This window comes from Alosa pseudoharengus, unplaced genomic scaffold (genome assembly GCF_046254945.1).
Source record: "Alosa pseudoharengus isolate Yale_2024_CS ecotype anadromous, Long Island Sound unplaced genomic scaffold, YU_APseudo_1.1 YU_APseudo_1.1_scf_2, whole genome shotgun sequence".
NCBI classification, from domain to species: Eukaryota; Metazoa; Chordata; class Actinopteri; order Clupeiformes; family Clupeidae; genus Alosa; species Alosa pseudoharengus.
Window position 1 is genome coordinate 44,809,292 of NW_027468663.1, and position 72,089 is coordinate 44,881,380.

The window sequence follows — 72,089 nt, forward strand, 5'->3', positions numbered from 1 at the left end:
ACCACAAGCATAAGAACCCACAAGGCTACTCTGTCTGCAGTCTGCCTTTCGTCCCCAAGCCAAAACAAAAGAACGCTTAAAGTAAATGGCTCCTTATATTGGCCCTTACTTCCCCTGGAGAGTCCTCTGGTAAATGGAGCATCAATTATGCATGGCGGAGAGTAAGAGACACCGCATGTGGACAGGCCGCTCCACCACGCTGGCCCCAGCGGATTACATTTCAGCCGTCCGATATGATATCGACGCCCGAGTCTCTTAATGAAAAGCTAAGTGTCCATGTGTGTGTATGTGTGTGTGCGTGTGTGTCTGTATATGTGTGTGTGTGTTTCTGTGTATGTGTGTGTGAGTCTGTGTCCAGCGTGGACATGAGTAGGGGGGAGGTTTGGCAGTATCGGACCCTCGGTGCAGGCATGTCCAGCTGTGAGGAGTGATGCAGCGGTAAGGGGGCTGGACTGGCCGGCCCGGCGGAGAGGAGCGGAGAGGAGAGGAGCGGAGAGGGGAGGAGAGGAGAGGAGAGGAGAGGAGCGGAGAGGAGAGGAGCGGAGGGCAGCGTGACCTGCAGCGGGCCTTGTCAGCGTGCCCGTTCATCATCCGGCTCCCTCTATTACAGCAATGAGTCTGCAGATCAATAGACAGATGCTCGTATATCTCCGTTACCATGGCATCTCAGGGGCCACTGACCCACTTCTCCTTTAACACCACCAACCTCTGTCTCTCTCTCTCTCTCTCCCCCTCCCTCTCTCTTTCTCTCTGTCTCCCTCTCTCTCAGTGCCTCGATCCCTCTCCCCTTCACTCTCTGCAATGTCTCCCTTTCTCTCTGCCCTCCCTCTCTCATTCTCAGGCTTCTATCTCTTGGCCTGACTCCTCATCTTTGATCAGATGGCCTTTATTTAATCCGGTGCTGTTGTGATGCCTCTTCTGTAATGTCAGCGGTCAGCTCTGCTCAGCTCTCCGTGGGAATGCTCTTTTGACTTTCCTTCCTGCCTGTCAGTGGCTAGTTGTCTGTTCTCTCTCTTCCTCTCTCTCTTCCTCTCTGACAGGCTGTCTGTTTGACGGCAGTGAAGGCTACTTGGTGGTCGGGCAGAGTTCATTCTGTTTGTTGTTCTGTCGAAATTGCATAGTGATTTTCACAAGGGTCAGCTCCAAGTCTTCTTAGCCCATGCTTACACCCCGTATAATATATTTGTTATATTCTAAAGTCAACTTTCTACAGTTAAACTGAAACGAAAGAAGTTACATTTACTGATGAATAGCATAAATGAAAAGCTTTCTATGCAGAGGCTTAGACTGCGTACACGAGTCTTGGATTTTGTCTTGTAAAGAATGTGCACCATTGAAATGAACACATTTGCTTCTTTCATGCATTCGAGTGAGCTTCTATTCAGCCTTGCTGCTGACAAGGTGCATAGGAAATGACAACACACAGGCAGCTGGAGGATACTCTGGGAGTTTTTCCACCAACAGAGAAGGCATTCTTGAAACGGTTCAGTTCAGAATGTCATGAACCTTGGTGCTATGTAGTGAACCAGCCTTCCGTTTTGAACGGAACCAGGATGTGTTGCATGCATAAACAAGAGTTAATGGCATGCATAAACAGGACATAATAATGACAGTGGTGGTCCCATAAAAATGGGAGAAATTATGCTAGTTAACTCCTGCAGTGTAATGCTAGTTGACTAGTTTTGTTTACTTCTGGCAACAGTTGATACAGAAAGAAAACTCATGCTTTTAGCCCTCTCCTCTCTGAATGGTAGAATGATACGCTCACTCCAGATTGCAGGAAAAAAAAACTATTTCTTGGTTCCAGCTCCGAACCAAAATGTCACGTTCTGAACTGGTTTTCGTTTGGTCAAAATGCTCCGGATGGTTCAAATGTTGGTTCACAAATGGCAACGGAACCGGTTCTCTGTCAGTGGAAAAGGGCTATCAGACCTGTTTCCCAAGAATGAAGAAGTGAATTGAATGATGAGCATAAAGATATAAAAGAATCTTTCAAATAAACTGTATTATATTCAGTCTTTCATAAGCCCTTTGTGATTTAACAGCATTTGGAATGGTGCTGGATGCCTAACTGTAGAAGAGGATATTAGAGCCTACAGAAGCATTCAACTGCACTCCAAACACTCCACGTTCTTGCATTTCTCAGATTATGGCTTTTGTGTTCTCAAATCTCCAACACTAAGATTTTCTCTTTTTTCTGTCACACTTCTGGGTGTTTGCCGGTCTCCCACAGCATGGAGCTATCCCACAAATCGTAAGAATCGAGCTATCTCGGATGCCGCACTCCAAGAATAGCCCAGGGGGGACGGTAGCTGAAATAGTCCAAGCTTTCATTTAATCTCACTGCAGGGCCTGTTTTTATTCCAAACACTTAAATGACTGACTCTAATGAATTACTTACTCTTGCAATAAAAGGAACAGAAAGAGGAAGAGAGAAAGAGAGAGAGAGAGAGAGAGAGAGGTAGACAACGAAGCCCAACCCAGCCTCTTCTTGAGATCTCCTTTACATGACTTTCCGTTCTATTGCTCTTCACAGAGAAGGAGGAGAGGGAATTTTTTGGGGAGATCTGCATGGAGAAACTGGACAGGATTGAGTAATTTGTTTGTGTGGCTCATTCAATTCAATTCAATTCAATTTTATTTATTCATATAGCACCAATAGCAATTGTCTCAAGGCAGAGCCTGCCCTGCACCCTGCAAAACCAAGCAGGGTGGGCAAGGGAAAACTTCATTTTAACAGGACCCTCTTCATAAGGGGCTGGCCAGATACGGACAAGGGGGCGAGAGGAGGAGATGAGGTGAGGTAAGAATCAGAAGCACGCAGATCCATGTTTACATGTGAACATGCACTGTGCATGCATGAGGATTAAACATAAACATAAAAAGTATGAGCATATGCAGTCAATGATACATACAATGGCACATACTTAAAAAGCTATTCAAAGAATTGGATGTAGAAGAGCTAGGCATGTACACAGCACGCTTATAAGGCTAGTCTCATAAGGACAAGCAGAGATATGAAGCTATGGAAGCTATGTCAATATATAAATATTACTTCAGCCAGTGCTCACAACAGGCATTATTTCGACACTGACCACAGTGAGCTCTACCCTTCATCTGGTGCTTGTGATGGTGATGGGATATATGGGGAGAAGCTCTCTGTCTTGTACATCATCACCTGGCATCACTGTCATCATTATAACTGTCAGTCAAGAATCAGCTACCTGCAAGACCCCCCCCCCCGCCACACACACACACACCATCCCAGACTTCACTCAGTGGGGCTCAGGAACGGACACTGAAATGGATGTTGAAATGAAGACCTAGAAATAAAGGGTGACATCTGAAATAGGCCACTAGACACTAGAAGACAAGACACCGAAATAAGAAATGGACCGTTGAAAAATAGGAAAAATGGAAAATCACTATAAGCCTCAAAAGAACCGTGCACAAAAGAATGGATGTTGCTGAGCTACACCCATCCTCTTTCCAAGACATCAACATCACACAGACATGAACCAACAACTGTTGGCTCCCCCCCCCCCCCCCCCCACACACACACACACTCACACACACTAGTCACGCACTTGGAAATGTCCGAGTAGGCATAAGGCATGGACACAAGCTGTGGTGCTGGCAGCGGCGCGGTCGCTCGGAGGCACTGGGTAAGGAGGCTCTGTTGTGTGCCAGCGTCTATCTCATCACACCCCAGCCTCTGTCTCTCCCAGTTCATGCTGAGTGCAGCCCGCACTGGGACTGTGCAGTGTCCACATACTTGGTAATTGTCTTTTTGGCAGGGACCAGCCGCAAGTTATGGATCCACAATCACTCCACATTCGAGCAATTCTGCGATGTGCTTCTTTGACCCTACCCACCAGCAATATCTTTTTATAGCACTCTTATCTTTGCTACAGGCAACGTCATTTGAAATGGGATTTTTTTTAATCTACAGCATGAAAAGGGCCTGTGAACAAGTGGCCAGATTTTTTTTAATTTTGTGGTATGAAGAAAATGTGTGGTTTAAGAATGAGGGAGAGAGAGGGAACCATCTCCAAATTATCAGCTCTCTGGATGAGTATGATGGGTTGAGGGGAGATGCTGAGGAATGGAGGCTGTGACTGAATCACTGAATTACAAAATGATGTTGGAACGGTGGGGGGAAGCTGCTGAGAAAACTCGTGTAAGCTTAGCTCATGATGATCAAACTCATTCATGCAAGCTTTTCCATCTTTTATGCTTTTGAACCCCCTGACAGATTGACAGACAGTAAACAGAGAAAAATAACAACTATTCCCAGATTATGGCTAAAATCCAAACAATCTCCTTTTATACTCCACACTCTTCTGTTGGTCCTAGACACAAAGAATTGAAACAGATGAGAGCAGTCTGTTTAGGCCAAGCCAGGAAACATGGCACTTCTCCATTCTATTGGTGGCATATGAACACTTCCAGGAAATTATGTGAGGAAGATTTTTGCCATCTGTCATTCAACAGGGGGATATGTCACAACAGCCTGCTCTGGAGTGGAGCTGGGCCACATCTGGCCCGGAGTCTCTGTGCCCTGTCTGGGCCTGAGGCAGCTTCTCTCTCAGAGAGCCCCCTCTGTCAGACTCCTGCTGGGGCCCCCCTGTGTGTGTGTGTGTGTGTGCGTGTGTGTGTGTGTGTGTGTGTGTGTGTACTATAGAGAGAGCTCTCTGGGGAGATTTATGGCTGTCCAGCAGGCACATCTCGCTCCAAGGACAAATCAACAGACAGCTTCAGATGTCAGGCAGTAAAGCAACATTCAGCTGCTGACTTGGGTCTTATTCAGCAATTGTGGCGGTGCTGCTTTAATTTGGACAGTGTTTATTTAAAGCACATAAAGGAACAACAACCACTCAGAAAAAACAAGATAAAATGTTGCTGATTGGACTCATTAAAAAGCAGACACAGTCCATGGGGTTCTGAGAGCCATTCCACATGACTTGCAGGCATCATCACACAGATTAGTTCAGAGGCACATATTCCTGTGTGTGTGTGTGTGTGTGTGTGTGTGTGTGCATGTGTATCTGGTCTGTCTGTCTTGGATATTGTCCCAACGTATTTTAGAATTTCAAAATCTTGCTCAATGCTGGGTTCTGTTTTCAGCATAAACAGGACTTCCTGTGTACTGTGTGCTTCCTGTGGTAAATTGGCCTAATTGAAATGATCATTGAACCGACATTGTGTCTGGTCACTGCCTCCTGAGCAGTACAACCTCTGGAACACATGAAATGTCACAAATATTTATAACTGCTCGCTGTATTCCATTTTACAAATTAAACAACTGAATTCAACCGACACAATATCCTTAGGACTGAATCTTTTCCATGGTGACCACTGTTGAGTCTCTCCATGTCATTAGATTAGCATAGTGCAAGAATGAGCTCAATCCTTCCAAACTTAGATTTATCTCCATATAAATAGCAGAGGAATATGTGATGTGAATATCCATCATTATCATTTGTTTCCTCACAGTCAGTCAGTCAGTGAGGACTTGCGTCCATCCACACAGTGCCCGCCTCAGCGGTGGTCTCTGAAGGCCTGCGTACAGCGCAACACAGGCACCAGATGTGACCAGATGTGAAATCAAAAGCTCAGAAACAATCAGCCTGAAGTGATGTGATGTGAAAGTGTTTTTCCATTCGAGTAGATCCTGAAACACCCTAGTAAATGAGTCAGACACTGACTTTCGCTACCTCCCCCCTCTTCATCCTCCTCCTCCTCTTCACCCGCCTCCTCCTCCTCCTCCTCCTCCTCCTACGCCTACCCCTCCGTCGTCATAAACATGCCAAAATGTGTTGCCTCCTTGATACCCGATACCTGTTGCATTATTCAAGTGCCGCCAAGTAAACACAAACAGGCCCTGAAGGCTCCTCCCAGAGCCGCTTGTTTAACTAATCCATGATGTCATCTAGCACAAGGCAACGGGAAGAGGGGTGCTGCTCATGTCCTTCTTCATTATTCAAATGAACCTTTCTCCAGTGACCACAGAAGTCAGCACCAGCCAAGCAGACAGGGAGAGTAGGAGACCTGATCATTTTTGAATGAATCCCTGAGCCCTGATATATCCACTGTTAAATAATGACATGAATATTTCGGTGAGGTAGCCTCTAACTTTGCACTTGGAATCACGGCGAGCCTGCAATTTTAAAGCCGCGCTGCTCAATTATTTAAATATAATTCTCGTAACAATATTTTTCCATCACCAGGCAATTTAGCCAGGTAGTCCAAGTCAAGACTTTCTCCACCCCATCCTCTTCAAAAGCACTCATCTCCACCGTGCAAGGAGAAGAGAATACATCTGAATCTAGGACAGCTGCGCCACTAGCACAGATGAATAACAGAAGGTGAAAGAAAGAATAGTACCCCTGTATTTCGCTGCTGAATGGTCCATAAGGAATACAGTCAAACCTCCACATGGGACCTAAAGCATATCACATAGCAATTTGCACAAACCATGTTTAAAGGCACTATGATTACCTCAATTCCAGAGTTTAAATGTTTTAGTACGATTCAGTGCCCATGACTGATCCCATTAAGAATTTGGATTTGACTTCGTCAGAAGGCATTTGGAAAATAGGCTCTGATCACCTCAAGATCTGCACATGAATGGTATGACATTTTATTGTCATAATCATGATATGGGCCAATGATTTTACCACTTGTGGCCAACGGCCTTTAACTGCCAGAAATCTACTGATCATCCTGACTCTGAGATTATATACATGGTCCCATGTGCAGGTGCGCCAGTAGCCTACTGATAAGGACACCCCTTCAGTCATCTGTGGCACAAATATGCCCCCATTAATGTGTTTGTGTGTGTGTGAGAGAGAGAGAGAGAGAGAGAGAGAGAGAGAGAAAGATATCATTTGATGATGGTAGTTCAATTACACACCTCGTGGTAGTCCATTTGCCTTTCAAAGACTTAACTAAATAACAGCAATGGCATTCAGTTGAGAGGCGATGTCCACTACATGATACCATGACACAAAGTCACATCTGAAATATCTACTGACCAGTCCCTAGAATATTCATGAAAGTTCAAGATGCAATAGCATTTCCATGCCGGAACACAACAAATGAGGATTCTTGTCATCAGCCAGGTCCCCAACAAGTAAATTGTCCTAATACTGCAGCATCTTACAGTAGCATTAACCAAAAACAGCACTAGAGGTTATGGATGGTTATGGATGGAGGTTATGGATTTCTTTCTGTAGATGGGTCTGTGCATCATGTCTCTCTGTCTTTGTCTGAACAGTGAACTGGCAAGGCGTCTACACAAATGTTCTGTTTTATTGAGGAACAGCTGATTCTCTTCTGATGAAGTTTTGAGACTGGGAGTAAAACAGAATCCTGTATTGTAAGCTCTAATCTGATAAGCGGACTGCTCAGCTGAGGTTGACTATCTGACTCAACTTGATCTAGTGTGAAGTGAAGTGTAGTTTGCTGCGCTTTGATTCAACTTGATGCTTACACAGAGCCAAGTTTTATCAGGGGCCTCTGGAAGCTCTTCCTTGTGACAGCACTTTGTACAGGCTCAGAGTCCCTCTCTGTCAGGCACTGAGGCACTTTGATGGGATGTCACCCGCACAGGCGCCCTGCCTGGGGGACGCTGCTTTGTAAACTTCACATGGCACAGCCATCTGCTTAAAAACACAACCCACCACACACACACACACACACACACACACACATGCTTCTCCCACAAGCACCACATCTGCCAAGCCATAGCCGGCAGAAGGGATCACCGCAAATCCAGCAAAAACAAACCACATGGAAACAAGTGCAAACATCAGATGCAACATGGACTGTTAAGGAGATCTGGACTGGCCAGCAACCCTGAGACCCCGAGGGTCTACCTAATTTAACCCCAGAATGAGCAGTATAACAGCTTCCCCAAGAGGGAAGCATTACATCACTGCCACAGCACTTAGTGCTGGAGACACTGAGATGTGCATATAAAATGTATGGAAAGTGTATGGAGACACAGGTTAGTAGCCACCATCCTCTCCTTTTTTTGCCATTTAAAATAATAGCAACATGGAATAGTGTTATTTCTGTTATTTCAGATAGCAATTCAGTAGACTAGTGCAAAAAGAAACCGTGTGCACTGACATAATAAGATATTATTTTTTATCATCAACTAAAGAACAACCTTTGTATATGGACATATAGCAGCCTGGTGTGTAAAAGTCACATGCCTTTCCATCGAGATATTAAACAACAGGATGTTGCACTTTCTAGCTGGTTGCTCAGGAATAAGAATAATTTCATGTTTTATCTGCACGCATGCAAAGGCAAAAAATCCCGTCAAAGTAACATTACCAATGTCTGCGAATGTCTGTCAAAACACGGAGTAGGCTATTATTCCAAATATCAGCCGCCGATTGCGTCTCGTGGTGGCTGCACAAGGTTGCCCGATGCTTTGCTTCGTTGGCAGAAAATCTCCACTGTCCGCTATATACACATACACACAGACTGTGACATCTGTTATTCCAAAATGACCACGGTCACATCATCATTGGTTGTATGTATTTTTCCTCACCATGTCTGCCTTCTCCCTCAGCTGTGCTGGTCGTGTGAGAAATGATGTTGCATTTTCTTTGTGATTGCAGAGGCGCAAGTGTTATAGCCCAGATTGCGGCTCAGTATCCAACCCATGCAGAGAGTGGCTCAGGAGCGCTGTAGGGCGCTAAAGGAAACGCAACAGTCTGAGCAGCGGCAACGACCGGCAGAGGTCAGGGGACGAAGTCCTCATAGCCTACGCCTGCTGAAGGGGTCCGGAGTTAAAACATCGGCTTCGGCTACGTCACGTTTCACATGGTCTCCCAGAGAACAACCTCAACTACAATACGAATAGGACAAGCTATATTTAGGCGATTTGTAAATTAGTTTTAGTCACCTTGCACCTCCCCTGCATATCTGCTTGCACTTAGAATGTAGGCTACAAACGCTCCCTTTCTTTTGACAATATTATTACAAGAGGAGAAATATTGCAAATACTCTAGCCTACTGTAAAACATGCTAAACAAACTTTAAACGTTACATTACATTGCCAATTTATTAATGGATAGAAGGCAATTATGACAAACCAACATTCTAAGTAACAAGACAAAAAAAAATGAGAATTATCATGGACACCAACTGAGAAGAAAGCAAAAAAAAAAAAAAAAAGCCACATTGCCACACCTATAGGCTTATTGGAACACAACAAAGCCCACCCCAACAGCAAGCAAGTGATCATGCCACTGGGGAGTAACTGGGTGATCAGGGGCTAACCACATCTTTACAGACATTACAGCCAAACTATGTGCACTTATTTGTGCTCATCTGAAAGCTGCCCGACATCAGGACCTGGATCCACACAAACCCTCCTCAGCCAGTCAATCAGTCAGTTAGTCTGTGCTCTCCAGCAGGCTGATGCTGTAACTGCTGACTACCACCAAGAAGACTTTCTACTAGGGCTGTCAAAATAACTGATTAATTTCGATTTATTAATTTGAGAAAAAATAACTGATTGAAAAATTAGTGCAGATTAATCGATTCCGTATGACCTTTGACCCCGAGCCGTTCTAGTCAGTAAAAAGTATACTGTAAAATAAAGGAGAGAGAAGGAAATGTGCTGCCTGAATCATTGATTGGAACATTTACTTTTAAAAAATGGCCTGATGGTGTTGATAAAAATAAAGTGTTGAAAATAAAGTCCTCTGCAATGTCTGCAGCAAGGAATTTGCATATCACCGAAGTTCATCAACTCTATAGTCGCACATCAATGCAAAGAAGTAAGTGTTGACATTGAGGGGAGTGTTCATTTATTTTCATTGTGTCCCCTAGGTTATATCTGTGCCCTGAAATGCCTTGTATGTGAAAAAAAAAACTTCTTCCCGAAGCACTGTTGAATTTATTTCCTCAGCATATTAGGTCATATCATAGATTATTATGGCCATTATTTGAACCATTATTTGAACAGTGAAAATAATAATAAAAGAGTTTTTGAACTTTAATGTCACTAATGCTGATTATTCAATGATTCATTTGAATTTAAATATTTAAAATACTTCCACAGCAAAAAATATATATGCGATTAATTTAGATTAATTAATCACAGAGTATGTAATTAATTAGATTATTTTTTTTAATCGATTGACAGCCCTACTTTCTACATATCTGTTGCATGGTCCTATAAATCAACCCTAATGAAATTTCACATGCTTTCGTACATCCATTTAAACCTAGGACTAGGATAAAAAAAGCATTTAAGTACTCTTTGTGGTGACCATGCCCCTTACTTAACCCTGCTGAAAAAAAACCAGATAGAAACCAGCTTATGCTGGTAGCTGGTTTTTGCTGGTCTAACTACTAATTAAGCCCTTGAAACATATCACTTCACAGATTCTTGCTGTGACAAAGTGTACCATGTTGAGGAGATGAGGGAGCCTGCAGACAGTGGTCTTAAAGTTCCACAAGAATACAATTTGGTGGGATGGCCTACTAAAGTACTCTGGCTCCCTGACACGATAAGGCACTTTTATCATCTGTCTCGCCACACTGGTCATGCTCACTTGCATAGTAAATCTCCTAGGGACTGTTTAAGACAGGTGCTAATTCAACCAGAAGTGATACTTTGCAAGAGAGTCCTGATTTAAATGGTGACCGCCTTGTAGTCAAACCATTCGGGCTTAGTTCTATGCCTCTTTTTAACTGAGGTAGAACCCATTTTGTCCCACTTCATTGCAATGCCTTTGTCTTTCATTCACACATTGGTCATTTGCGACAACTGCAGAATTATGAAACTAGAAATCGGAATTATTTATCAAATGCATTCAGGGATGCTGCTACAGTTGTTATGACACCTGTCAGCATGCAGTTGCAGCTAATTGTTGTTTTGTTTCCTACTGTATTTCTCACAAATGCTGCACAACAGTGTAAAGTAAGGAGATACACACAGACACGGACAGAAGGGGGAGGGACTAGAGGGACAGAGAGAGAAAACAACAAAGCTCTGCACAGCATGCCCCTGAATCACGGCCTGAGTTCATTATAATCCCTAGCAGGGTTCTGCGGCAAGAAATCAGAGCTGCATCCACCAAAATGGATCCTCTTTGCAGTGAACAAAGAGGTGAGAGTGAGCACTGAGACAAGAGGTGAGAGTGAGCACTGAGACAAGAGTAAATGCAGAACACGTGAGCAAGAGTTGAGCCATGTGGGTCTGAGCGAGATGGAGCCATAGGCTTCCATAAGCGCCTGTGCCAGTGACTGCATCTGTCTGCAGGTCTGTCTGTTTGCATCTCCTGTGTGATCCGGTGAGTGTGTCTAATGCTTTTCATATGCATCCATATTAATGACCTTTTTTTGCAGCGCATGTTAGAGCTGGGTGGAATGGAGCTGACACTGCATCAGTGGGGGTCATATGGGATTGTGCTGGGAAAATGGCACCGGAATTCACTGCTCTGAAGCAGCAAGCAATCATAAAACAGAGAGAGCACGGCGAAGGGTGGGACAGCAAGAGCCAGCGCTACCTACTCTGGTTTAACAAAATGCATCTGTGGAAACTGAACTGGGAGTATTGGGCTAAGTGATACCAGACAAACCCTTTCCCATCACATTCCAAACATCAAGTTAGATTTCAGTTTAGTTTGCCTTAAAAAGTACAATCACTGATGAAGTACCATTTAGATATTTGTATTGTTATCATTGTTGTTTTCTTTTTCTTTGTTGGTTCCTTACACAGCTGATTATTAGTTGTGATTTATACTTTAGAAAACACTTCACACATGATTTTAAGGAGAATATTGACAGTGTGGAAATCCCAAATTCAGAGGTCCTGAATTTACATTATGGATTGATTCCTTAATGTAAGACAGAGCAAGACAGCTTTGTGCATAGTCAAATGCACAGAGCATTTCTCAAATATGAAGGTTTAACTGTGGAAATTTGCTATTGTCTTTTCAAAAGGGATTAGGCCTAAACCTGGCCTGGTGGAGGTGAAAGTTGTCATATCATATGACCGCAAAGCCCATTTTATGAAAAACATTCTATATACAAATATACTGACAAGAAAGTCTGAGGTACGGATAGAAAAGATAATGCAGTTGCCGTAGGATCAGGTTGTGGTGTGCTGTTCCATTTGCTCGTTGTGGGAGCGGGGGAAATGTGGCACTGCTTAACATACAGATGTGGCACCTTCAGCCCGCCTAGTCTAAGTGCTGGCCCAGTGAACACATCTAAATTCAAGCTCGCATTCTAGTGGTGTTAAGGCTGAAAGAGCCATGTTTCTGTACCACTAAACTCTATTAGCATCACCGCAAGCACGAAATGAGCCTCGGAGCGGTTAGAACGCGCTGCTACAGGCTTTCAGGAGTTGGCATACGACACAAACAAAAGAGCCCCGTGAGCCATATCTGCCAAAAGGCACAAGGCCTCCTCACTCGCTGATATCAGTCTTACCAATTTGTGCTTTATTTATTCATCTTGTTTAACTGTTTTCTTTTTTAAAGTACATCTCCCACCACTTAAGCCGCTCGTTTGTCATGCCACTCAGGGGCACAGGAGGAGAGAGCGGGGCTGCACGGGTAAAAGGCACAGGAGAGAATCCATGAATCAGCGTAATAGATGCCGCCTCTCATCTGCCAGCACGCAAACATCCTCAGCTGTGCTGTGCCCCCCCGGGGGCCCCGGCAGGCTCAGTGCCAACTCCGCCCGTGAGCCTGCGACTCTGTGGAGCCAATGCATCAGGTCTGATGCCGCCATTTGAAATGTGTAAATGAAATGTACCACAGACCATGGCGCCATGCTTAATGCACTTTTAATAAGTATCATGGTTGAACACTCCTTATTTAAGCAGTGACCTTGAAGCCACTCATATTCACAAGCTGAAGTTATGCAAATGATGAACTGGGATCTCGCCATCTGATTTTGCTCATGCAGCTTCACCTCTTCAGGAATGCCCACGAATACGCAGAACCAAGTCTGTGATCACCTACTGGCTGACATGATAGCAAGGCCAGATCCACCTCCAGTAGTGGTGTAACAGAGAGCCAATGCATTAGTACAAACAAAACACAGCAGATATAGGATATCAGTAAAATACACACAACTTTTCTTTTCTAAATTTCCCCAAATTTTGTCAAGTAGGTTGTGTCAATGGACTGATCACACAACAAGGGCGAGTGACAAGGGGTTTCCGTTTCTCTTAAACTCGCCGTCTCCACTGTCCAAGTCGCCTGTGAGCCACCTGGTGGTGTTATTCTGTGAGCGTGTGAGTGGAGAGGTGGTGGCGGTGGTGGATGATGGTGGAGCAGGGACTGGGTGCTTGTGTCGGTCGCTGAGGTGGCTGCTGTGGCTATTTGAGGATCTTGTGGTAGGGGTAGAGTTGCAGAGCGGCGGTGAAGGTGCGGATGTCCGTGATGACGGTGGCCGAGGCCAGCTTCGGGGAGACGGGCAGGAAGGTGAGCTTTGACACCTCGCCGTAGGAGGAAGAGGCGGAGCACTTGATGACGCCACCGTCGTCACCACCTGCTCCTTCTTCGCTGGGGTGCTCCTCACTGGGTGGGTCATTCTCCTCTACCCCAAAGCCCACCACCTGTAAACATAGAGCTGCCATTTTACATTCACTCAAAGCTTTTCACTCTATGCTGGGCAACAGTTTCCTCAAAAGATTGTTTAACAGGAGTGCCATTCATCTATTGCTTGGGGGAAGTCAGACAAATCTGTGAGCACATTTGAATTTGCTCTGCAGATCCGTAGCCACCTTCTCATTCATGCCCTTATATGAATAACCAAAAACCCAGGAACCAATCAAAAACAGCAGCAGGTCCTGGGCCACTTCAGAAGACTGAACCCAGGAAATGACCAGGCCATCCCACTTGTGTGACAGACTGTGAAGCTCACCTAAGAGGCATGCTGTGCTCCTCATGCACTAGGCATGCTCACATATTTTGGAAGAAAGAAATTTGAAATATTGAACTGAAGCTCAACTTTCAAAAATTATATTGCAAATCAAATCGCAATATTTTTCCCCAAATTGTCAACCCTAATTTTAACCCTTCCTTTACCAAATCTGTTTGCTGTACTTCCGAAAATATTCTGTAAGAGTTTAATGTAACTGTTTAGTTTCACTGCTGGTTATTCTTAAAAATCTTAGAAATCAAAAGTGAACAAAGAGCCCCAAGACCAATTCTCTTTTGAGAATACTGTAGGTCTGCCTTCAGCCAGGCGTCTTCTTCTAAGTTCTCCTATACAGAGAACCCAAAAGGGTTTTAAATCACTGTTCACATTATTTTCAACATAGTTTTGAATGATCCGGATTGTATCTGCTGTATTTAAGGACATAAACAACTCCTTGGGCATATGGGCTTACATGAACACTCAGCTTCTTGCTGGTTTGGCCACGGTGCTCCATGAACCAGGAAACCAGCTCAGCCTTCGTCATCAGCTTGAGAGCATCAATCTGAACGGGAGGCACAGACAGACATGTGTTTCAAATGTGTTTTTATGTCATTGTTTCATATTGCTGACACAAAGCTCATCATTCGTAACAATGCACAAGCACAACACCCGCACCTCTCGGTTGAGTCTGTCAAAGACGTACTGCTGGGTGACCACCTCCGCCCAGTTCCTGTCCACCTCCTCGCCCAGGTGTGTGTCCTCACACTCCTTCAGCTTGATGAGCGCCGTCACCTGCGTCTTGAAAGCGTCATCGCTCAGGGCAGTCATCTTCTCCCCGAAACTCACCAGAAACTCCTCAATCTTCGTCTCAACTAGCTCTGTGCTGAGGTTGGGGAAAAAACACGTGCACAGGCACGCACACACACACGTGCACATGCGCGCGCACACACACACACACACAGACACACACACACACATAGGCAACGTATTATACTTCCACAGAACTTTAAAAGAGGCCTCAAAGGAAAATGAAAAAAAACACAACAGAGCCGACAGAATCCATTTTCAGGGCATTTCCTCGCCAACAGTGCTTAGGCAGCCTCTGTTTCTGTGCTGATGAAAATGCTGCCATACGATTAGGACTGTTACAAGACAGGCAACAATGCATTGAGCGTCTAATTAACATCTTGGGTAATTGCGGTCTCTTCATCATCCGCCTCTTAGCCATGATTGCAGTCATTACTGTAAGCAGATTTGCAGACTGCAAATTAAATCAGGGCCGCTCACTTGAACTTGGTCGCCTGCGTCTCCACAGTGACGGAGAAGCCCAAGACCCCAGAGGTGTTGCGACAGGTGGGGTACACGTGATACCTAAGAGGGGAGCAATGAAAAGGTCATGGCAGATGCAATCCAACCAATAAAACAAACACAAGCAGTCCTAACAAAAAATGCCTAGACACAACAACTTGGACGAACCCAAGCGTCTCTTTCGTCCTCAGGAAGTCAAAACATGGCTCCTCCATGTGCATCTAAATATGAAGACAGAGAAGTGTAAGATACAGAGTACGTAGACACAGACACATTGACATTTTCTGAAAATGCCCTTTAGGGATCAATAAAGTACTCTCTCTCTCTGTGTCTCTCTGTCTGTCTCTCTCACACAAACACACGCACAAACACAATCACACACACACGCGCACGCACACACCCTGTTATCTCTCTGCACTACACTAGCGCACACACACACCCTGTTATCTCTCTGCACTACACTAGCGCACGCACACACCCTGTTATCTCTCTGCACTACACTAGCGCATGCACACACCCTGTTATCTCTCTGCACTACACTAGCGCACGCACACACCCTGTTATCTCTCTGCACTACACTAGCTGAGTACTCTACGTCCTCCTCCCCAGCTAATTCCAGAGAGAGTCATCTCAAGAACCCCTGAGGGCTATTGGTCTTGGAGGACGGCCAGCCCAAGGCAGAGTGACCGAGATGGGCCTCCCCCCCCCCCCCAGCCCACTCACCACTAGAAGCTCCATCAGAGTGTGCTCCCGCAGGTTCTTGGGCCCTGACTGAAGAGGGAGAGAAGAGAGCAGGTGAAGCGGCTTATCAAAACACAGACACTTTTAAGCAGGCCAATCTAAACCCACTTTGCCACTTTCTAATGAGGTGAGGTTAATTTAAGGTTAAGAGGCAACTCGACACGATGGGATGGTGTTTGATCACAAGAACCTCTTCTAACTGTCTATTAAAAGACTGCTGGTGCACTATATGGTAGGACTCTTTTCTTTGTTTAAAATTATACTTCCAAAGCATATTTTTCTATCCCAAGAGGCTCATCATACAAATAGTATTCACAGACAGACGGAGAGCAGCAAACAGTTGATTAACAAATTAAATAAATAATACTTTTAAACACACAAAAGAGTGGTTGAGATGGACACACCTGGTAATAAACTGTGACCTCAGAGTTAGCATCCCCTTTGTTGAGAGTCTTGACTTTACAAAGGTGGTGCTGCTGAGGAAGATCCACCACTCGGAAGAGAACAGGGACCTCTACTGGCAACTTCTTGAATTTCAGCTTACTGAAAAAATGAGGAGAGGATGTTCTCCAGAGGTATAACACACTGTTCATTTCCACCCAAAGTCCAAAACACAACACACTTACGACAAGAACAAATACTCACTCTGTAACATACTGCAGAAACTCCATTGATTCCTGTTGACAAAGAGTAGTAACAACAGATATGTCAATTGTATTTCTATCAATGGCAAAGGGATCACTATTCAACCAGGAGTGCCCACCCACCCTGCTAGTGAAGTTGCCCTGCACCAGGCCCTCAGCGTACAGCTCGGACTTGAACCCGCCGACAAAGTCCATGAGGTCAGCAACGGTGAGTCCGTCCACTACAGCCTGGTACTTCTGGATCATGGACAAGCGTGCGTGTTCTAGGATCAGCAACCGTACGTCCCTGCGGTCGGAGGAGAACACAGAAAGAAAATGTGGAGAACCAACATAGAGATAGCATCTACAGAGGATTAGATACTATTTTGTCTCTACTTGCAGGTGTTGGTGGAACTAAGTAGGCCCCCAAGGTACAAAAAAGTAACTTGGAGGAGGAAAGTAAGAAGAACACATTATGCTGAAGAGGGAAAGTGGCCATATTTAGATGTCTGACATACTTTCCTAGTTTCTCTGGCTTTATTAGGATGTTGAAGTAGGTCTTCTTGAGCTGCTCAGCAAACATGGTGAACACATCAGGAGCTGCGCTGAAGTCTGCCAGGTGGTCCACGATCAGGTTGAACAGCAGCTGAAACCACACAAGACGGGAGGCCGTGTCTCAGAGAAAACCATGGGAATGAATTTATGAATTCTAAACCAGCATTAATTGTCTGTGCATTCTTATCTACATGCTAACAGTTGTTTTGGTGTTGTTTCATTTTTTCACTTCAATTGACAATGTTAGGCTCATGTTGTACTTCAATTGACAAATGAATACATGTGTTGTGTTGGCTGTGTGTGTGTGTGTGTGTGTGTGTGTGTGTGTGTGTGTGTGTGTGTGTCTGTGTGTGTGTGTGTGTCTCCTCACAGGTAGCTTGTGGTTGAAGCCCTTGACCTTGATGACTAGGCCGTGCTCCCCGGCCACCAGCTTGTACTCCAGCTGTGCCACGTCGGCCTCGTATGCCGGCTCGGCCAGGTTGTGCGTCAGGATGTTCACAAAGAGGTCGAATAACACCAGGCTGAGGAAGACAGAACAGGAACAGGAACAGAGGCAGGAAGCCTGGAGTCAGATCAACTCAGCTGTTAGAGCAGGCAAACATGCTAACCACAAGCAAGAGTAGTGTGGACTTCTGGACTTTTGTAAGGTTTGAAGGTTTGTAAATCAACTTCATGCCAATGCAAAGTCTTAAGTTAAACTAAAGCTCATTTAATAACTGGGAAAAAGTAAATGTATTAATTTAACACCATAGGTGAGACACTGAAGCACAGACATGATGCCACACAATAATAATAACTAGATGTACCGCAGAGCGGTACAAAATATGACCGCCGCCCAGTCCAGCACATTTTTTCCACAAAAAGAAATCACGCTGAAAGGCCTATATGATTCTAACTGTCTCACTAAATTGCATTATCCACACTCAATTCTCACTGGTATCTGCTAGACAACAAGTCCCAAAACATGATTAGTTCATAGATTTCACATGTAAAATTCATTTTATACAACCCCACCTCCATCTTGCCTGTTCATAATTCTGAGAAATTCTTGATTGTTTGTGTTATGTTTATGTTATGTGTGTGGGTGTGTGTGTGCGTGCTTGTGTGTGTGCCTGCGTATGTGCCTGTGCATGGAAGCGTACATATGTCTACTGTGTGAGTATATGTCATACGTATGATTACTGTGAATGTGTGTGTGTGCGTGTGTATCTGTTTGTGCACATGTGTGCACATGAAATGGGTTAACATGACCCCTGGAGGCAAATATACGGAAAAAAAATGGTCATCCTAGGCCCTACAGTTCTCAAGATATTCAGAGAACTGTGTCTGGCCTACCCTCCTTTCGGGGGGTCCAGTCCAGCGGGGGGGCTACAGATCAAAACGAAAAATGACGGTTCCATGCTATCCATGTGGGGGTACATGCCCACCAAGTTTTGTGTACCCCGGTCTTTCAGTGTCCCGGGAATCCTTGTTGGTGTACGTCACTAAATGTACACATAAATTATTTTATTGTAAGGCCCCCCATGAACGAAAGTACACAAAACTTGGCATGCATTCGGAGGGTGTCATAATGATCCTACACTTTCAATTTCGTGCAGTTTTGACCATGTCAGCCAGAGATATTGTGATGAAAACACCTACATTTTTGCTTTTTAATTTTTAACTAGGTGGCGCTATACATGAAATAAGTGGTAATGGGATGGGTTGACATGGCCCCTTGAGATCAACATACAAAAAAAAGGTGGACCTCCTAGGCCCTACGGTTCTCGAGATATTCACAGAAAACTGTCTCCGGCCACCTACAGGCCAGTTGGTGTATAGTAACATAAATTAATTTATTGTGTGGCCCCCCATGAACGGAATTCCATGAAACTTGGCATGCATTCAGAGGGTGTCATAATGATCATACACTTCCAATTTCGTGCAGTTTTGACTATGTTAGGTCACAGATACCTGCGATTACAACACCTCATTTTTACTTTTTTGTGTTTAACTAGGTGGCGCTATACATGAAATGAGTGGTTATGGAATGGGTTGACATGGCCCCTTGAGATCAACTTACAAAAAAAAATGGTCCTCCTAAACCTTACGGTTCTCGAGATATTCACAGAAAACTGTGTCTGCCCTACCCTCCTTTCGGGGGGTGCAGTCCAGCGGGGGGGCTACAGATCAAAATGAAAAACGATGGTTCCATGCTATCCATATGGGGTTACATGCCCACCAAGTTTCGTCTACCCCGGTCTTTCAGTGTCCCGGGACTCATTGACGGAAATTTGGACATGTGAAAAAGAAAAAAAAAGAAAAAAAAAAAAAGAAAAAATCTGACTAAACCTATATGACCGCCGCTTCGCTGCGCGGCGGTCATAATAATAATGCACAAGAATTTTGTTTGTTGACAGACTTTGCACTTTGCCCAGCATTTAAACTATGGCCGTAAATGACTCTTTATTTGGACAGATGGTTTCTGACACTGGGTAGTTTCATACAGAACACTTCACAGTTGGTGAGGATGTAGAAAAACCACCACACAGCTGCCACCGAGCCCTATCTCTCACCTATCTGTCAGTTAACCCTTACAAATCTGCCTATACTCAACTCTATGCCAAACTTGTACTATTCTGGACAATACACGCTGTGCTGTGAACACAAAAGACAAAAAGACAAATAAAGGCTGCTAGCCTAAAGAAAGGTGGAACTTTTTATTCTATCATCATAGTGCAATCATTTATATCCAAAGCACTTATATGCACTTACTTTTTAGCAGACTTCTGAATCACAGGTGAGATTAAGTGGAACCGGATATATGCTGAAGGCAGACATAAGAATTACCAACAACAAAAAAACAACAATAATTGAAATCTCATTTTAATGCTACATCAGTGACCCTCACAAAGAAAACAAATACCTTTTGGTATCTTGAACTTGTTGTCCTTCTTATACCAAAGACATCCTCTATCACTGTTGACCACCCTAACAGGATATTCTGTGTCAGGACAGTCCGATGTTTTCAGCGTAAAATCGGTTGCTGGTAGGAGAGAATGTGGACAACATCAATTTGCTACAAGTGTGGTAACATACCATCACCAATGCAAGGTCTCTCATTTTAACACTTGTAGTACATTTAAGACAAAATGCTAGCTGGTTCAAACTACACCACAATAGGGAGGGAAAGTGAAAACCAGCGCCCCAAGTGGTTGCGTTCCTATCGAAGAGCATCTCCAATGTTAAGTCCCATAGACCTATTTAAAAAAAAATACTGTGAAGCCAAATCAGCGATCTTATCCACCAAAAATATTTTTCAGTGTCTATACAGTAATAGTCTTCGAAGTTACTCACGTAGCATGGTTTGTTTATTAGCCTGGTTAGCATTGCCACTTAACACTTACTGCCAGCTCTTCATGTGAGTAGAAGCACAACACCAGTTATCCAGACATAAAGGTTATCACCACGCCTTTTACATCACCTTCCGTTATTACAAAAATATGTAAGCCAGTTAAGGAAATTGCCGTATTGATCAGTTAGAGATTAAGCGCCCAAACCTGTGACGTCACATGCAACTGTAGTTTGTTATCACCATGTTACGACAAAAACTCAAAACAATTCAACTGATCCTAAAAATAAGGTATGACCACTTGAAGCAATAGAGGTGACCCCAGTGCCTAACATATGGAAGGCATTAAATTAAGATTCCAATGTGCACCGAGATATATTTTTTCTAAAAAAAAAATCCCATCCCCTCCGCTAAACTCTAGGAACGCAACCACTAGATGGCGATGAGATTACTTTCCCTCCCTATATAGGCACTTTATGTATTTATGCTACTGGGTTATATGGTCCATCACAGTAATTCTGCTCAATGACCTTTTCTTTACTGATTTTTCATGAATACATGTTATATAAATAAATAATGCAGTATCTCATACACACATACCAATGAATTTGTTTTCAACTGGGAGATGCAACTCTGGGCTCAGTTCAAAATCGCCTGTCCAGCGCTCGGTCCACTCCTTCTGGACATCTGCAGGGGACAGAGGCCGGGAGACAACAGGAACCATTTACCTCTCAGTCAACACATGGCATTCAAGTGTAAAGATTCACTCTTAGGATCTCTGTTAGCTACCAGTAACAGAGCATTACAGTTAGCCAACTCTGGACTCTCCCTGTAAATCATCTCGCACGTTATTAGCCCAGTGGGTCTCACCCTCGATGCTGTACTGCGTGCCAAACCACTTCTCCCTCAGGCAACACTGGCCCTCGTGCTCTGGGGACAACAGCATCAGGTTGGCCTTGTCTGGGGTCAGCAGGGACAGAGCAGCAGAGATGACCTGAGAGAGAGAGAGAGAAAGAGAGAGAGAGGGGGGATAGAGAGATAGGGAGGGAAGAGGAGAGAAGAGGAAAGAGAGGCAGAAGAGAGAAAAGAGAAGAGGAAGAAGAGAGTAGACATAAGGAGAGAGAGCAAGAGAGAAGAGGTGTAGAGAGGAGAGAAAACGGAATAAGGAGAGAGAAAAAGAGAGAAAGAGAAAGAAATAGAGAAAGTGAGGGGCCAGTAAAAGAGAAACGCCTTCTGATTAGAGAAGGTCTGACTATTACCCCAGTGCCAGCTCAAGGACACCTGTTATACTAAATGATATGGTTTAATAAGAAGCTTCTATTGCAGCACAATCCTTGAATTAACAATGATATAAGCAGTAAGCCTGTGATAAGCACGTACCTCTGGTTTGAACTCAAACATAAGCTGGTCTCCTGTCAGGTAGTCCTCCTTCGGAAACAGCTGCATGTTTTCACAGATGTCCTCCACATATTCAATTGGATCTGTCTGTAGGGCACCCAATGTCAGCAAAGTAAGTATATATTATAAATAATACAATTAAATAAATCATGGACACAGAGACTGCATTCAGTGAATCACTTTCTCAAAATCATACAGTGAATTATAACAAGTAGAAGAGAATGACTTGTACCTGTTCCTGATAGTGGAACTCGTTTGCTTCAATCTTTTGAATTTCCTCATATATTCTGAAACCATGCACAGAAAGACGAACAAAATGAATCAGTGGCCAGCAGACACACAATTACCATGTTCAGTTTTGTCCTTTACATTTATAGGGCAGGTGTGGACATGGATTGGAGAGGCCCTTATTCTACTCTAAAAATACTGCAGGTAACCTACCTCTGCTGGGGCCCCAGGGTCTGTAGCATTTTCATGTACTGGAACACCAAGTGGACCACCTGCAAAAGAAGCCAGGAACCACATCTCACATCAGGACCTATCTAACCCCATCACCTCAGGCAACAGAACATGACAGCCCCCCTATAGCCTCGCGACATACTAAAGTACAGCTGAAATTACATGCATCGCCTCCCCCTTCTGAGAGTTTAACGTTTTGAGCGTGGCCGGTTGAGGACCAATGAGGCTTTCTGGGGGGAGAGTGAGGCTCTAAACTTGATTACGGAGCGTTAAGCAGCGATAGGACTGAATAAACCCAGTGGATAATGGATACTGGATTGCTTTAACCTGCTTCCTGTCTGGCTCAGGGCCCTGTTAATCCTATTAGACACACATGCATCAAACCAGCTCCATTTACTTCAGTAAAGATGCTGGAGGAGGGGCGTATGGAGGCCACCACAACACTGTAATGATGTTAAGTGTGACTTGTACAATATACCATGTAAGGTTTGGGAGCCTTTGGGTTAAAGCCATGTCTGGTCATCTCAGAATGCTTCATTTTTTTAATGTCAGAGGAATTCAGTGTACTGTAAGCAGGATGAATGAATCAAGGCTTGGAGGCAGGGAATTATGGGTAGTGGGTCTCTGAGCTGGAGGGTATGCACTGACCTGATAGAAGTTCTGGAAGCCCTCGTCAGTCAGTGTGATGGAGACGCTGAAGATGGAGTAGGTGGTGTTCTGGTCAAAGCCGGTTTCGCTGTTACCCCCAAAGAGAGCCAGGGCCCAGCACCTGAAGGGGTGACACAGAGACATGAGAGAGATTTGCCATTTCCGTCACACGAGGAGCAGAATTTCAGAATCCGTGTGGGATTAGTTAGAGGACAGCGTTTCCTTTGCGCGTCTGGACAAGGCGACACTTACTTTTTCCTCAGCAAAGACAGAATGCTGCCAGTTCCTTCGTGGCCGATTAGCCAAGATATGTAATGGAGGGGTTTTACCCTGGAAATAAACACACAAGCCAGGTTTGAGCTTAAGCAAAAATAAAAGAAGCTGAAGATGTTTAGACCACCTTGAAATGGCTCATAGATAGATAGATAGATAGATAGATAGATAGATAGATACTTTATTGATCCCCAAGGGGAAATTCAAGAAAGAAATTCATAGCTTTGTAATTGGTGGAGACTCCCAGTATTCTCACCTGTAATGTTTTTCCTGAGGAGGCAGGGCCCAGGTGATGGTGAGGGCGTGAACTTTTCTGACAGGCACCACTGCAACACAGATGGCGTTCCAATGGCATATTACACACACACACCTTCAGCCAAAATATCGCTGGCCACAGGTACAATATACTCATCAGTGCATGACATGATCAACTCGTTACTGAAGTAACACTTAGTAGTGTTAGTGAAGCAACAACTACACGATGGACATTTATCTGTATGGGTGGTCTTGGTTCATCTTTAGAGTTAGCAATATTATTATACAATTCATTAAAACATACTTTTGTAAAACAGCATGTGTCATAACATGGTTAGCAACAAAGTATACAGTACAGAGTTTCCTAAAAAGGAAATGGTTTACAGACAGACCTCTGTAAAGCTTGTTGAAAGCCGGGGTGTCAAAAGGATCCACCAACTCAGAGAAGTTTGGTTGTGGTTGACCGCTACAAGGAAAATAAATAAACAACCGTGTCAACATAACTATGTCATAAAATACAGTCAGACCAGCACAGACTGGGACTTGGTCTCTCAACTCACTTGTTTGGAACCTTACTGAAGATCTCCCGCACCCATTCTTCTAGTGTGTCCAACTTCTCTGTGAGAAGGGAAAGCAGCACAAGTATGTTGGCATGGTAAATAGAATTTGGGCCATCTGTGAGTCAGGAGAGTACAGCATCCCTTTGGTTTGGACAGGGAATGAAATTCTGTGCAGAATTTAGCACACATACCTTTAGACTGCACTGCTAAGGTCATGTAATGCGCCGAATAGTATCTCTTCCAGAACTCGCGAAGACGCTTATAAACGTTGATCTTCTGTCTTTTAGGTTCATGCTTCAAAGTCTCCGCATTTCCTGGCCAGAAAGAAAACAAAAACGTCAGCACTCCTCATTAGAATCTAACAGGTCATAGAGAGAGGGCACTTACAGTATGAACAAAGCATATGGGGACCACACATGTTTTCTCCCAGGGTCATTTCACATTGTGAAAGAGTGTGATTCTCACCCCAGCAGAACTTTCCCATGGGGTGGTTGTCCCTGGCCAGACCACCGAACAGCATCTCCTTACGATGGGAGTCAGACGGCTTTGCCAGCTGGTACTCTTTGAAAGAAAACATGCAATCAGAATCAACAATAAAAACAATACAGTAGCTGATTGGACATCATCATCTCACAATGTTGTTAGAAGTTCTTACCACTGTCCACAGCTTCCACCTCTCTTTCAATGGCGTCTTTGATCATCAACGGACATATGAAGAACTGTGCCCACCTAGAATTACATGACAAATATAAACATATGTTCGAAACTATCACAAGGTTACCTATCAAACATGCAGTGTAGTTATATGTTCAGAATCTGTTTTCAACACTACCCATCGAAGACCATCAACCTTCATAAAATACTGAAGCATTTGTCATACTCAAGATGACACTAGGAGGAAAATGGGTTTATTTCTGAGATTCTCTATGTGCCATTAAACTGATTAGGTGTTAGCCTGAGGGTGGAAATGTCACCCTTGCACATACACATACACATATTAAAGGACATGTTTCAAAGAGTGGCAAGTGTGGTGAAAGGCACAAGGTGGGCAGAGTCCACTTAATATTATGATGAGACATAGGATGTGTGATCATGTTCTAAATGTAACAGAAAATGAAACTAAAGATCTTTGGCTGTAACCGTCTTATGCATGCATATTACTGAGTTTTTTTGTAATGCAATGTTTATTGAGTTTTGAACAATGGTAAGTCTTATGTAGGTGAGTTAGAAGCTTTTCTGTCTGGTCTTTATGGACAAGGATTTGAGGCATTTCCTTTTGTGGCCTTGTTGACTGTACCATTTCAACTCTGTATGACAGCTCTGTTTTGTCTATCCATTCAAAAGTCCATGGGTAAGGACAGTATGGCCTCTTCATTTGAATAATTGGTTTTCCACTGTTGAGCAGCGATGACAGATTTCCATCCAACAATAATGCCTAGTGCAGACATCTGCATGCCGTTTGTGAATACTACAAACAGTGTAGAGCAGTGCTTCTCAAAGTGTGGTCCGCAAGCTATCCCAAGTGGTCCGCGAGCAGACGTGGTAAAATATAATATAGATGAGTTGTTTGCAATATTGAACCAACTTGTATGAAAATCGAAACAGTTCTGCAAGATATGCCAGTTTAAATCATATGAATCCTCTGACACAATAAGCAAAGTGCAAAGACACTAAGCAAGGTGGTTCAGTGAGTATACCTATTGTGTAGGCTAATATATTGTTGAAGTCTAATCTTTTTTTTTTTAGCTAGGTGGTCTGTGTGTTTCTTTTTTATTGGTTAAGTGGTCCTTCGTCTGAAAAAGTTTGAGAAACACTGTTGTAAAGTAACACCTTTTGACTGTGCCTAACGTATTTACAAAGCTTCTATTGATTCTAAAGAAGTGTTGTGAGGTTACTTCCTCAAGTTAAGTTTAACTTAACGGACATCCATCGTAAGTGATCAAGTTTGCGAGGGTGTAAGGGTTCATAACACTGATAACAGGAATGGGACAGCACCTGTTACCTATCATTAAATTGACAAGGCAAAAAATGTGTCCAAACACGTTTCCGTTTCATGGCAGTTATTTACTGATGGTTTTTCAATGGCCTCAAGCCTCCCTTTGGGTGACTCTGTGTTTTACGTCACAACGCTATGAATTGTAGGTAATTCCCTTGAGTTAAGTGTGCATAGATACTGACTTACGGAAAGGGCACAGAAAGGGTGTGAGCGAGCCCTCGTGCACTTCACAATTTCGCAGTGGGACAGCCCTAAGCCCTCACGAAGTTCGCGGGAACGCACATCAAAGTGTGTGAGTCCGTGAGGGGAGAGATTAGGATTCAGCCTATATTTTGTGACTTGATCTCGAAAGCACATGTGATTCCCTGAGGATAAGAAACCACAGACATTCATGGCCTACCTATCAAGGGCTTCTTTGAAGTGTTTCCTCTGCACATCAAACTGGAATATCGTCCTCTCACAGTCGGTGGAGGCATTATCACTACCGCCATGTTTTTTCAGGAAGGCATCAAAGCCATTTTCTGATGGATACTTCTCACTGCCCATAAACACCACTAGGAAAGAGGATGGCAGAAGGTGAGGGAGAGAGAAGAAATAAGTAAGAGAGAGAGGTGGATACAAAAGCAAGCAAGAAAGTAATATTTTAGTAGTATTTTTTTTTTTTCTGCAGCAGAACTGGTAAGTTTTGGATGACACCCAAATTCCATCCATACAAGTTTCATCCATTTGTAGTGACTCACTGTGTTCAAGGAAATGGGCTAGTCCTGGCAGGTCATTGGGGTCGCTGAAGCTCCCCACGCCAATGCAGAGTGCAGCAGCAGACTGGTGCAGCAGAGGAGAGAGAGAAAAAGAAGAGGCCTCTTGAGAGCCTACATAACACAACAGGCAAACAAAGCAACCCCACCGCCAACCCTGTTTCAACACAGCAGATCCATTACGTCTTGCCGTTAATCTCATCTTTATCAATGCAATCTTAGCCAGTTCCTCTTCAGAAGATGGCTTGTTCACACAACTTACTTCCCAAGCCCAATCATAAAAAAGGGAAGAATGAAAACATAAACATCAGTCTAGTACTTTGTTAATGTAATCACCTTATGGCACACAAACAGCCTTGCTAACACACAGAAATAACTGTGGTACAAGCTGCATGTTCACCTCCCACTCCTGATCTCATGCAATGCAATACCATGTACAGTAATAACTACCACATTGCATCATTCAGAGAGGCAGTGTCTAAACTGGGATGCTGGTGACAGAGGGGTCCTAATGAGTGGGCACGAATCTCAGTGTCGACCTGGCTCACATCTACAGGAAGCTGCTGGTATGTGTCAGTATGATGAAAAAGAAAAACCAACCAAACAGACTTCAGTTCATCTTTAAACATGGTTTCCTATGAGTGGCAGCTTGCTGTTGCAAGATGAGCTTGGCCACAAATAGCATGACACTATTTGAAATTAGTAATGATAAATGCAGCATTGCTATAACAATGTTGTAAATAATACAAGGAATTTGTACAATTCTATTTCAATGCAGTGTGCGACTGAGGGATTACTGAGATATGCTTTCCCAGCTCTAAATATTGAGCATCTCTTTGGCTTGCTGACCTGTTTTTCAGAGCTTGCTTTCTTCTTTCTCGTGTCATTTTCATCATCCAGGTCCTCAAAGTCACTGTCTTGTTCATCATCTCCTTCCTCTGACTCTTCGTCGGTGCCTTCTCCCGAGTCACCCTCCTCAGCACTCCCCTCTTCTTCCTCCTGCTCTTCCTCCTCCTCCTCCTCAGATTCTTCATCGTCCTCGGAGGCCGCCTTGCCGCTGAAGTCTGAGATAAGGAGAGCTCTCAAGCCGTTACCAAGTACAATGTACCTGTACCAAAGACGTAGAGAGAAATGTACGTGTGAGTTTCAGACAGAATCTCAGATTTGTGCTGAATCCTCAGTGAATGCAGTGGCTTAATGCAAGGGACTTCACCATACACTCAATACTTAACAGCTCTTCTTTCACGGTGTGATAGACACCTAGTCCCAATTTAAGCAAAACTATGATCACAAGAGAGGAAACATGGGTATCTCCTTACATTCTAACATGAAACAAGCCTTTCAGTGTGCGATCAAATTCCATGTAAACTTGGCGAGAACTTTCCTCAAACCATGGCAGTAACAGTGATATAATAGGATTATTAATGAGCTTCTGAGATATGAGAGACTGTAAATAATTTCAGAGTTGTATCAGATGAGTTAGAGAGTAAGCCAACATCGCACTAGATAACTTGTTGACCATATAGAACTTTACCTGTACTGCTTTGGGTCACTGGGAGATTTAACAATTCCCGGATCTCCTTGACTGTCCTCTCCACCACCATCTCCGGGAGGCACATCCTGGTCTTTTGGTTGTGAGAGCTGATGTCCCTCTCCCCGGTCCGAACCAGGCGCCAGGGCTGCACTGCATTCAGCGTTTTTGGACTTGTTCGTGAGGGGCATTCTCACTGATGGCACTTTAGTATTGTAGCTGAATGACACCGTGTAACGATAAGAATGACAAGTAGACAGCCACTTGCAAAGTCGAATTGTACTTCTCGTTGCCTTGAACAGCGAAATCCTGAATATATGATGCAAAATACCGGACAGACAGACAGGGTTGTGTGAGACACACTAGAACAACATGTGGAAAGGAAAACAATCGTATGAATGGCTTTGGAAGCTCCCTACATGCTGCTTTGTGCCAAAAACAATACTTCCAAATAAAATGCTGGCACGGCTAAGCGCCAACAGCTTTCATCAATAGATGTTTCACTCCCAACGAGCCCAAATGGCATTGCTAGTTAGCTAACATTTAATGTCACCCATTCCCAATGCGTTGGGAGATAGAATATCTAACACACATAGGCTACAGAAATCATTTTCACCCAACACATAATACATAACGTGGAAGTAGCCTTAACAGTGACACTGACTTTATCAACTGTAGAGCCAAAATGTGTAATCGAAACTAATAGATCAGCCATGTCAATGTCTGAGCTAGCAAGCCAATTATCTGGACACTAGTAGACTACCAGGCTAACGTTTCAGGGCTAATAAGCGAACTATCATCAGAGCCCGTCTATCATGATGGACTGTGCTATCATGCAGCGTGCTAGCCCTGTGGTGCTAGCTGGCAACACTATTAGCATCCAAAGGGATGTTGTAACACGTCTTACAGGCTGGTGGTTTAGACAGTGAACAAACAGATTTCTGTACAGATAAAATTTGTCTCACCAAATTCGAATAATGTCTGTTGCCACTCTAACAACAAATGTATTACAGTTAAACAAGTTGCAGCATAGCATCAAAACTATCGTACCTGCTTGTCGCTGTGGATCAACCTAACTTCCGTACTCTAAAGTGGGTGGAACGTTCACGGCAAAGTGATTCGTGATTTGCTCAGAAATAGTGCGACACTGTTACGGATTCCAGTTACTGTCATTCCATGCAGTGACAAGGCCACAGGCCGGGATTCTTGTGGGAGCATAATTAATAATGCACGATTTTGTCACTTAAATATGTGCAACATTGCTGACTGTCAAACGTACCTAACCTAATCATAGTCCATCTCTGCTCCAGATTGTTAATTTAACGAGCTAGCTGGTGCATCACCTTCACAGCATGCCTCACATCCATGCTTACATTATGTTACATTCATTCATTCATACACTCATGCAATCAATCAATCAATCAGATTTTATTTATATAACCTTTCATGCAAAGTGCTGAATAGGCACCAGTAGGACCTGGGAAAATACATGACAGATAAGATCAGTAGGGCAAGACAGAGAAATTGTCAGTAAACTTGATAAGTAAATTATAGTAATGGTAAGAAAGGTAAAATAAATAAATGAAAATGGAAATGGTAAAAAGGTCAAACGAATAAAAGGCTTTCTTTCTGGTCCTGGTTAAAACATGTGCTGTAGCCTTTTGTATGGTCTGTAACCTGTTTAAAACTTTCTTGGGAAGACCAAAAAAAGAGCATTTGCAATAGTTCAACCTTCTGGTGATAAACGCATTGAACAGTTTCTCTGTATCTGCAGGAGAGGGAAATGACTGAAGGCTACATTAGCAGTATTTCTGAGAGGGTAAAATGCCTTTTTTCTGTTATGGCAGATATGTTGTGTTAATTGTGTTTGAAATGTTAGAAGTGGCACAAATGGCACAAAGCGTATGCCTTGCCAAACCATCATTATGTTTCATTATTATGACCTCCGCTAGCGAAGCTAGCGAAGTGGTCATACAGGGATTGTCAAAGTTTTTTTTTTTTTTTTCGTCATCTACTTCCTGAAATTTTGGTCAACGATACCCGGGGCACCGAAACACCGGGGCACATGAAATTTGGTGGGTATGTAGCCCCACTAGACTTTTACGGAAAAATTTCGTTTGGTCCCCGGGGGCCACTCCCCCTCCGCGCTGGGCCCCCCGAAACCCAAAAAATTCAGTTTTTCCTAAATAACTACCTGAACCGTGGCACCGAGGATGAAGAAATGTTTATGGTATGTTGGTCTCAAGGGCCCACATCAACCTAGCCCATAATCACTCATTTGTGATTTGCACCCCCCCGGTAAAAAATGAAAATGCAATATCATTCTGCTTTAATCGCCCCTCTCTTCAGTAAAGACGTTCAGAACTGCACCAAATTTTATGTGTATGATTAACCTGACATTCTCTGGGGGTATGCCAAGTTTCGTAGAATTTCATCCATGGGGGGGGGGGGGTCTAAAAATGTTTAGTTATGTGTACATTTAGTGACTGTACACTCATTGGCCTGTAGATGGTGGTGCACACATATACACATGCACACACAGGCACCCACATACTATCGGTATTAGAACGGCCGATACATAATTACAAATTCAGTAGGATTAAAAGAAAGCCAAAATAAATATTCATCATTATCATCATGGCTCCATTTCCAGTATTGGCGATAAGTAGTCGTTTGTCCACTAGATGGCGCATCGTTGCAGTGAGACGTAATTTTGTTGGAAGTTAATCTAAAGTGGGTTGGAAAGACTACGCTTCCTACAAGGACAAGACTGTAGGCTACAGTAGTTTACCGCAGAGAACGTCTAAGGGTAGGATGATTTCTGCATGACATGTAATTCCCATTTCCTCTTGAAGCCGAAATAAATCTGAGAATGTTTATCGGACATGCTTGTTTTTTTACTGCAGGTAGGCTACGTTAATCCTATCAATAGCAGAACGTAGGTAAAATAATGTTACCGTTAGCATGGTTGAGTGATGGAGGCCAATTTGATTATTGATGTATTTGTAGAAAACCATAAAGCGTTTATAGGCTACCAAGCAAATCGATAACAGCACTAATTGTATCTTTCGACTGTCATCTCATTTGCTTATGACCATAACCTAGGCTACTAACAGGAGCTAAGTGAGCTAGCCACAACACGTTCGCTACGTGATGTTTTTTTAATGGAAAATATATAGGCTACCTGAAAGATAACCTGTCTATGATGCACCCTAAACACCGGGCTGGGACATTTCTGCTCAAGGTCTCAAAAAGCATCTGAGTCAACGTTCATTCCCAAACACCCATATAGGCTACTTCAATCCTCTATTTTCAAAGGTGATTCAAGTAAGGAAGAGCATGGCTCAAAGTAAAGTGTCAACTCGCCGCAATGTAGATTTATTAACGCACCCGTGATCTACATCTCCATTTAAACCAGATGTTTTAGAGCGCACGTTGAGATGTATTCAGGGCAGGGCTGTATCTACACATATTTGTTGCACGTGCTACAAAAATCATTCTTTGCGATGGATGATTTAGTACCAACGTTACACCGGTCAGATACAGTTTTGCCTATGGCTATTCCGTGAGACTGAGGCTCTTTTTGTTTGTTCGAAGTGTGTGTTTAGGGTGTGAGAGGGGAGACGATGTGCTTTGATTCCAGCTTGGTAGTTGTAGTCTATGCGATTAAAAAACAGGTGTGTGTGAAGTATCCAAACAATGATAACGCTTTCATTATGGCTGCTTTAGCCACAGACCTTGAGCTACTGTACAGTGGGTTGGGTTCCATTTAGAAGTGTCCACTTCATTCGCCCTTTCCGTGATTCACAGCTACGTGAAATTTATTACTACTGATATGCAAAACTATTAACTTTTCGCCAAGAGGTGGTAGCTTGATACTGTAAGGTGTAAGCCATTGGTTCCAAAGGAGATTTTATTTGGGTCGCCAGCATAGCCTAGTGACAATTTGTGTTGTGTAATAGGCCTAGCATAGGGCCTACCTTATATAGCCTAGCTTATAGTTTGTTAACAGTCACGGTTTTGTCATAACTCCCTCTATGCATTTTTGCATTTAGAATAGCTCTAAAACCGGGGGGCGAACACGTCACAGGGGGGGCGCCAGTGCGTGGATATCTCAATCGCAAAATTAAACAATATTTCTATCGGGCGCCTACCATGGACTAGGCTGGGTGAAAATCAAAAGATTGCATCAAAAGATTGAGCTTAACCATGGACCTCATGGTTGCAAAATGCAAGGGAACATGAATCAGCATATTATTTGCACAAACAATAACGGACAGTAGCTCTTCAACTTTGCCCGTTAAAATGTGTATGAACAGTCTCGCAACGCATTTCATGAAGGCCCTTTTGGACATGTCAGTTATTTGCACCACTGGGTAAAACGGCATTTTGTTTTAGACTACTGGTATTTAATTTGTGCATTGACAATAAAGCTGAATATCATTTGAATTAGATGACTAAACTTATGCATATGTAGAAGAAGAAACATTCACAAAAATCCATGACATGACCTCTCTTCTTGATAGCTGTTGAAAACTGCATGGAAGTGACAGGGATTGTTTTGTTTAATAATAAATAAATAAATACATTATGCTGCTACCTTCTGCTTTTCCCAAATACAATGTAGCCTACAGGTGTACCTTTCATCAGTCCAGTTGCAATGGATGGACTGTGATGAACTGCCCTACTTGTGATTGTTTAGAGATTTTAAAGGTTTTATAACAATGTTACAGATTTTTTGGCCCAGAAACAAATCTATTCACCTTTGCAGCGCCAGTAGGCTACTTTGTGTGCGGAATGTGTGCAAACACACATTCCAAACAAGCATACACACAAAAGTTTCAAGAGTGGGGGATGGAGTAGAAGATGGAGACAAATTCATTAATATGATTTATTTTCGCAGAATGGATGTGCAGGACTGAGCGGCGGTCATATTTTGTACCGCTACGCGGTACATCTAGTTTATAAACAAATACAGTAATTTTGTTAGCCTAAACAGAACAGACCCAAACAGTTGCAGCCTAAGACTGCATTGATGCATTAGGCCTATGTTTTGGTCTTATTCATTTACCTATTTGTATTATTATTATATTTTTTGCATAGCCATGCGTTCCGGCCTCATGTCCATTGTATACAAAGTCAATGCATCATGCCTTGTTCTTATTCTATCATCGCCCCTTACAATATTGATGTAGGTCATGTGTATTTATTCGGGGATGTTTAAGAAATGATAATTATAAAGTGGGCTAGCTAATTTTTATTTTAAATATCAAAAAGGTGTGGTGTTTACTGCACTACTAAAGAGAGCCACAAGGTGACAGACAAACCACTATTTGCTGGGAGACAGGGTCAGGATGGGATGAAAAATTAAAATGTCCTTTTCAGCATATCTGTGAGGGGCTGGCGAACACCAAAGCAGGGGGTGGAGGGCCTGATGCAACCCTAACAAGGTTGGGTGCAGTGGCTTTGTGGGCCAGTCTTTCTACTGGGCACTTAAGCACCTGGGACTTGAACTGGACAGGAGCAACGCCATCAAGAACATCATAGATGATTCAGAGAAGGCATCAAGGTATCTGTGGATTGAGCAGGGCGATCTGAGCTCCTTGGATAGAAGGAACCACCTCATCTGCGTTGCTTGGACTAGGTTATTTGTCTGATGATGAAGGACCTGAAGCACCCAATGATGCCAGGTATCATCACTAGTGAGCTGTCCAGACTGCATCGTAAGGTGTGTGCCAAAGCCACCACTTAAAGATGCTTTCCCAATATAGTTATAATGCATGCAATGTGCAGGTTGGGTGTTTTGACACCTTGTCACCTCAAGTGAAGAACTGGTTACCAAGCAGAAAACCTATCAAGAGATGGTTGCAAGGCTATCAACCAAATTGGTGGTGATACCTTAGGTCAGATTAGGTTCTGCTGGGATGATAATCTCATTGTCAGAGCTAATGAGCATTGTTGTACTGTTGAACCAAGCTCACACCCACAACACTCAAGTCCCTACTGTATGGCAATGTCAGCTAATACCTCATTCTCCAGGTTTGAGCATGTAGCCCATGTCACCCCACTCATCATTAGGAAATTCAGGAGTTATCACATAACACTTATTCAATTTCAATTTCATTGTGATTTGAACTTGAAATAGTATAGTTACTGCACAAGCCTGTCTTGATGAAAAGAACAGCTTTGTGTCAGGTCACTGAAACTGCTGGAATTAGTCATTAGAAAAGAGTGGTCGAGTGCACTGGTGATATTGGATGACTCAGCCTGAGACTGCCCCAGTTTTTCTAACACTGGCTTGCAGCATCATGGTGGCCCTTACAAACAATCTTTGGTAATGTAAATGTCTGTGCCAGCTTGTCAGTTTTACTGTTAGCCTATGGATTAGTTTGTGGGACTCTGACCCAGGGTTTAAATAGTCAATGCTGGCATACTAGTCTGGGATGACTAAACAAATATCTCGGCTTTTGTACTCAGTGTGTCTTTTGTTTCCACAACCAATCGATTTGTTGTGTGTATGTAGCTAAACCTGTAGGATAACCAAACAAATTTAGGCTTTAACGCACTTTAACGTCTGCCATTTGTTTCCATAATCAATCAATTTGTGGTATGTATACCTGCAGTCATGCATATTGTTGTTGTATATGTAAGTTCTTTTACTGAATGCAAACCAATATACAGAATCAAAACCATTTATATCAAGATCTATCATTTCGACTGAATGAGTTTACCTTCAGCATGTCTGCAGCCTGTTTGAAGTTTGAAAAAAGCAAATAATTTGGAAACAGTGGACTTAATAGCATGTGCAATAGAGTGTTGATCGACTGCTTTGCCACTGTTTGAGATGCTGATGTCTTCTTGTACTCCAATCTCCTCTGCAAGCTTTCATGCTCAAAGTCTGCAATTTAACATCAATATCCCAGTGTAAACATATTAGCCAATTTGACTCATGTAAATCTATCTCAAGTGTAATTAATTTTTAAATGTTTAACAAAGTCTCTGTTTTTAAATAATGAATGCCACTCACAGTGGCAAGAATTGCAAAAGAAAATCCAGTGTTGACCATAAAGCACAAAGGAATTTGTGAAGACAATATTACAACAGGACCATGTAACGAAAATCCTGCACATTGTCACACTAAAGTCCAAGCATTAAACACTGCCCGACCTGACTGATTCATTCAGAAGTTATAGAAAATGAAATTTACTCAGAATCTCAGCTGCACATCCTTAAACACCCACCATCTCAAAGAAGGTCAGCAGAAAGTGGATGCTAAATAGACATCCCACGGACTGCATAATGTGCTTCTCAGTGGGTCTGTAGGCGCATACAGTATGAAAAACACAGGCCCTGCGCAGTGGGTTGTCCCAAACTTCATTTCATTTTCCTCTGCAGTATGTGGCCCCAGTGGAACGCCAAGAAGCATTTTGACAAATTAGCACTTCGTCTAACATGAATAGAAAATGCATGTGGTTGAAGTGAAAATTCCTCCCATTGAAAGTACAGGGACATGTTTAGCTTAGTCCCTGCAGTTTAGCTAAATATCTCCCTGTCAAAGAATAAGAAAACCAAGAAATAACAATGTACTGTACAGAAGAGAACTGGGTATGTATTTTTAAAGGGAAAAATGTGTTGTGGTGGAAAAGATGTTCTGTTCAATCTTTTCATTGAATCATATGGTAAATGATGTGCTAATATTTTTGGCCCATGTGTAATAACCAAATGTGCTCATTGTTTATCTGTTCATAAACATTCACAGTTCTACAAGGAGAAGTTGATTAAATCAATTGTCCAGGGTCATTATGTTGCTTTATATCATCTTGTAAGCAAACAGAAATTACTTCTCTAATGTAGCCATTCAGTGTCTTGGCAAGGATTTGATATTCTCTCTCTGTTCCACGTCTCTGCTCTTTGGAGTCCAATTTAATTACCTTTGAAGTCTGTGTCAGCAGAGGGTAGTGACTGGTGCATCCATGACACCCCATTACCACAGTATGTTTATGTGACATTTCACTGCCAAGCAATATGGTGTTATTGCAGTATGAAAACTTAACTCTTCAACAGCTTTGTGTAGCTAGCCTGAGACTTAATAAATAGCTCACATAGGTTAATTGCTTTCTTTGAAATAAGCTGTCAATATTCATTAGTGTCCTGCAATGTAACTTATTCTTTATTTTACCAATTATGGACAAGTCTCTGCACATTAATCAGATGCAAGACTGCAGCAGATTCCCCTAGCCATAGTTCAGTTGTTTAATTATACAGAAAGAGATATGGATATTAAACTGTAGCGATTCCCACTATGATTGTCGTACATGCAGTATATAATACTAATAAGTAATTATGCATACAGATGAGCATTGAGTATAAACATGAGTGCAAGGATAGCATGTGCCAAGTGAATATTATGAGTAATGCACCACTTCATAATGTCTTATACGAACAAAAGACATACATTTAATGAAAGTGTCTCTCTTTTTTACAGGGGCATTATTTAGCATTGTTTCCTTTGATTGTTGAGTGAGTTTGTTTGTGAGTCTAATATGAAACAAATATATGCTGATGCCTTTGCCACTTAAACATGCACTTCTATTCAAGACTACATGATAAATCCAACATTCAGGGACATCATGCTTTGAGTGTTCAAGACGATTCAAGGGTTAAACAGAATAGCACCATTAACAAAGAGTAAGTGAGGTGGAAATATTATCATATTCTTCATCATGAAGAAAATCACCCGAGTGAAAAACTAAAAGGAAAAAAAAAAAAAAAAAAAAAAAAACAGAAAACAGTACCTGATTGAAAGCTGGCAGACTTTAGATGCAGTGCAGCAGCACAGAAGCTGCCTAATGCCTTTGGAGTCACAGCACTCTTAATCTACCCAGGGTTTACCTGGATGCTCTAAAGGCCAGGTTCCCATGACAACCAATTTAAATCCTAATTAAATGGGAGGTTTGTGTAATTAGCCCTAACAGTTTTCTATAGCTCAGGGCCTGCTGTCCTTGTCTGAGGTCTGTGGGAGCATGGCAGAGGAGAAACCGACATGGCGATTGCTGCACAATGTGGATTTCTTTGGTCCCAAGCTGTCTTGTGTCTGGAGTGTCCTTGACCCCCCCACCCCTATCCCTGTGTCACCCCGGTAAGGTAATTAACAAATGCCTTTAGGCAAAGTGATCTCAAAAGCTTGACCACAGCTGTATAAACCTGTGAGGTGGTGGGGGAGATATTCCTATTATGTGAGGTGCATTCCTTTTCATTTGGGAATGGGTAGCCATGAATCAAGCAAGGGCAATAATTTATATTACATTACATTTGGCTGACGCATTTTTAACCAAAGCGTCTATCAACATGGTAAACAGTTTAAGATTTTTAAAGCAATTCTCTCAACAATTCTAGGACAATTTAAAAAGGTAGAGTACAATAAGAATAAGTGCATCAGTGAGTGCTGTTTTTAAACAGTCAAGTGTCAGTTCTAGTCAGGTGGTAAGTGCTAGGATCAGCAAGACTAGTTGTAAGTAGTGCTACGAGAGGAGATGTTCTCTGAAGAGTTGGGTCTTCAGGAGTTATCATTAGTAAAGCCACCTCCATGCTTTTTAACCAGCTGTTATTTGCAAACACTACTCACAACCAGATTTCACACTTGAGTTGGATGTGTAAAGTGTACCTCTGGCAAAAGTCTGGTAAGTGAATCAATGAGTAGTTTACATACTCCCTCCAAACAGCTATGTTCTAAAAGGAAGTCCATTGATCTTGGCAGTGTAGGTATTTGACAGCCGTGCAAGGACACATCAATACTTCTTAGGGACTGGCTGATATTTAATTATATCCCAGTGTATACCCATTTAGGGAATGGTGCTAGTCACGTAGCCAGCAAGGCCAAATTAAGCTGAGCACAGAGAAATATTATAAATGCACAACCAAACCAAAGCAAAACCAGGGTTTGATTACAATGGCAAAATACATAGGTGAAAAGAGAAGCAATATACAGCAAGTAACTCACATTTGACACTCACAATAAGAGTGGTGGATTTAAAAGTAATGTCCACGATTCTGGCAAAGGTTCTTGACATTGGAGCTCAACGATCAAATGACACCCCTCCCTACTGTATGTTGCTGAGTGCTGCTGATTGTCTGGAATTGTTTATGTTTTTTTATTGTTTATCTGAGCCATGTTTTGTTATTGAGGCAGGCCTGTGTACTGTATGTGTACCAGTCTTTTTAAAGCACACACTCGGTGGCCAACTAGAGGACCACAAGGACAATCAGCTGCATTTGGATCACAATCACATAGAAGAATGGCAACCATACAGGGGAAAAAATGAATGTCTGTCAGGGGAAAAATTAAGTCTGAATCTTTTTTGTAATAAGTCATTTTGATTTCTGTATATTATAGTACATTGCATAGCCATGTAGCCAAGCCATTGCATGGTTTATCACAAGCCACCACACAAACCCTAAGAGATTTCTGTCAGGCTATGTGTATCAGCACCACAAAAGCTGGGTGATTGTCTGATGGAGATCCACTGGAAAGCTTCAGTGCTCTGTGGCTTGGAACGAAGATGTTGCATTATAATGTATGGCCAGGGCCTATCCATTATCTTGGCGACATTTGCATGATGGAGACCAAAAATCAATACAAGAATGTGCTCTGAATTAGATGTGGTGTGGTATTTGAAGAACCAAAGAGCATATGAGTCCTGCTTTGTCATGTAATAGCTTCAGGTTTATAATGGTAGGCCTACTCTTTGCTTGAAGTAAGCATAATGTAGTAGCTTTAATGAATGGTGTCTTTTGCTTGTATGGAAGTGGGATGTCTGAAAACCAATAAAGTGCATATTATGTAAGAGTAAAAGGAATATCATAGACATAAGAGAGAATATCACGATACGTCAGTCACATTTTGATTTCACACTTCAAGTTTTTTTTTAATCTCAGCAAGAAACGAAATTGTGAAATGAACATTTAAAACAGCCTTGCCAGACATTTTCTACATTTTTTTTTATATATACTGTAGTATAGCTCCACCAGCACCAAAAGCTCATTTGAATTCCTACACTAAATATAGGCTATAATGAATAGCAAATGGTAATGTAGTTCATGCAAAAATGGGGGCCAGAATAGGGGACAGTATTAATCAACTAATTTTATAAAATAGCCTACTTATACCTCCAAAATGATATTCATAAATTAACCACTTGTGCTAAATAAGGATATTTTATAAATTAAGTTCAGGTAGAATATATAGCACAGTGATGTAAGATTGTAGGATATTTCGGGAAATGAGCTAGCCTAACAAAACGCATATGTGTAGGCTATCATCAGTTCCTGCGTAATGATAGCATGCCGTAGTAGGCTATACATTCACCTCATTTTGTGAAGTCCGTGGCCTCTGAGAGAGCTATGCTCAACCCTTAACTGCATTCAAATGTCAACTTTACTAACTACAATACACTTTAAAGACCCCCTGTGGTTTTGCCTATGCGCGCAGTTAGGAGTTCTTCCCTATCTCCTCCATGATGTCAAAACCACATTTCCTGCTCTGCCATCCAGCTGTCTGTTGTCGGTAACCTATTTCACGAAACAGTTAACAAAATAAGTCGGCGTAATAAGATTCAAAGTTTGCCAATTTTGTAGGTGATGAATATAACATGAATTTTCAGGAGTATGGAATTGCCCGCAGGTCTCTGAGTGATAGTTGAGAAAGTCGCCACAGTAGATGTTGCGCAATGATGCCAGCTGGCAGAAAGTTTCCATGGAAACCAAAATAAGGCCCTGTTAAACGGTTAGAGCGATATGCATTGGGCAAAATATACAAGCAGTTAAAATACAATCAAGTGGTTAGCCTACTTCACACACACTGAGGTCCTTCAGTTAAGATCTATGTCCTCAAAGGTAGTGATGACAAACTTCACCATATCCAACATTCCACAGGAATTCGTTTGTAGCTTAAAACAATAGCATGTCAATTCTTTTGAAAATATGAAAATATTTAATTGGCACAAGCATCATAACTCATTTAGAAGAGATGTTCTCGACTGCATGCTTGTGGACGGTTGCAGCATTGATAGTCTAATGTCCTGATAACAAATGTAGAAGATGCCCATGCATGTGCGCGCCCTGTAGCCTACAGTGGGTTACATGTTTGTGAGTAGCCTACTATAAAACCCGTTTAAACTCAAAGCTGTTGCTGTATTTATCAATGCGCTAGTAGCACCCTTCTACCTCCAATATTCCAGCATCAATCTCGAACTGAACAGGCTGTCACTGGATCAGTAAGTAAGAAGTGATTCTTCGTAGCAATTTTGCATACGCGTGAAGCTGCAGCCTCTACTGGCTGCACTGTTGAGCGCTCGTCAGGGGAGCGGACCTGCATTCTAAAGCAAACCTCTTTTAGACATTGCAGTCCAGTCACGTCCTCGGTTTTCCTATTTGCCTCTGCCACAAGAACGCTGGGATGAAGAGTGTGCCTCAATGACCACGACATGACAAGAATCAACAGCGTTTAAAGTGTTCTGTCGGCCGTTGTTTTAATTGCCCTGCACCAATCTGAGTGAGTAGCGCACATTTCTGCTTAGTTTCCGTATGGATTCGAATGCGGGCGGTGGTACAGGGAGACAAAGGGAAATAATAATAGATTAGGCTACATTACAGTGCAGTGGATTTCACTAAGTGTATTAACTTGTTAATGATTTTTAGTAATTGGATACTGGTTAATATGGCATGTGTAGCTGATATGCTGCCAAACCTTTTGTAATTCTCTGTTATAGCCTGGTGGGTTTCCATAAGTTACGTTTTTTTTCATGCGGTACTTGGCCATTCAATGGTTTTCTTGTGCTTACACAGTACTGAGTGAAGGTAGCGGAAGCATTGGGTCGATTCTCCCCAGAAAGCGATGTGATAGTCCTGCCTGGATATCAGTATCTTCGAGTGGGTATTTCGTGAAACGTATTGAATACGTTGACTGTCTACTAGGACGTTATTCACGGAGATAAAACTGGTGTGCGTTTAAGTGAGGTGCTTAAGAGTTCATAATTAAAATGGGCCATTGTCTCATTAAAAACATATGTTATTTAGCGAAAATGACATTTCTGTGTCCTCCCAAGTGTCTAGTATCCATTAAAAATAATTGCATCAGCGTCTGAAACAACCAATGGCTGTGCGTGCGCTGCTAACATGGAAATTTCATTTAATGATAAAGGCTTTTTAAAATACAGTAATTCAGCCTCCTGTGTGCCAGTATATCCAAATCCCCTGCAGTTAGTTTTATCTAATAAATGCCTATTAGCAAAGTAAAAAATCTTTTCTATGGAGGTCAAATAGACTCTTTTGACTATTTTGTCATTAGCTATCACCTGATCAACAAACGTTTTTTAATCCTGCAAAGGAAGATTATTTTGGGGAGTAAATGGACTATACCCATACCACATCTACCATCCCTCATACAGTAGCATATAACGATGGTGGGAAAAGGTGAGAAGACTGTTATTTTCTCATGTTTGTAGGCATCTTGGTATGGCACAGGCTACTATATTAGACCTCCAAACTGCACGCTCATGTATCAAGAATTATAACTTGTGTTTGCTGTATGAAGATGCTGTAAACACAGATAATGTCAAAGTATGATTTCATAGTCGTTTGATACAGCAGATAGATAGCTCTGATGGTTGGCCTCTTTTCACTTAGTACTGCAAAGTCATGATCACAGGAGCCATTGCGTTGCATTCCACAGTAGTCTCACTAAAGTTATTTTATTTTACAGTGCAGTGACGAAGTCTCTCGGGGGCTATGCAATCACCTGGCTTCGGCGGAAGGATGTTGTGGGTTACGCTGCTGAGCACAATTGCTTTAGGATGGACAACCCCAATCCCTCTATTAGACGACTCGGAGGAAATAGATGAGCCTTGCTTCGAGCCCTGTGACTGCGAGGTGAAAGAGGGCCTGTTCCATGTCCATTGCGACGGCAAAGGATTTACAAATGTCAGCCAGGTGTCACAGTCCTGGCTGAGGCCTTTTAAGCTGTACCTGCAGAAGAACTCCTTACGCAGGCTTTACTTTAACAGTTTCCTGCACTTGAACAATGCGGTGGCTATTAATCTGGGGAACAATGCTCTGCAGGACATCCATGTGGGGGCTTTCCATGGACTCAGGGCCCTTAAGAGATTGTACCTCCACGAAAATAAGCTGGAGGTGTTCCGCAACGACACGTTCCTGGGGCTGGAGTGCCTGGAGTACCTGCAGGCCGACTACAATGTTATCAAGAGGATAGACAGCGGAGCGTTCAGGAACCTGCACAAGCTGCGGGTGCTTATCCTGAATGACAATTTGATCCCCGCGCTGCCCAGCTTCCTGTTCAGATCGGTGTCTCTGACGCACCTCGACCTTCGCGGCAACCGCCTCAAGGCCCTGGCCTACAGGGGCACGCTAGAGTACATCGGCCGCAGTCTGATGGAGATCCAGCTGGAGGAGAACCCGTGGAACTGCGCGTGCGATATCGTGCAGCTGCAGGCCTGGCTGGAGCGCATCCCCTACACGGCGGTGGTGGGCGAGATCACCTGCGAGCACCCCTTCCATCTGCACGGGAAGGACCTGCGAGAGATCAAGCGGACCGAACTCTGCCCCTCCATGAGCGAGGCGGAGGTGGAGGCCCGCTTTGGGATCCCCCATTTGCCGTTCTACACGGGCAGAGCCAGGCCCACCAAGCCCTCATCCATGTCCTCCGTCAACCACAACACTGCCTCGTCCGAGCAGAAGGAGAGACCCCTGAAGCCAACGAAAAGGCCAAGGCCGTCCAAGACCCCGCCGACTCCTCGCAGCATCTTCCCCAATCAGCCTCCCATTGCCGGCTATCAAACCAGACCCCCCATCCCAATCATTTGTCCCATTGGCTGTACTTGCAATTTACACATAAATGACCTTGGTTTAACTGTCAACTGTAAAGAGAACGGATTTCGTAACATTTCTGAGCTCGTGCCGCGACCTCTTAATGCCAAGAAGCTTTATTTAAGTGGGAATCTAATTCAGAAAATTTACAAGTCGGACTTCTGGAATTTCTCCAGTTTGGATCTACTGCACCTGGGCAACAATCAGATCGGGTACATACAGGAAGGGGCCTTTATCAATTTGCCAAATTTAAGGAGTCTGTATTTAAATGGCAATAATATTGAGATTCTAACGCTTGATATGTTCCACGGACTTCAGAGACTGCGCTACCTGTACTTTGAGTACAACGAGATCAGAGAAATCCGCCCGGCGGCTTTTAGTCTAATGCCCACGCTGCAGCTGGTGTTTCTCAACAACAACCTCCTGCGAACGCTACCCAAGGGGGCCTTCGCCGGCACGTCGCTCGCCCGCCTTAACTTGCGGAACAACTACTTCCAGGGCCTGCCTGTCGCCGGCGTGCTGGAGCACCTGCAGGCCGTGGTCCAGATCGACCTGAACCAGAACCCGTGGGACTGCACCTGCGACGTGGTGCCCCTCAAGCAGTGGCTGGACACGCTCAGCTCCGTAGTGGTGGTGGGCGAGGTGGCCTGCAAAACCCCGGAGCCACTGGCCGGCAAAGACCTGCGCTCGCTCCCCGTGGAGTTCATCTGCCCCGAGCTCCGGCTCTCCTCCCCTTCGCCTGTCTCGTTTGGCAGCAGTGCCGGTGTCTCGTCCAGCTACCCGGCGCCGGGTTCGCAGCCCGCCAAGGCGGTCATCCCGCTGTCCGTGCTCATCCTGAGCCTGCTGGTGCTGTTCGTGTCGGCGTTCTTCGCGGCGGCGGCGCTCTGCGCGTACGCGCTCAAGCGCCGCGAGAAGCTGCCCTTCAAGAAGCAGGGGGAGGTGGGACTGACGGGGATCCAGATGGAGTGCGGGATATTCCCCGAACAGCCCGCCCCGGTCCCCGAGACGCCACCGTCCACTCACGTGTACGACAGCATCGCTGCCCCTATGGTGCACATGTGCAGCAACCCCATTTACAAGCCCAGACCAGAGGACACCGAACATCCGCAGCAGCCACAGCAGGAGCAGCAGCAGCAGCAGCAGGAGCGTCCAGAGAGAAGCAGGTCAAATTACAGAACACTCGCAGAGAAGGAGGACGAGTGGACCATGGCTGTGTCCAGCTCCCCCATAAACACCATCGTGGGCATCGGATCGCCATGCCGAGACATCACAGGCTTCCACGAGAACGGGATTCTCTGCCCGACAGTGATTGACAGCCAGGGTCCTACTCCTAAGGTGGGCTTTGTGGATAGCCTATTTGGCACTAAAACCCGGTTTAGTGACATGCCAGACAGACATGCGCACCCGCCTCCCGAGTACCCACACACCAACCAGGACGCCAGGCAAAAGCAAACGATCACAATCGAGACAAGGACAGGATGTCCCAATCAAACCCAAAGTGATTACCCCGAGTTGAGGGCCAGGCTGAAAACCAAGGTGGATTACATTGATGTGCTGGAGAGGTCGTATCAATTTTAATACATGACTGCTAAAGAGCCCATTTTCTGATAAAAAAATGGTAAGACTAAGGAGGAAATGCTGCAGTCTGTAATTAGTGTTTTCCCCTCACGTTGCTCTGGAGGAAATACATTACTCAGATTTTTATCAAGTGCCTTCGCAAGAGCAACCAGCAATGTTGTTAATTGTTATTTTTATACGGCCACAGTTTTATTTATCTAATTACAAAGATATAAGTATGAAAGGTGGGGCACTAGTGCAGCTGTCATGCACACGTACAGTACATGTTTGTGTGCACCTGAAAAAAGGGCGTGTCTTTATAAAAATATTTTGGTTTTGGCTTTTATCTTGTTTGCATATGGACTTCTGAAATGTGTTTATTGAACTGAAAATCGTCCTCCAACAAATAGGTACACAGCAGTTATTGTATAACTGTCAAGCGCTTTGTTGATTATGTATTTTCACAATGAATAGATTGTCTTTACTGGGACTTCATTGATCAGTGAAATGGACCCAGACAAGGTCAGAACAGAACACTGAAATTGCCAGAGACTTCTGGAACGTTTATTCACCGCAGAGATGGTACCCTTTTGTGCTCCATCTTGCAAATATTAGATGAAGAATGTGCATATATTTATTCATAGATTTCAGTGTTGAAATTATTGTACAATGTTAAATCAGTGTATAAAGACTATGCCTCTGGTTTAGCTTTCCATAAAAAACGAATCCAATAAAGGGTGCTTATCTAACATATGGTCTGACCAAGTCCCACCATGAGCATGACCCTTTTGATTCTGAACACACACCAACTTGCCTGCTATTGTACAAACAGATGCACTCACCACAGTGCATAAGCCTTCGCAAAAACACACATTCAAGTAGTATTCCTTTATGATGATGATTAGACATGCTTGGTGACCTCTGTTTGAAGCATAGCAGACTGCATTTCGTCACAGTGGTGGTATGAAATGGACACATTTTTATTTGCAAGGCAGCGTGTCAAATCTGTCATAACCCTGCAGGGAGAGGCCATAGAGAGCTGGGCTGTCTCTCCTCAGTCCTCCTCACTGAGCTCAGTCCTCACAGTGTCCATGGGAGGGAAACAGTTAGATACACCTCCTCATGATTCACAGGCAGGCTTAACCTAGTTACACAGAATTGCATAAGGGAAGAAACATTTCTCTCTCTTCTGTGATGGATGCAAAGGAAGAGTAACCACCCCGTTTCAAACAGCGGCCTCAAATGAATCATACAGCACTGGTGTCGAACAGGAGCACAGGAATGTGAACTGTATCATCTTTTTTATGTATGCCATGTATGATGCTTTTCTAAGGTACAAATATCGCCCAAAAACCATAACAGAATATGACAAGCAGTATCAAAAACCATTGCCTTTTTGTTGTACCGGTAAATATATTCCAGGAGATGTTGGTACAAAAACCTTTTCATGAAAGCCCTTGTATTTTTTTTTTCTAAGAGAATGTTTATTGAATCTGTTGGGATTATTGCTGGGAGAAGCCCAGTGAGTGATTCTTTTATAAACAAGACTGGTGTGACTTTGCCCCTCTGCTGTGTGGGGCTGACTGGAGTCTTGCGGGAAACAGAATGAGACGCATTCGCCGGGATTTGTGTGATTATTGTAATTGTGGTGGAAAGCGTCAGTCTCAATTGTTGCCACAGTATCATTGTTGTTAGGATAATGGCTCCTTGTAGTTGGACGATTGACAGAGCGAAGGGCCCAAGGACACGCGCGAGTTGAATGAGGAATAATGTCAACGCAGCACGTCAACAGGCATCAACGCTGACTTTATTTATCTTTGCTAATGTTGAACTTGGCAGAATGCGGCGGCGCGGCCGTCCTACCATAGATTTACACAGCTGGCCGTCTGCTGTGGCATTTCTGCTGCTGATCCAAATGTGTCCGTCAGGAGAGCGGTTCTGTCTGGTTTGGTTCACTACTAAAGCCTTTGTCTAAAGTGTGCGTGTGTTTGTGTTTGTGTGTGTGTGTGTATGTGTGCATGGGGGAGATAACACCCCTCCCCACTCCCCAGCATCACATGAGTGGGCCTCATTACGCTCCTGTCCAGCCTCACCGGTGCACACTGGCTGATCTGTTATGCAGAGGAGCGCGCTCCAGTCAAATCAGCTGCTCAGACAGGAACACGCCAGGCTTGTGATGCGCCAGGGCGAAGTGACATGGCACAGAGAGACCCTGAGTAACAGCAGCGAGTCATCAGAGCCGTGCAGCGCAGCACAGTACAGCACAGTGAAGGGCTTAATTACAGGAAGATCAGTGGAGTGAGCTGCACTTGATTTCCTTTGATGTGACTTACTGCTGCAGTTTAAAAAATGGCTCGTGCACTGGCGAGGTGACAGAGAGTTAGGATGACAAAAGAAATCCAACATTTGACGATGGCAGGCACTTTCATCTGTGATAATCTGATTGTCCCCCAGTAACAATGAAAGATTAGAGTCTTGGAATCTTGAATGTGGAAAATAGGGGAAGAAACAATGCAATTTTGAGGACCACCAGATGGATGGTGATCAGACTATATGCGCACTGGTCATATTGATGAGATTGACAGGAGAATACAAATGATTATGTTGAATTAAGTCATCGGGTTCTTTCCATGTCACTCTTCATTTCTGAGATGTGAGGTTGTGCATAACTTGGTTGTCATCAGGTTCCTATATATAGTACTAGGTTTGTTTTTTTTCTCCGTGTAGCACAGTGCTTTTAACAGTGTGTTAAGCCCATTAGTTGCGGTGCATGGAGCGAATTACAGCGCTTTAATGACTGTTACATGGCATATCACATGAAATGAACTCCTCCACCACAGGAGCCGGGCGACATGGCTGCCATGCCGACTATGGCAGCCCCTTGATTCCCCCACGTAAGCCCCCTTCTGCAGCCACCTCCCACCGAGCCAGCAGTTGTCATTTCTGTGGAGGGGCATGGCGGATGGTTCAGACACGGTCCACCGAGATAAGGCAAGACCCGCAGATATCATGCAGATTCATTTATTGAGTCTGAGTGTGTGCGTGTGTGTGTGTGTGTGTGTGTCAGGCAGCTTAATTTTGAGGTTTAACAGTGACTGCCATCCTTACCATTCTTATCCCTTCCTCTGAAGAGCTGTGAATCCAGGGCTGGCCCACTGATGTGGAGCTGTTTTGTTGTGTGTCCAGGTTTTTCTAGGTTTGCTACCCACCCTGCTTTCCCACCTCTGGTTGCACTTTAGTTTCAAAGCTGTCTGTGCCCTTAATTAGCAATGAAACAAGGGAGGAGAGAGAGAGACAGAGAGAGACAGAGAGAGAGAGAGAGAGAGAGAGAGAGAGAGACAGAGAGAGCAAGGAAACCAAAGAATGGGAACAGGAGACAATGCAGGAAGAGATTAGTGTGATGGTTCAGAATGAAGGCTGTTTGAGCCCATTGTAAGTCTTTGGCATTTGTGTTTGGGCACAGCAGAGTAGTGCCAAAAAATCTGTCTCAGTACCCCTCCCCACACACACACACACACACACCCGTCTCATGCAGGCAGAGGACCTCTCGGGAGTTTGGCTGAAATGAGAGATGTTCCCCAGTCTGACAGGCCCCAAAGGATTTCTCCCTCCCCTCGCCGGCCTGCTATTTTGTTTTTGTCCGTTGCATTTCTAATCACTCCACTGACATGTAATCTAACCTGTCAGTTTGGGAGATGGCAATTGTGGCAGAAGCCTTGATATTTCTTGTGATGAATTTAGACTTCTGGCCAACTGTCATCGGCCTGCTGGCAAACATTAAAATGAAAAGTCTGAACTTGAAAAGCTTTGCATTCAGATTCCATTACCTAACATTAATGCATGAATAAACATGAACAAGGTTTAGTAATAATAATGATGGTTATGATCGATCCTGATGGTAATGAATGAATTTAAGTTACATCCATGATCCTAAGGTATTAACATTACTCATATCATAAAGTATCATTAAGAAACCATTAACTTCAGCCTTCACAAACATGAAATAATACTAAGTTCAGTAATTAATGTTACTGTTAATACCATGAAGAATTCTTGATGCGCTGTTACCTTTTCAACTTTATCTGAGTTTTAAAACAAAGTAAGAAAAAAGAAAGAAAATGGGAGCATAAGGAAGTGAGGTGCAGTGCTGGGATGTTGTAAGTTGTGGGCCGCATCAGGTTTCCTTTTTATGTTAATGGTTGTGGAGCAGCTCTGCTTTGTATGCAGTACAGGTTGCGCTCCAGTGTTTGAAGCTGCGTTGACACCATGCTGTGAGGCATGTCCAGGGAATACAGAGAACGCTGTGAAACCATTGTTCACATGTGAGTCTCTTTCTCAGGAACACGCCATGCTGGGCACAAGAGGCATTTTAAATGTATTGATGATGCATAGCTAACTCTCAGCGTTTTATTTCCACTGCACCACTCAACTCCCCCGCAAAAAGAGCGCTCCCATTGTAATGAACTGAGGATGCTGTTGCTGTCCAAGGTCCTGATTTCTCCCCCTGGCTCTCCTTCCGCCTGATTATGCCGGGTTTTTCAGTGGCGCTCAGTGGTTTTGCACGCACCACTACCTGCTGCGTAAACGGTTTGATCCACTTGAGCATGAATCAGGAAGCGCTGGCGTGCAGAAGCGGTCCAGGAATCCGCCGGGCCATCGCGTGGACCATCTGCTGTCCTTCCTGCTCCATTACGGATTACCAGACACTTTAGCTGGAGTTTGTCTGTGCACCGCGCACATAGCTGATGAGCCTCAGAACAACCCTCATTATCACCAGCACACATGAGGCTGGCCAGTCCACACCCACAGAGACATTTCAGATGGAGACGATCTGCATTGGTCGGGTTCCTCTCACTTTCTCTGTTTGTTTAGAGGCCCTTTATTATTCTGACGGAGATAAAAACATGTCGAGAAGCCCTCGGAATCGCTCTGGTCTGATTCACAGTTGTGGCTGTCTTTTTCTACTTGTGTGTTTTGTGTGTGTGTGTGTGTGTGTGTGTGTGTGTGTGTGTGTGTGTGTGTGTGTTCAGTGTTCATGTTCTGCATTAATCATTAATCATAATGGGGAGCTATGAGGCAGTCAGATAAGAAGAAATTAGAATATTAGCATGGTCAATGATAAAAGCCCATTCTGTGATCTAAGCAGCTATGGATAATGCGCTTTGTGAATATCTGCTCAAATTAATATCTGGATTTTATCAGCCATAGGGGTTATTGGAAAATTGCTTTTCAAAGGAAAGTGCCTGGGTTTAAAGCCTTCATATATTTCAATATTGCAGGATTATTTTTCTCACACTACCTGAATATCTACCAAATCATTGTTCTCTGATTGTGATTGTGGCATTTCAAGTGTACAACACAACAACACACACACACACACACACACACACACACACACACACACACACACACACACACACACTGCCCCTCTCTTCTCTCTCTCTCTTTCTCACACACACACACACAAAGGGACATTTGAATATATATATATTTATTTTTTTGGACTCTGAGATGGACTTCCTTCTTCCCTCTGTTGGTGTGAGATGCTCGGGCAGGTACGTGCTAAATATGGAAAGCTGGCTCAGGAGCAGGGCCGTGGAGAGAAAATAAATCTGAGGAAAGAAAGCTTACCTTAAAAAGGGAACTCACTGTATGAATCAGTTGAGGGCTTGACGATTAGTTGAATCACTTCATGCATGCTTGATCTCTCTCTCTCTCTCTGTCTCTCTCTCTCTGTCTCTCTTTTTCTCTCTCTCTTGCTCTCTCTCTTGCTCTCTCCACATTTAACCAAATGGCAATGGCTGAGTGTTCAGTCACGTGCCAGCCATGCAAATGCCATGACTTCATCTGACTAACAGATGGCAAATGGTTAAAGATGTGTTCAAGGTCATGGCTGCTGCCTTGAGTTTTGCATATATCATTCTTCTCCATCCCTCGCTGAGGGATAGAGGCGTTTTCCCCGTCATGCTTGTTTTCCCGATTCATGAGCTGTGGCATTCGGCAGCCACCAAGCTTGATGAGAGCCCTGCACAGCACTCTGGCACGATAAAGAAAAACACATTACAAACAGAACACAAAAACACCAGACTTTTTTCTCGCACTTCCTTTTGGGGAACCGGGGCATGATTAGAAACAAAGGATAATTAGTTGCAGTCGTGGTGCCTACTCAAAGACATTAAAGAAGGACACTAGTGAAGAGAACACTAGAGAGAAAGAGAGAGAGAGAGTAAAAAAAAACATTCTGTTTCTGCTCATCTACTTCTTGCAAGCCTCTGCTGGGGAGAGATCTTTGCCGGGCACAGTATTTCACTCCTCTGTGTCCTCCGCTGTTTTAAATGAGAGCACTGACCCCATTAGAGAAAAAAATAGAAGGGAGGACAGACGGCATTCAGTCTGAAACGGGTGATTAATTACAGATGTTACCGAGACAATGAAATATAGATCATACCGGGGGGATGGAACTAGGTTTGCCGAGAGTCGGGCCCCTTTTGGTTTTTGATCAGAGATAAAAAAAATAGGGCTTTTTTTCGCCTCTGTACTGAGGTCCTTGGCCCTGGTTCATTAAGGACTCTCTCTCTCTCTCTCTCTCTCTCTCTCTCTCTCTCTCTCTCTCTCTCTCTCCACTTCTTAAAGTCTGTGCATGTCTTGCCAAAAGGCACTGACATCATCAGCATTCTGACTGTTTTTTGGTTCGGGGTGGAGGTTGGGGGGAGTTTGTTGAACAAGGGAATGATGTTTTCCTCTACAACACGTTATTTCAGCACGCAAATATGAGAGAAGCCCCTGCTCCAGGAGGAGGTGGGTATTTGTTATGAGCCATCGGGATTCAGATCTGCACTTCATCATCAACTGAACCTTGACCGAGAGCAATTCAGATAAACAACTACTTGAGGAGCTGGGGAATAAAAAAAAAGGGGGGCGTTGGGAGCAAGGCCCTGTGGATATCTATGATAGAGAGCAGGAGCCATTCGGAGTCAGTTGAGGCAAGCTCCAAGTGCCATGAGGTGGGGAGAGGAGGAGGAGAGGGGCTGCTGATTAGGAAAGATAGCACTCCTATTGTCTTTTCGTGTGCGGGGCCCCTCCAAGAGGTTTCATTATCTTGGCATGCGGGGATGCCTCTCATCGCAAGTGTTTTCTCAAGGGCTGGCAGAAGTGAAAACCCAAGGGTGGGGCGGGGCGGCATGAGCTAGGGTATTCTACGACTTGGGTGAGGGAGAGATGGGGGAGAGAGGAGAGATGGAGCACTGACAAAAAGAAAAGGCAAAAGAAGATAGCAGAGGTGACATCAGAATATCACAACAGGAAATTTACATGAATGAAATGACAAAGCAAGGCAGTCCAGCTCAGGGAATTGAGAGCAAACGGAATCTCACCTGAATCTGTATGGGACCATTGATGGCTGTCAAAGACATGCAGCGATGCTGTGTGCAGAGGTGTGTATGTGTTCCATGGCTCTTGTATGCATCAAACACACAAACACAAGAACACCATACCACACATCCACAGCAATAACAACACCAGTGATGGCAAAATCATCTGAGTGAAAAAGGAAGCCAGTGCTCTGTCTGCTCATGGCCTTGATGTTATAGCACCTTCAGATAAGTGGCCAAGACGTTGTCCTACACTGCACACATCAAGGCAACAGCTTATGCTGCAATATGATTTAAAGCATTTGAATCAGCTGTTTTCCTCACTTATTCTCATCGTGCTTAGCCCGCCGTGTCTTTGTGAGTCAGTAGTAGCCTTGTGTGGCAGCTCTACTAGATCCTGTGAATGAGAGCTTGGTGTGTGCAAGTTAGCACAGAGATGTTGAGGGGAATGTTAATGGTGGTTTCATGGTCTTCAGCACTGACCTCAGGAGGGGGGAGTATACCTGTGGTGTAATGGTGGTGGCTCCGTAATTGGTGTTAAACTGGTGTCTATTCAGTCATCTGATTGGACTGGGATTTTGTTATGGGCGGTGTGTGTGGACAGCGGTTTCGTACATTTCAATTGCACTAATGTGAAATTGGACTTAAACACTGTTGTCTGTCTGAGGCCAGGCTGAGTGTGGGTCTGCTGAGCTGTTACGCCTTTCTGCTCTGCGCTGACTGCACACTTGACTCTGCGCATGCATGAGAACAATAGATATGTCTGTTTTTCTTCAAATGGGGCCATGGTTTAAATATGGTTCAGTCTCACACTGTGATTTCTCATGCACACTCACATATAAGCACAAGCGCGCGCACACACACACACACACACACACACATTCACAAGCACAGACATGCTCACTTCTCACTGTGAGTTGCCTGCCCACTTTTTGACGGCTGAAATAACAGCTATGTGGTGTCAATTATTCCAGGCTATTTCCCTGTCTGACATTTGCCACACTCCCCTCTGATATGATCAGTGTCACTGAGAAAAAGCCGCGCACTGAATGCTGGGCACCTACCTGGAATTGGAGCCCCTTCTCAAGGCATAACTAAGATGTCAAATTACAGTAATACCCCTTCCCTTGACACAAAGTGTCAATCATCTCTTCCTGACAGGTCAGCCTACTTTGCGGCAATAATTAAACCCAGGATGTCACCTTTCCTTTCTCTGCTGGACAGTTTGTGTCCAGTCAGTGAATACATCCACAGCCTCTGTCTGGCTGCTATTTATGTGTTGCATAGTGTTTTGCCTTTGTGGCTCCTTGATGACATTTTAAAGACTGTCCATGTACTGGGCAGCTTTTCCATTATGTTTACCCTGCCTCTTGTCGCCTGTGACAGGCTGAACGTTACATTTGTTGTCAGCTGACCTTGGGCAGAGCTCCTCAGAATGTGTGTGACAGCGGTGCCCGCGGAAACGTGCTGCGCTGCTGTCTTCTGCAGACTCTTATTTAGGCCTGGTCCCCAAAGTCATTTGCAAGGATAATTAGAGAGAGGTACATGAATTGTATCTGGCGCGTGCTTCTCTCACTCTCTTAATAAAATATGAAGTTTTTAATGACAGCCTGGTGTAATACACCATTCATTATTCATCATTTTTATGTAACCTTTATGTAACTCGAGAGAACTTCAATAAGTTTGAAATCGGAGCATTTTTTTTGAAAATCATTTGAGTTTTTTTGGCAATAGTCATCAATGCATATCCTGTCAGACATAAAAAGGGCCATGAAAACAGCCAAAGTCAGGCTGCTCATATTCTCATTCCAATCACTTGTTACTGTAATAGGCAACTGATGGGCTGGGAGACAGAGAGAGAGAGAGAGAGAGAGATAGAGAGAGAGAGAGAGAGAGAGAGAGAGAGGAGAAAGTTTGAAAATCCACACTGCCTGGTATTTCTTATTTTTGAGAAAATATCAAATGGAAGTGCTCATCAGGAAGACGGCTGGACGCTTGCAGCTTTATTTCAAGTTTTAGCTCACACAATTTTGCACTTCAAAGAGCTCTAAAATGTATTATAGATCTGTCCGTGTGAGCTCCCTCATTTTTATTCAAACTTCTGGCAGTTAACGGCGAAAGGCACACACACTTTGCCAGGTACACCATTCCATTTTAGAGTCTGTGTTGGAGAGTCTGTGTCTGTGTTGGTGATGTAGAGACGTGTCTCCAGAGTATCTGGCCCATTTGCATACTCTTTAGAATGGATGTGCTGTGGGAATTGTGTCTTTGATGTCGCTGAACCATAACACTGTGCAGAGAACTCTGCAGCTGTACTGGAGTCCATAGCTGAAGTTCCATGCAGTTGATAAGGACGTTGTGAAGCTGTCCTTTATTATGGATCATTTTTGTCTTTCTGAGGAAATAAGAGTAGCAAGAGATGTTTTGGATCCTTCGGTACTCACTGGAGAGTGGGCTCAGCCAGGTATATACCCTTTCAAGAGAGTTCCATTATCAGCATCATAGTTGGCCCCACAAGGCTTCCGTTTTAACATTCTATATGTTATCTTAATGCAAAGTAGATTGGGAACCAAATAGAATGTTCAAGCATTGTTTTTGTTTTTATTGTTGAAAGGGTCTATATAAATGCTTTACAGTTCTCATGGGCTCTTCTGGAATAGTAACATCAATTAGTCATTTGCCAAAACAAACAAACAGACAAAAAAAAACAATAGACAAATGGTCTATTTGTGTTCACCAGCCTCATATTTTGCAAGACTAGCATACCAGGGGAGGACGGTACACCATCTTTTCCATCATTACAACCCTATTTTGAGTCCATGACTTATGAGCTATCAACACATCTCTATCAGGAAGAGAGATGTGAACCTCAAGAGACTCCCATATGACTTTAACTCGCTGCTCACCTGTGCCATCAATCTAACTCACAGCCATTTTAACACATGGCCTCATGCATGTGTTGCAGTGGCTAGAGATGAGGAAAGAGCAGGACTCGTTTGCCAAATGTTTAGACAGCACTTTGCTCTGCATGTGTTTAGGTCTTTTGTTACCCAACCATGCTGATACAAATGTAACTTTATGCATGAGAGGCACCAGTGTTGGGCAAGTTACTTCAAAATCGTAATGTACTATGCATTACTTATTACTGTCATTTCAAAGTAATTTGTTACATTATAATATTACTGTCTCTGAATTGTAAGGCATTACACTACTATTGCATTACTTTTAAGTTACTTTCAATATCTAGAAATATGGATTTGCCATTCTAAATGCAGTTTATTACGCTCAATGCAGCTCGCTCTTCCAATGGAGGGAGATGTGGTATAGCATAATGACTGAGCTAGGCTTAAGGCAACAGTAGAATGCACTAGGCGCAGTGCTCATAATGCAATACAAGGAACAATCATAGTCAGAATTTTGTTAAAAACCAACAAAAGGTCAAAGTCTGGTAAATTGTGATAGAAATACTGTAACTTTAAGGGCTAGGCCTACTCATTAAAATCAATAGAGAGCCTACTATATTGTAAATCAAAGCTTAAAGGAACCGTATGTAAGATTGTGGCCAAAACGGGTACTACAATCACTTTCAAATTACTGTAGAGCGGTGTATCCCCTTCCCCTCCCCTCTAACTGGCAGAGTTGGCAACCGGATGATGAAACACTACTGACTTTGTGATTAGTAGATTGGTGGAGGGTGGCGCATTAGGCCAAAACACAACATGACAACATCAACATCAGTTGAGGGCTGCAACTTCACTTTTTAAATGACAATATCCTGGCCAGACTACTGTTGTCAGTGATATAAGTATTTGAAATGAACATGATTTCTTAATGTCTAGTGACATATCAGGGCAATTTTATGATTAATTGAAATAATTTTTTTACATTTCGGTGCCCTAAGTGAGTGACATTTAAATGATAACTCAAACACCTAAAGTAAAATAAAAGGCCTATTATTTACAGACCATTACTGTGTATTTTTAAACATTAATTTCTGAAGAAATGCTGTTTTACTTATAAATGGTGCACTGTCACTTTAAGAGCATTGATCGATCTTTACGTTGTCATAATGCCCTTTTGCCAGCTCTTGTTTACAAGCCTTATTTGTTTGAGTTACATTGATAGCACAATATTAACAATAATATACACAATGTTAAGTTGTTTTAAGCAACCGTCATTGCTTTGGAAATGGAAGTATGCAATGACATGTTGCTTCACATTTCGTTTTGTGAATACAAGTGAATTATGAGCCTGGTATCCACCTAGCTATCTGAATGGAATGAGTTTCAGTCGACTCAGTATATCATGTGCTTCATGTAGCCTAAATGCTTGGAAAAGACCCACCAATTCTAGTACTACCTGGTGATTGAGAGAACCCAAAAGGTATCAAACTTGCATGTAACATCGTGTTAGTGCATTTTGACATTGTAAACGTTATTGATAAAGAGTGAAACGCAGTTTGCAGTAAAGCTACTATTCATTGGTTACATTTGGGTGCCCCCTCTGTCCTTTGGTGCCCAACGCAAAGTGCGTGATGCGAGTGGTGGGAGCGGTGGCACTGCCAGGCTACACAATCTTTTTCTGCATTTCTATCCCTTTATTCTCTTCAATTCAAGTTCACAGCACAAAGCTGACATGCACAACAGCATAGTTTGTGTTTTATCAATAATCAAAGAGATTAGCGTGGCACTATAGATGTTTCATTAATTTACTTGTGCTATTTCGCGAGCTGAGAGATCTTTCGGTTTCGCACACAAAGTGCACTAACTATTATGTTCTTCATAGCCTTGTCTCTGACAAGCTGAAAATAATGAGCTAGGCTTATGTCCATCCAGCAAATAGTCCGCCTGCGAGTCTGCTGCAGCCACAGTCATATTCAACCAGTATCAGGAGATACGTTCTACTATTTTGCGCTGATTTTTTCTCCTCTGTTGTTATCGCGTGGTGTTTGCGAATATGTATCAAAACAAAACAAGCGCTTAATTTTGGGTTAAACTGCATTGTAACGTGCGTTACTGAAGTTTGTACCGAGTAAATATTACCCAATATTTTTTTTGTAATGCCTTACATTACCGCGTTACCGCAAACAGCAATATATTACAGTAATTACATTACTTTTGTAACGCATTAGCCCCAACACTGAGAGGCACACACACACACACACACACACACACACACACACACACACAAACATACCCAAATAAAAAAAATAAACACAGGTCATTGGGTTTTTTACTATGAATATATTTTATGGAACTCACAGAAGACAATACCTATTCTGTTTCTTTTAATATGGCAATAAGACAGTCACAGTAAGAAAAACATTTTAAATCACAAGTATCCTTGCCGCATGCGTGCTATACGGACCATATTTCTATTACCAGTGTCCCTATTGCAATCTGTCTGTGTCTGGTTGTGTAACAATGTCTCTTTAGTACAACAGAGGGTCCCACAGCCTTAGCATTACTGTGAATCAGTCATTTCTCTGCATTTCACCCCACGACTTGAGAGGATCCTTATTCATCACCACAGTTTAGCACAGTATGAAATGAACATTATGTAAGCAAATGGACAGATGTGTGTGTGTGTGTGTGTGTGTGTGTGTGTGTGTGTGTGTGTGTGTGTGTGTAAGAGAGAGACAGAGAGAAAGAAATCAAGACAAATAGAGTGAATGTGTGTGTGTGAGATGGAGAGATAAAGGGAGAGAGAGAAGAGGAGCAAGCAAGCAAGGGTGAGAGAGAGAGGGAGAGAGAGAGATATATTCAGATGCAATATTCCAAATTCCACCGCTGCAGCAGAGTTCAGTGTTAACTATTGTCCAGTTCAGAGGATTCAATGAGCTGCTATTCACATTGGCTTCTATAGACATTAATTGAAAATGACTTCGGCAGCGTGCAGTCTCTGCAGACACAATGGCCCTGTGCTGTAATTATTAGCCACTGATTTAAACCGTGCTGTACAATTTACTCTCTCTCTCTCCTCTCCCCTCACCCACTCCCGATCTATTATTGTTGTTTGGTAAAGTAGAAATACAATTTCACAGTCGAGAGGCCGGGTCAATCCTGGCACTTTGATTAATAATACAGTGCTGAAAAATGATTCTATCCACCATTTTGGGGAGGAAAGTAATTGCACCTTCTTTAATTGTGAAATGGATTTGGGGCGATGAAAAATGGATATGGTGGAAAACTTTAGCATTAAAAAATGTAAATGCTGCGGGACTTCATATGTTAAAGTGATGCAGGTCTAAGTAAATAAAAGGAGTCTAGATGTATAAATCATAAGAGATTACGAAGGAGTGTATTATGTTATTATAAGAGAGCATGAGTAATTCATGCCAGGAAAAAGAAAGTCAGGCCCTGACATGTGTTTGTCTAACCTTTTCCTGTTAATTCGGATCATTGATCCGAATTCCCCATTTAGAGAGGCAGTTGACACCGACATGAACAGGTGAAAGAAATGGCTGAAAAGTGTTGGTGCTCAATCATCATTAGCCATATTTCAAATGCGTAGATTAATTTACATGCCTCATTTGAGGTGCTCATTGTCTCATTGACCTTTTCTTAGCCATGCACTGAAAATGATTAAAATGTTGTCTGAATATTAGTGTAACTTTTTGTTTGCATGGTGTATTCCCCATTTTTCTTTATTTATCTGGATGCCGGGGGAGCATGACTGTTCTCGGTTTGCGCACTGTTGTGGAATTTGCCATTGTGGCAGCTGTTGCTAAGCAACTCAAAGCCTTCCTAAAGCACATGTAATTCATCCATTATTTAGAGAGGCACAACATAAAGTATAGCCTACCCAATCACTTATCTAGTGAGCCTTATTCAGGGCAAAAAATGAATCTTGATTGCATTACCCCAGTCCTCTAATTAATAGCACAAAAGTTAATCTTGTTAATTGTCAAGAAGCTGTTTAATCTGGTAATACTTCATATTGAGTATTTATACAGGGATGATGGTTTTCCCCATAAAGGCTTTGATAATGACCATCTTGAGTAACTCTTAAAAGCAGCATGCTGCTGGTTGGGGGGGGATGTAGGGGTGGGGGTCCTACTTTGGTTTGTTTCAGAGAGAAAGGATGGCCCTTGTCTACACCCACTATCTTATCAAATCAGTAGATTGAGTTTTGTGGACAGAAAGCATATAGACTTCTCCCTGAACTTTAGAGCAGTCTGGCATTTTCTAATATCAGATTAGTCAAGGCCACTGTATTGTTTATATCCCCTGATAATATCTCCTCCTGAGGTTGGCTCTTGATCTATTTTCTTTGGATGCTGACACCTTTTGTGATATGCCAGGGGAACACTTGAACACACTGATGGGCTTTTAAAACAGCAAGGCTAACCAGCACTGATCTTACCCTTAGACAAAGCTAAGGAAAGGGAAAACACCAGGCTTGGGCTCTAGGCAACATAATATAGCTCACAGTTGTGTACAGTATCTATTCATGTTGGAGAACCTAAAGTTGGGTCAAAAGACTTTTTGCCCAGAGAAGGAAAATATATTTTTTATTTTGCATGCACAGCATCAAATATGAATTGCTGGTTCAATACCTTGCCATTTCTCGCTACGCTTCTTGTAAGATAGGGGTAAGCCGCATGAAATTGCAATAATTTTCTTCAATTTACCAATAGACTTTCATTTTAGTCTGTGGGAACACAACATAATTCATCCTGCTTATTCTAATCTAACCTGTTCTCTTTCAGAGGCAGACTACTCCTATATGGCCTGAAATTATAGATGTGTTGCGCTCCCTCAGATGGAAAAAAAAAATTGCCTAATTTAAAACTATATTTTGTACCAGTCGTCCATTTATTTGCTTGGACAGGCGCCCAAATTTTCCTCTCACCCTCAGAATTTTGGGAGCTGTTGTGGTCTCCATGACTGTGTGCCGGCCGCGATTAAAATAATGATCAATCTGGGCATGTTGGAAGGGCCCCCATCAGACACACGTTCCCGCTGGCCCTCGGCCGCATCGATGAGTGCCGTTGATCCATTCACTAATGATTCAGAGTCGAGTCAGAGTCAGAACTCATTACAATAACAGGTGATGTGCTCTTTGATGACATGGAATCACTCCCCAGAGAAGATCCTTGGGAGCCTGTGCTGAAATTTGGCACAGCATCTCGTTATACACAGATGTGGAACACAGGTAAAAGTAAAAAACAAAGCTTGTTTTTCTTTGGCTAAAGGCTGTATTGCAGGATGACATTGTAACTGTGGTACGTGTCTCTCTCTCTCTGTATGTGTGTGTTTTCTGAGTGCTTCCTGCTTACCTCTTGCTTTTCCCTTACCCAATAGAATGAGCTGCCTCTAATCGGGCTTGGCAAAATTGCACACTATAAATGTGAGACATTTAAAGCAGATTCTCACACACACTCTATTACATGCACACAGATGTACACATGTACAACACACACCACATAGACACACAGCATAACATGCACACAAAATCTGACATCAGCATTCTCTTTTCATTTCTTTACTTGCAGGTGCAAGAATCATTTTTTTTTTTTTTGGTCTGTAATAAGCTGTAACACTCCCTCAGCATAAAGTATATAATCTTGCTTTTGACAAATTCCTGCACAACTGAACAGACATGCAACTTTTGCTGGTGGACATTTCCGAATGAATAACCCAGGTCCTCACTCTCAAATTCAGGGAAGCAAACCTCCGAAAGCAAAACAAGAGCAATCGCAGCAGCAACAAAAGCAAAGCAAAGCAAACCACAAAGGTAAACAAACAAATGACACCACATTTACAAACGGCATATTTAAAGAATGGATATTGTATTATTGTAGAGGGGGAAAAAAACAGCCATAAAACCGCTGTTTGCTTTGAAGTGTATGGGGGGTGGCTGTTGCCTATCTGTGCTGCCGCGCTCTCTGCCATGCAGACCTGCCGGTGCGCGCTGCGCTGTGTGTACAGCTTGAGTGGTTTTGTTTGGAGATGGCTCTGGGGGCCCAGGGTTGGCAGCACTCCTGCATCGACCCGGCTCTCTGAAACCTGCCTAAATGCACTGTGAACAACACAAACAGCCCGGCTCAAATTAGAAAGGCGGCATGAGAATGCGGTGGGCTCGATAGGCAGAGCCTTTTTTTTTTTGAGGTATCAAGGTCAGTGGCCTGGTAACTGTTTACTTCTGTGCCCTGAATCACCGGACTAGAATATATCTACGTAGCTTTTGTCGCTACTGCTACGTTCACAGATGCATTTCCACCAGCCCTATATAAGTGCTTGTCTGGTGGTATCTTTAAGAGATATCAATAATTCACTTAAGCTCAGTTCATTTCAGTTGATTTGCTTGGCAAAGCTGTGGTGGGATTAGATGTAATGGGAGGAAGGAAGGAAGGAAGGAAGGGAGGAAGGATGAGAGAAAGGGAGCGATGGAGGTGATGCTCCATCCCAGAGCGCTTCTCACAGGACCCTTGAGATGTTTGGCCTTTCTCGTTAATGAAGCCTACTGCAAATGACACTGTTTAAAAGAGGGATGCTAGATTCCAGATGCATTGAAATACTGAGCGTAATTGGGAGCTGCAAATGCTCCAGAGATTTTACAGCATCAACCAGAAACAAAATATATCTACATTTTGACTGGAAATCACCAATTGTGTAAAATTAAGGATTGATAGCGTTTTGTTATGTTATGTTGAGCTTTCCCCAGTCCTTTTTAACATATACAGCTAATCCGTGATGCCCTCTCCCCACATACACAGCACACTATCCCATCTCCCCTGTCATCCCCCCAACACACACACCAAGACCCCTGGCAGTTGGGTTAGCCCCTTGAGCCGTGGATCTGCCCAAGGTTTCTTCCTGGGTAAGGGAGTTTTTCCTTGCCCCTGTTGCTCTTGGGTGCTCCTTGTTGGTGCCCCCCCAATCCCAATCCTCCCCCACCTTTCTTATGCAGCCCTTGCCACTTAGGGGCCGTGCACACGACGCCGGTTTTTGTGAAACCGGTGAGGTTTTGTTAACGGTTACGCCTTGCGTGTACACGACGCCGGCAGTTTAGGAGACTGAAACCGATAGCTTTTGAAACCGGCTTCCGAAGTGGGAACTTTTGAGACCGCCGGCTAGACAGTGCCGTGTAGACGGCCTGTAGGTGCGAAGCCGGCAACTTTATGACGACATAGCCCCACCTCTCAACTCAGCCACGGCACTCACCTGACATGCTGCTTGTCAAAACAAACCAAACCATTTATTTATCATATTAAAATGTCTTCTTTCCCCTGTCATGATTTATGTGCACAATGTAGCCTATCAGCCTTTAGTGGTAAGTTAGAAGCACACGTTAGCTTAACTTAGTTAAACATTAGCTTACTGCTTGTTAGTGTTTTCTCCAGTGGTGCTCAGACCTAATGCAATGCGTAGGCTAAGCATTTGAAATTTCACATAGCAGTCACATACCTTGAAAATGAACTTTATTAGTTTAACTTAATTAGTCTCCTTATTTCATGCAACTGCTTAACCAGAGCACTTATTAGACATTCTCTGGCTTAACAAACTCAGAGCCCGTTTACGGAGAGCCGGATCACTCCCTATTAACTCCATTGTACCTGCAATCTGCTGCAGTTCCGCTAGGGGCGATCACGAATAAGTGCAAAAACAATGGGGGTCTATGGAGCTAGACGGCTAAATGTGTCTCTTTTACCTGGTTGTCGTTGACAAATCGAAGATTGGATTGTGGTTTCTGCAAGATCAATATGGATTATAGGTCAAAAGTTGAATGAACGAGTACTTACGTCCTTTCGATTTCTTACAGGTTGGGTCGTTGTTGCCCACAACTCACTAGCTTGCTGCTAATGAATGACGTCATTGACGCATTTGAAAGGCTTTTTAGAACAAATAAGTGACTCAAAAAATATTGTATATTGTATATAGTGTATATTTTCTCTGCCCCCTCTTTCGCATGCAACATTCCAATTTCTGGCCAAAAAATTATATCCCGAGAATACCCCGAGGGTACAGCTCCATAGACCTCCATTCATTCTGCACTTAATTCGTGAGCGCCCTCATGTGGAACCAGAACAGGAACTGCAACCAGTTCAGAAACCGGAAGTTTCCCGAGAGTGGCGGTTCTCCCCTTATTAGAGAGGGAGTTAAGTCATTTTCCGACGAATGACCGTCGCAGGAAGTTGCGTCATAACAAAGGGACGCCAGACCCTCTTGTAACAGCTACTCGGTGATACTGCAGACTCGTAAAAGTAGTTAGAAAATAAGGCAGAAAAACGACACGTTTCCTCATGCTGCTTCCTTATGTTGGAATATGCAAAAATGTACAAACAATCAAGAGGATGCTTTCTTGTATGTGATTTCTGCAACAGTGATACTGCAAACGTGTTGATACCCTATTGTTGCGCCTATTTTTATGCTGTAGCCTAGTGTAAAGCATGTCACACTAGACTAGCCTACAGAAAACTAATTGATGTAAGATAATGATAACTTGTATGCCTACAATGGTTTATTAAATATCGTAGTCATTTATTTAGTCAGTCATCATGTTCATGTTAATGAATAGGAAGGACATCTAAACGATACAAACATTTAAATAAACCAACATTTCGCGCAATATCTGCCGTGAGTCCCTATGCGTGAGTCACAAGCTCCTCCCAGCTGACTGGCAGATCACGTGGACAGTCAGTCGCGATCGATTATTTAATAAATACATGTGAATTACGAATAATAATAAAAAGATTCTACCTAATGTGACTATTTTTTCCATGAACTGTAAAAGAAAACACGTTTTTCCCCACTGTATTCTCCATAAAGAGTAAAGTAAATGATGTACTTATTTCTGGAATTGACGTCACTTCCTGGACTCGTCTGAGGCTGGTCTAATGGGTCATTCGTCTCTATAAGACTTAACTCCTACTGCCTTATTAGACATTCTCTGACAAACTGTTTCAACAATGTTTTCTTCTACGCGATTCACGCGAAACTATCGTGAAGCTTCTGCACAGCGGCGCCATCGACTGGTCTGGCATATGCACTACAGCACACTTAGCCGGTTACACCTCTGTGTGCACACGCAAGGTTTTTTCTTGCCGGAGTCGTTAAAGGTGTGAAAGCGGTAAGATAAAATCCACCCGGCGGTTTCGTGTCAACGGCCCCTTAATCTACTAAACCCCTCTTCTACTGCACTTTTTACCCCCCCCCCCCCCAATAAATGCACAAATAGGCTAACACCAAACATAATTTCACTGCATTTGTTACTTCCAGTAACTATATGCATGTGACAATAAACTTCCTTGTATCCTTGTATCCTTGTATCATGCATGATTCATAATATATGCTACATAATATTATGAACACAGCCATGCCAGGGGCAATGCCTGGACTGGATGTGCACACAGAATGCAAAAGGCTATTTTATGTTCCCCAAAACCCAAAGACAAAGAAAATAGGTACAAGACTGAAGCAACAGAGGCAGTCAGTCAGTCTGAGACTCCAGTGAAAAGTGTGAATAAGTGCAGAACTCATTACACAGGGGACATGTGGGAGAGCCGCAGTCTAAATCCTCATTTGCCTATAGGCTGGGATTTAGTGAGATGGAAAAAATCCCTTTCATGATTCACACAAAACTACATGTCATCACGGCGCCACACTCCTAAGCGTTTCATTGTCTTGAACTAATTGAAATATCTTAATATTGCTAAGCTGAGACGCCCCCATACTGGTACTTTTCATGTGGTAAGTGTTCAAGCAGTGGCAGCATTATGGCTTAAAGCTTTAATGACGGGGGAGTATTCAGACATTGGCCTCCGCCAAGTCCTTTTTATGGCTCAATTTGAAACACTGATATGCACATTTCATATTTCAAAAGGCAAGTTTAATCTCTGCCTTTTTGTCCAATCACAACTGTTTTTTTTTTTAAGGCCAAGCGCAATATATGAGTTGAATTACTGTTGAAGAATGAAAATGGGACACAGACATAATGTCTCAGACTGAGCCATAAACATTTCCAGCCCATCAGTTTGCTACCTTGTGCACTGTAATGACTCGCCTTCTTTTCTTCACAATAAACTCACTCCAATGTTGAAAACATGTCATGAAACGTTTCACTGGGTTTTAAAGATGCTTAGTTCAATAGTAAGTACACTGTCTTGCTTACATTTAATATTCATATATATGTAATATTATTATGACCGCCGCGCAGCGAAGCGGCGGTCATATAGGTTTAGTCAGAATTTTTTTTATTTTTTTTTTATTTTTTTTTTTCGCATGCCCAAATTTCCGTCAATGAGTCCCGGGACACTGAAAGACCGGGGTACACGAAAATTGGTGGGCATGTAACCCCACATGGATAGCATGGAACCATCGTTTTTCGTTTTGATCTGTAGCCCCCCCGCTGGACTGGACCCCAGAAAGGAGGGTAGGGCAGACACAGTTTTCTGTGAATATCTCGAAAACCGTAGGGTTTAGTAGGACCATTTTTTTTTGTATGTTGATCTCAAAGGGCCATGTCAACCCATTCCATAACCACTCATTTCATGTATAGCGCCACCTAGTTAAACACAAAAAAGTAAAAATGAGGTGTTGTAATCGCATGTATCTGTGACCTAACATAGTCAAAACTGCACGAAATTGGAAGTGTAGGATCATTATGACACCCTCTGTATGCACGCCAAATTTTGTAGAATTCTGTTCATGGGGGGCCACACAATAAATTAATTTATGTTACTATACACCAACTGGCCTGTAGGTGGCCGGAGACAGTTTTCTGTGAATATCTCGAGAACCGTAGGGCCTAGGAGGTCCACCTTTTTTATGTATGTTGGTCTTAAAGGACAATTCCGGCGCAAAATGAACCTGGGGGTTAATAACACATTTGTACGAGTTCGACCGTTCGCTGGGATTTATTTTCATGCTAGTCGAATGTGACCAGTTTTATTGCAAACCGCTAATTAGTGTTTAACGCTAGCCTTCGGGGCACACGTACAGTAGAAAGAAATCGCTATTTCTATACCACTAACAAGGCTCAAAATAGCACCACACTTACACAGTAGCATAATGAGGGTCTCTACATGTAAACCGAAGCATTGAGAACTTTGTAAGTGTACAGGCAGTTTATTAAAAAGAAACACATTACCGTTCACGTCTGGTTCACATACAGGCAGGCGCCTTGGGAAAACGAAACTCTGGGATGTGAAGTGAATCTCATGTGAAACGTTGTTGCTGAAAGAAAGGACTGTGCAAAAGAGAAGCACTGAACGCAACAGGAGACATAAGAGATGGCAGGCTATTTGAACGAATTTGAAGACATCGAGGATGAACCCTTATGGACGTCGGAATATAGCCTACCAACGAAGAGCTGCGGAGCTCCGTGAAAGGGCTATGAGAGAGAGAGAGCTACCTGTAGTCAATGCTGCACACAGCCTCGCACTTCTAGAAACTGTAGGCTACCTGCGGACATTGTGAAGCTATAGCCACCGAAGAGGAGTGCCTGTGTTGCATGGAGTGGGACCTGTTGCGTCTTGACCCCCAAGAGACGCAGTGTTTTGTAGAGTCTGAAGATTCCCCCTCATTGATAAACAGGGCTGTAGTTGAAACTTTTTTCCATGTCCCGAAAAGAAATTGGAGGCGGCGATCGATCCATACCAGAGAGACCAGATGGACATCCACTAAGTAAGTACACTATACAAGTTATGTTACATCGGAGCTTATTTCTGATAGGCCTATATTGAGCAAATTACATGATTTTAGTTCACATCGCCTGCCTGTATATGTGAACAACCAGACGTGAACGGTAATGTGTTTCTATTTAATAAACTGCCTGTACACTTACAAAGTTCTCAATGCTTCGGTTTACATGTAGAGACCCTCATTATGCTACTGTTTAAGTGTGGTGCTATTTTGAGCCTTTTTAGTGGTATAGAAATAGCGATTTCTTTCTACTGTACGTGTGCCCCGAAGGCTAGCGTTAAAAGCTAATTAGCGGTTTGCAATAAAACTGGTCACATTCGACTAGCATGAAAATAAATCCCAGCGAACGGTCGAACTCGTACAAATGTGTTATTAACCCCCAGGTTCATTTTGCGCCGGAATTGTCCTTTAAGGGGGCATGTCAACCCATCCCATTACCACTTATTTCATGTATAGCGCCACCTAGTTAAAAATTAAAAAGCAAAAAAGTAGGTGTTTTTATCACAATATCTCTGGCTGACAAGGTCAAAACTGCACGGAATTAAAAGTGTAGGATTATTATGACACCCTCCGAATGCATGCCAAGTTTTGTGTACTTTCGTTCATGGGGGGCCTTACAATAAAATAATTTATGTGTTCATTTAGTGACGTACACCAACAAGGATTCCCGGGACACTGAAAGACCGGGGTACACAAAACTTGGTGGGCATGTACCCCCACATGGATAGCATGGAACCGTCATTTTTCGTTTTGATCTGTAGCCCCCCCGCTGGACTGGACCCCCGAAAGGAGGGTAGGGCAGACACAGTTTTCTGTGAATATCTCGAAAACCGTAGGGTTTAGTAGGACCATTTTTTTTTTATGTTTGCCTCCAGGGGTCATGTTAACCCATTTCATGTGCACAGATGTGCACAAACAGATATACACACACACACACACATTCACAGTAATCATACGTATGACACATACCCACACAGTAGACATATGTACGCTTGCATGCACAGGCACATACGCAGGCACACACACAAGCACGCACACACACACACACACACACACACACACACACACACTCACACACACACACACACCCACACACATAACATAAACATAACACAAACAATCAAGAATTTCTCAGAATTATGAACAGGCAAGATGGAGGTGGGGTTGTATAAAATTAATTTTACATGTGAAATCTATGAACTAATCATGTTTTGGTACTTGTTGTCTAGCAGATACCAAGAATTGAGTGTGGATAATGCAATTTAGTGAGACAGTTAGAATCATATAGGCCTTTCAGCGTGATTTCTTTTTGTGGAAAAAATGTGCTGGACTGGGCGGCGGTCATATTTTGTACCGCTCTGCGGTACATCTAGTTAATACTTGGTCCAGTCAGTGTATGACGTCCTCCCCAGCCCTGCCAACCTGTTCACTTGGGGCCTGGTGGACTCACCTGCTTGCCAACTCTGCCAGAAAAGGGGATCACTAGAGCACATCCTCAGCTGCTGCTCCAAGGCCTTGGGAGATGAGCGTTATCGTTGGCGCCATGACCAGGTCCTGAAGGCAGTAGCAGACACCATCTGCATTGGCATTAACATCAGCAAGCAGCATCATCCAACCAAGTATGTAATTGCCTTTGTCCGAGCAGGTGAGAAGCCTCAGCCCCCCAGAAAGGCCCAAGGGGGCCTGCTCACAACAGCAAGAGACTGGCACCTCCTGGTTGATCTAGGGAGACAGTTGAGATTCCCGGACACCATTGCAGTCACATCACTCCGACCGGACATGGTCTTGATGTCCGCAGCAAGCAAGCAAGTGGTGTTACTGGAACTAACTGTCCCCTGGGAAGATCGGATGGAGGAAGCCCAGGAAAGGAAGAGGGCCAAGTACGCGGACCTGGTAGCTGAGTGTCGGAGGAATGGGTGGAAGGCCCGCTGTGAGCCTGTTGAAGTGGGCTGCAGGGGCTTCGCAGGCCAGTCTTTACACCGGGTCCTGGGACTCTTAGGGATTTGCGGACTGCACAGGCAAAGAGCCATCAAGAACATCCTGGAAGCTGCTGAAAAAGCTTCATGGTGGCTCGGGATAAAGAGGGGGGACACGTGGCATAGTGCGCTACCTGGACACAAGTCGGGGCCTGATCACCCCCGGCTGGGTCGCCCGGGTGAGGGTGTCTGATCCCGAAACACCCTATCACCCCGGGAGCATCACTGACGATGTGTCCAGGATGCACCATAAGGTGTATTCTAGTACTAGTACTTATATTAATGTTCATATTCATGAACAGAATTCTTCAACATGAATGAAGATAAATAGGGAAGATACCATAACGTAAAATAAATTCCCATTATGCAATTTAATATATTCTTAGCATGCATCATTCCCTACCTCTCTATAACCTCCTCCCTTAAACGATGAACTTGCGAAGCATGGCTCTTAGCGAATGCCTCATGGCAAGCTAACCATATTAGCTTTATCAATCATGGATCATAGCCTTTCTCACAACCATCACATAGTCAACTTTAGTTAACATATCGATTAACGAAGGGTTTGATACCCATAATCTGTTACATTACATTACATTTGGCTGGCACATTTTTAACCAAAGCGACTTACAACATGGTAAACAGTTTAAAGCTTTTTAAAACAATTCTCCCAACAATTCTAGAACAATTTAAAACAATTTAAAAGGTAGGTCTTCAGCTGGGTCTTCAGGAGTTTTTTGAAGGTGGAGAGGGATGTCCCTGCTCTAGTAGGAACTGGTAGCGTGTTCCACCAACGAGGAACAACAGATGAGAAAAGTTTGGAAAGGCCTGAGCGTACCAGTGGCAGGGCTAGACGTCGTTCATCAGAGGAGCTCAATGGTCGGGAGGTAGCATATGCCTGTATGAGGGTATTCAAGTAGGTGGGAGCAGAACCGGAGACTACTTTGTAGGCAAGCGTTAGAGACTTAAATTTGATGCGGGAGGCAATAGGTAGCCAGTGTAGCTTGATGAGCAAGGGGTTTCACTGTGCAGGCTGGGAGACCGGTCAGCAGGGCGTTACAGTGGTCAAGTTGTGAGATGGCCTGTACCAGGAGTTGGGTAGCATATTGAGTCAGGTAAGTCCTGATTTTCAGTATATCGTAGAGTGTAAAACAGCATGACCGGGTGACCGAGGCAACATGATCGGAGAAGGATAGTTGGTTGTCGAGCATGACTCCTACATTTCTTGCAGCCTTGGTAGGTGCAACAGACAGGGAGTCAATTTTAATGTTGATGTGATGATGTATAGTAGGTTAAGCTGGGAGGACCAGCAGGTGTTTAAGAGGTTTAGTTGGAGGTGGTGTGCCTTCATCCATGTAGATATGTCTGAGAGGCAATCAGAGATCTGTGCCGAGACCAAGGGGTCATCAGGAGGAAAGGACAGATAGAGCTGTGTGTCGTCTGCATAGCAGTGGTATGAGAAGCTGTGCGAACAGATTATCTGTCCCAGAGAGGTGTTGTAGATAGCAAAAAGAAGGGGGCCCAGCACTGAGCACTGGGGGACCCCTGTGTGAGGACTGCCCAAGCCATGATACGTTAAACGAGCGTCCTGTGAGGTAGGGTTCAAACCAGGAGAGAGCAGAGCCGGAGATGCCCCCCTCGTGCGATCCGGGTTCCCGGAAGTGATTCCTGATGAAATATCTTGCTCCTCCATGTATAATGGTCCTGAAACTTAATTAGGCAATCTCCCACATCGCAGCTGGTCTCGGAAAATTAAATGTTTCATGTGTTTTTAGTTTGAAGGTTGAGAAAAGTTTCCGAGTGTCTGTGACACTTTTGATTTTGTCATTGTAGAATGCTGTACTGTTGAACAGTCTAAATCAGATGTTTAGGCCAACATTATCATGGAAACTTAGGTCTAACAACAACTCAGGGTGTATTTATGGATATGGGTGGGTGTACATTTTTATTAGGGACCAAAACTTTATCAATCAGTCGTAGCGTTTCATAGCGTTTGAGACCAACTTCACTATGTCAAAATAAATTTGTTTTTTTAAGCCATTAATTACAGTAGCTTAAACAAATTAAACATCTATGCTACTATGGGGAGGGTCTATGCAGACAAACTGAAGTATTTTTTTTACCTTTGTAGGCTATTTCTAAAGACTTACCATACAGTACATTGTACAGTGTACATTGCTCTTCTTCTGGCATCTTGTATGAAGGAAGTCTGGAGAAGTGATTACCAAATGTGGCACAAGCTAGAGTTTGACTAGACTTTCTCCTTACAAGATGGCCATTGTTTTGCTCCCACCTTATTTTTGCTGATTTTGCACACAAAAAACATTGTTTTAGTGTGCACTTAGCGCTTATTGGCGTTGATCCCACTTGTCCATGGTTAGTATTGTCCTAATATCTGCACTATATACTTAAACTAAGTATTTGAAGTGTGCAAGTAGGCGGTTTGAGACACAGCCATAGTCTGCGACCTCCATGGGCAGGCTCCCTTCAGAGGGCCAAACTTAATGCCTCCACTTTGCCTTGGAGAAAGGGAAGCATGCTCTTTCATCTATTATCACTTTCCACAGTAAAGAGTTCTATTGATTATATCCGTAAAAGCTGACTCAATAACATCTTGTTGTGTGGCAGCAATGTCGACCTCTTACTCATAGCGAATCGAACACATAAGACAAAAAGAACAGTAATAAAAAATAAAAACAAAACAGAGCCTCTTGCATGTCACAATCATGTTGCATGATTGTGGATCCTCTGTTGGTGCTGCTGGGACTGCAGACTGCCGGCTAGCTTTCAGCCTCACAGGCACCACACTGATAGGAAGCTGCGAAAGCAAAGACTTTGGGGAAATTTGGTCTGCCTTCGCTTCAGGTAGAAGGCACATCAACCGTCTGACTACAATGAGAATCAAAACTATTTTCTGATGCTGGTCTTACAAACATACTAAGCCCAGCTTAATAGCGAAGATACCGAACCTTCCCATCAGGGACATCAGAATGGTATCATTTCCTCTTAACAGCATTATATCTCTAGTATTATTTAGCTGTAACAATATTAGGTTAGATCCTTTGGACTGCTTAAGAAATGTAACCAATCGCATGGTTGAAAGTAAAACAGATTGCATCATTCACAAGCATAACACAACAGGATAATCTTTCCATAACCTCTCAGCTCTGTCTAGTAAGGCAACACCGCAGCTTCTTTGTGTGACTCACATTTGTGTTGGAACTGGCAGGCACTTTATTGTGAACATGGAAGTAAAATAAATAATGTAAGACTATTTTCATGTTTAGGATCCTTATCATTAGCTGAGTGCATTACAG

General features: G+C 43.3%; 2 protein-coding genes across 3 annotated transcripts; one reads left to right on the plus strand and one right to left on the minus strand.

Annotated features, from left to right (window-relative positions):
* Positions 1-12,809: 12,809 nt before the first annotated feature.
* nrd1a (nardilysin a (N-arginine dibasic convertase)) lies at positions 12,810-29,443 on the minus strand. Its single transcript, XM_076295182.1, has 31 exons — positions 29,392-29,443; positions 28,345-28,650; positions 27,660-27,918; positions 26,796-26,877; positions 26,456-26,609; positions 24,715-24,788; positions 24,525-24,620; positions 24,251-24,373; positions 24,060-24,117; positions 23,892-23,965; positions 23,501-23,570; positions 23,224-23,301; positions 22,972-23,092; positions 22,306-22,364; positions 22,097-22,151; positions 21,847-21,951; positions 21,337-21,460; positions 21,067-21,153; positions 20,041-20,160; positions 19,890-19,941; positions 17,506-17,656; positions 17,099-17,226; positions 16,725-16,887; positions 16,603-16,634; positions 16,362-16,500; positions 15,940-15,987; positions 15,385-15,437; positions 15,196-15,279; positions 14,584-14,791; positions 14,381-14,470; positions 12,810-13,603 (listed from the first exon to the last, which is right to left on the minus strand). The coding sequence occupies exons 2-31, from the start codon at positions 28,530-28,532 to the stop codon at positions 13,364-13,366; spliced, it is 3,315 nt and encodes a 1,104-aa protein (XP_076151297.1). The 5' UTR covers positions 28,533-28,650; positions 29,392-29,443; the 3' UTR covers positions 12,810-13,363.
* A 12,710-nt stretch (positions 29,444-42,153) lies between these two features.
* Positions 42,154-44,799, plus strand: slitrk3b (SLIT and NTRK-like family, member 3b). 2 transcript variants are annotated; one of them, XM_076296023.1, is made up of 2 exons: positions 42,154-44,345; positions 44,379-44,799. In XM_076296023.1, exons 1-2 carry the CDS (start codon positions 42,154-42,156, stop codon positions 44,797-44,799), a joined length of 2,613 nt encoding a protein of 870 aa, XP_076152138.1. The 2 variants fall into 2 exon arrangements, with proteins under 2 accessions (XP_076152138.1, XP_076152137.1); XM_076296022.1 differs by having other exon boundaries at positions 42,154-44,799.
* The last annotated feature ends 27,290 nt before the right edge of the window (positions 44,800-72,089 follow it).

What these genes read in the sequence shown, in the direction of transcription:
- slitrk3b (XM_076296022.1), top strand. Translation starts at nt 42,154, where the DNA reads ATGTTGTGGGTTACGCTGCTGAGCACAATTGCTTTAGGATGGACAACC.
- nrd1a (XM_076295182.1), bottom strand. Translation starts at nt 28,532, where the DNA reads ATGCCCCTCACGAACAAGTCCAAAAACGCTGAATGCAGTGCAGCCCTG. An exon ending in CTTAGCAGTGCAGTCTAAAG is followed by an intron (nt 24,118 to 24,250) that starts GTATGTGTGCTA and finishes CCCTTCTCACAG; the next exon opens with AGAAGTTGGACACACTAGAA. An exon ending in TTCAGTAAGGTTCCAAACAA is followed by an intron (nt 23,966 to 24,059) that starts GTGAGTTGAGAG and finishes TTTTCCTTGTAG; the next exon opens with CGGTCAACCACAACCAAACT.